This window comes from Zea mays, chromosome 2 (genome assembly GCF_902167145.1).
Source record: "Zea mays cultivar B73 chromosome 2, Zm-B73-REFERENCE-NAM-5.0, whole genome shotgun sequence".
Taxonomy (NCBI): Eukaryota; Viridiplantae; Streptophyta; class Magnoliopsida; order Poales; family Poaceae; genus Zea; species Zea mays.
In genome coordinates this window covers 21,841,166-21,912,149 of record NC_050097.1, presented here as the reverse complement: position 1 = coordinate 21,912,149, position 70,984 = coordinate 21,841,166, and the positions used below count along the sequence as shown (strand labels likewise).

The window sequence follows — 70,984 nt, the reverse complement described above, 5'->3', positions numbered from 1 at the left end:
CCGGACATGTCCGGTGCACACCGGACAGTCCGGTGTATCTTTCCGACCGTTGGCTCGGCCACGTGTCGCGCGCCGATCGCGCGGCCGACCGTTGGCCCGGCCGACCGTTGGCTCACCGGACAGTCCGGTGCACACCGGACAGTCCGGTGAATTTTAGCCGAAGTCGCCGGAGAAAAACCCGAGAGCGACTGGTTTGCTCCACGCTGGTCTGGCGCACCGGACACTGTCCGGTGCACACCGGACAGTCCGGTGCCCCAGCCCGAAGCAGCCCTCCACTCCTCTTCTTCTTCCTGTTTCTAACACTTAGACAAGAATATTAGTACACAAAACCAATGTACTAAGGCTTAGAAACATACCTTAACTTGTGATTTGCACTTTGTTCATCTATGGGCATATTTTCACATTTAAGCACTTGTGTTTGCACTCAATCACCAAAATACTTAGAAATGGCCCAAAGGCACATTTCCCTTTCATCTACTCCACTAGAACTAGCAATATGGTGCTATTGGTTCCACCTATTCCCTAGCCATCCACTTATACGGGCTTTTGTGATTTTCCTGGGATTTATTTGAATTTCTCAATTGGGCCTAGCCCATAAATCCTAACAATCCCCCACCAGATCTCAAATGCCCATCTGCAGTTTTTGCCACTGTTCACTACTGTTTAATATACTAGTGTTTCAGTAGAGACTGTTAAGTTGAACTTCCGCCTAGAACTCCAAGCTACACCAACCCACAACTTGGACAATGGACTATGCCTTGAATTGTAAGTTTTGTGTGAATAGGTTTCACTTGAAGTCATGACCAGTACTTGGCTACCAGTAGTCCCCTTCTCGGGTGGAGCATATACGTCGTACTCCAAGGTCTCTTCATGAGTTTACTAGAGATCACCCAAATCTCATAGACTGCGACGTTAGACAGTCTAACTCATATAGGTGTGTTCTTTCAAAGAATGTTCTGCAGGACAACATCTTCGCTAATACAAGCCAACAGAACACATTAAGGCACAAAGCCAACCTGCCTTACATCATTTGAGAGTATTGCATCTTTACTTAGAGAGGGTCAAAGGTTACTCTCCTCAGTTCACCAATGGCTTGTTCTTCCTAGGACCTAATTCATGGGATCTCCAATCACATAGACTGGGTTTCCACCATGGCAACTTTATTCGGGTCTCATACCCATCTCTCTCGATGCGATTTCTATCACATTACGTGGTAGTCCCTTGGTAAAAGGATCTGCCAGATTTTTATCTGTTGAAATATAAGTCACACTTATAACTCCAGAGTTTCTCAACTTTCTGACGGACTTCAATCGTCTTTTGACATGTATTGATGACTTTCCATTATCCTTAGAACTCGTCACTTTAGCAATCACTGTCTGTCGGCGTTTCGAACTCGGGGGGTCCCTGGACCGACGAGTAAATTATCGCCGCGTGCCCCAGCCCAGATAGGTCGGCGCGAGACGGAGCGCGAAGGGGGGAAGCAGCCGGAGGGAGACGGGCGTGAGAGGTGGAATCCCGCAGCCTTCGTGTTTGTCCCGCGCCCAGGTCGGGTGCGCTTGCAGTAGGGGGTTACAAGCGTCCACGCGGGAGGGAGTGAGCGGCCTCACGCGAGCGCCGTCCCGTCCTTCACCGCGCGGCCAACCCTCTGTAAGAGGGCCCTGGTCCTTCCTTTTATAGGCGCAAGGAAAGGATCCAGGTGTACAATGGGGGGTGTAGCAGTATGCTAACGTGTCTAGCGGAGGAGAGCTAGCGCCCTAAGTACATGCCATCGTGGCAGCCGGAGAGGTTTTGGCACCCAGTTCGTGTAGTGTCGTGGCCGTCGGAGGAGCGCTGGAGCCTGGCGGAAGGACAGCTGTCGGGGCTGTCGAGTCCTTGCTGACGTCCTCTTGCTTCCGTAAGGGGGCTGAGAGCCGCCGTCGTCATAGAGCGTGCGGGGCGCCATCATTACTTGTCTGGCGGAGCGAGCCAGATGGGACGCCGGTCTTGTTCCCCATAGCCTGAGTCAGCTTGGGGTAGGGTAATGATGGCGCCTCCTGTTGACGTGGTCGGTCCGTGCCCTGGGTTGGGCGATGTGGAGGCTCCTCCGAGGTCGAGTCTGTCTTCCGAGGCCGAGGTCGAGTCTGAGCCCCTGGGTCGGGCGAGGCGAAGACCGTCAGCTGAGGCCAGGGCTGAGTCCGAGCCCTGGGGTCGGGCGAAGCGGAGTTCGTCGTCTTTCGGGGCTGAGCCCGAGTCCGAGCCCTGGGGTCGGGCGAAGCGGAGTTCGTCGTCTTCCGGGGCTGAGCCCGAGTCCGAGCCCTGGGGTCGGGCGAAGCGGAGTTCGTCGTCTTCCAGGGCTGAGCCCGAGTCCGAGCCCTGGGGTCGGGCGAAGCGGAGTTAGTCGTCTTCCGGGGCTGAGCCCAAGTCCGAGCCCTGGGGTCGGGCAAAGCGGAGTTTCCTATGGCACCTGAGGCCGGACTTGGCTGCTGTCAGCCTCACTCTGTCGAGTGGCACAGCAGTCGGAGCGGCGCAGGCGGCGCTGTCCTCTTGTCAGACCGGTCAGTGGAGCGGCGAAGTGACTACGGTCACTTCGGCTCTGTCGACTGGAGGGCGTGCGTCAGGATAAAGGTGTCAGGCCACCTTTGCATTAAATGCCCCTGCGATTTGGTCGGTTGGCGTGGCGATATGGCCAAGGTTGCTTCTTGGCGAAGACTGGGCCTCGGGCGAGCCGAAGGTGTGTCCGTTGCTGGAGGGGGTCCTCGGGCGAGACGTAAATCCTCCGGGGTCGGCTGCCCTTGCCCGAGGCTGGGCTCGGGCGAGGCGTGATCGCGTCCCTCGAATGGACCGATCCTTGACTTAGTCGCACCCATCAGGCCTTTGCAGCTTTGTGCTGATGGGGGTTACCAGCTGAGATTTAGGAGTCTTGAGGGTACCCCTAATTATGGTCCCCGACAGTAGCCCCCGAGCCTCAAAGGGAGTGTTAATACTCGCTTGGAGGCTTTTGTCGCACTTTTTTGCAAGGGGACCAGCCTCTCTTGGTTGCGTTTTGTTCCGGTGGGTGCGAGCGAGCGCACCCGCCGGGTGTAGCCCCCGAGGCCTCGGAGGAGTGGTTTGACTCCTTCGAGGTCTTAATGCATTTCGCAACACTCTGGCTGGTCTGGTTGTTCCCTCATGCGAGCTGGCCGTAGCCCGGGTGCACGGTCGGGTCCCAAGTTCTCGGGCTGGTATGTTGACGCTGTCAACGGTTTGGCCGGAGCCGGGTTTGCGAGAGCAGCCCCCGAGCCTCTGCACAGGGCGAGAGGACGGTCAAGGACAAACTCGACTTTTTTACATACGCCCTTGCATCGCCTTTCCGCAAGGAGGAGGGGGGAAGCGCCATGCTGCCCTCAGAGGGCGCCGAACATGGTGTTTCCGGTGAGCTGCTGACGGGTAATCCGAGTGGACGCCCATGCCCCATTTGTTAGGGGTTGGCTAGAGGCCCGGAGGCGCGCTCCAAAAGTACCTGCGGGTGACCTGCCGGACCCGGTCCCCTTTCGACGGGGTCCGAGGGCTCGATGCCTCCCTCTGATGGGATTCCGTTACAAGATCGTTCCCGCTGGTCTCGGAAATGTCCTAGGGTACCTCGGGAGCGTAGCCCGAGCCTTGGTTATGTATCGAACGTACCCAGGGTCATCCCTCGCTCTGTGTTTGAGGCGGCTGTGAACCCTTCGAGGGCCAGCCTACGAACCCCTGATCAGTAGTGGGCGCGGAGCCCGAGTGGCCTGAGGCGGCCGTTGAACCCTTCCGAGGGGCCGGCCTTCGAACCTCTGACCAGTAGTGGGCGCGGAACCCAAGCGCTCTGAGGCGGCTGTTAAACCCCTCCGAGGGGCCAGCCTTTGAACCTCTGATCAGTAGGGAGGCTCGGGGCCTGTTTCCTTCACGGAGAAGGATCCTTTTCGGGGTATCCCCCTTTCCCGGTCCCTGTTGTAAGAGAGAGAAAGAGGAAAAGGAAAAGGATACAAAATCGAATGACGTGGCGTACCTTTTTTGACGCGGTCATTATGGCGAAGGCGAAGCGTCGCTTGCTTCTCTTGCCTGAGGCGCCGCCTGTCCCGCCGCGGAGTTAATGCGACGGGGCGAGTGGTTCGCGAGGTGGCCGTTGCGCGTGCGTGAGCCGTTCGAGGAACGGAACATGGGCGCGCCGTCTTCACGCCGTGAGAGAGGGTTCTCTCGCTGTCCCACGAGGTGACGTGAGCTTGGCTGACGACATGACCGCTGCTCCTGCCCGCCTGCCACCGCCATTACTGCCAGCCCATTTTTGGTCGTATTGTCCGTCGCGCCTGGCTGGCACTGCTCGGTCGTACGCAGGGTTGCCTCGAGTCGCGGTACTGGTTCCGCAGTCGAGGAGGCGTGGTAGTGGTGCGAGTGGCGGTGTAGTTGCTCACACGTAGCAACTGACGCGCCGGTTGCATGACGCGTGGGCCCGGGCCTCCATGCTGGGTGCGTTGGAAGTCGGAGGGGCCACCCACTTGTCGCAGTTGCATGCCACCTGCATGGCTGTCCGCCCTTTCACCCGCTGGTCTGGGCGAAAGTGGAGGAACGCTTGTAACCGTTGGGCGGTTGCATGCACCGCGCGCGGCGGTTTGGCTTCTTCTGCCCTGGGCCAGTTTGCATGACGCGTGGGACCCAGCCCCCGCGCCGTAGGGGGAGGACCTTGGAGCGTGTTGGAGAAGACTCAGCCCACGACGGCTGGGGACGCAAGTAGGGAGAGTCGCCTTTAAAAGGAGGGTGACCCCCTTGAAAGGCGACCATGTCTTCGCGCTCCCTTATGCACTGTGTCTTTCCACCTTCCGAGCCCCCGGATGGGGGACACCCACAATCCTTCCGCCTTGTCATTGGAGGAACGCAACTTCGTGGAAGTTGGTACCTTTCAGCCATCGTTCGGCTTCAAGGATTTTCATCAGGCAGCCCGGCTGCATCCCCTCGCCGGTGGTCACCCAAGACGGTGACCACCAGCCCCTGGGTGGGGAGAAGCAAGCCGGGCTGCGATCTTGGTCCCACCCTCAGCTTCAAGGATGTTCATCATCCTTGCTGGGGCGGAGGCCGGGCTGAGCCGGAGCTCTCCCTCCCGCGTGGGTTCGTGGGTCAGCCTCTCCTTCAGCATTCAAGGGAGAGGGCGCTCACTGGTCCTGCGAGAGGGGCGGACTTCGACAACGCGGGGCTGGTCGACGGCGGGCGTCGTCAGCTTCAGCGCGTTAGGCTCGCCGGCTTGGCTCCCGGTGCCCCCTCCCGCCGCAAGGGCGGTTGTCGCGCCGCGCGCATGGGAGGACCGCCCAAGACGTCGCGCGCTGCTACGGTGTAGCATCCCAAAAATTCAAATCCTGAAATTTTCTCAAACTCACTCTAAATTCAAAATGAATTTCAAATTTCGTTTCAAAATGTTTGTTTGCAAGTTGATATCAACAAATAAATTATAGTGGTCTATATTCTCTCCAAAATCCTCCTCAAAATATCCTACAAATATTTCCCCAGTGATCACCCTCGAATTCTTTCCAGAAATACCGCCCAGATATTTCCCGAGTAATCCCCTTCAAGTTCTTTCCAGAAATACTGCCCAAATATTCCACCGATATATCTCCAGATATTTTCCTCCTGAGAAATACCTTCAGAATCATTTTTCAAGTCCCTATAAATATTTTCTTCATAACTTTCCTCATGCTCATACGTATACGTATGCCTCCAGTGTCATACGGTGAGCTCTACAAGCTAATCTCACTTATACAAGACAAATACATGCTAATCTCCCACTAATCCTCTCATCCTCCCACTAATCCTCTCATCCCTCCCCCTAATCCCCCCACCATGGCTATAAATAGAGGGGCAAGGGCCTCCTCTCATCCCACCCCAAGCCATTTCATGGCAACTCTCTCCCCCCCACACACCCACTCCATGTTCCACACAAGCACACACTAGCACAAGGATCGTTCGATCGTTCTTCGATCGTTCGTCCCCTGTTCTTAGTTTGTTCGTTCGTTCGTCCGATCGTTCGATCGTTCGTCCGATCGTTCATGGTTCGTTCGTCCGTTCGTCCGATCGTTCGATCGTTCGTCTGTTCGTTCGTCCAAATAATCTTTTTCCTACCGTTATGCTGCCGAAATTCCGATCGTTCGTTCGTTCGATCATAGTTCCTATTCATCGTTCGTTCATAGTCCCTATTCATCGTTCTTCCAGATAATCTTTGTCCTGTCGTTATGCTGCCGAAATTCTGATCGTTCGTTCGTCCGATCATTCGATCGTTCGTCCGTTCGTTCATCCAAATAATCTTTGTCCTGCCGTTATGCTGCCGAAATTCCGATCGTTCGTTCGTTCGATCATTCGATCGTTCATCGTTCGTTCATAGTTCCTATTCATCGTTCATCGTTCATTCATAGTCCCTATTCATCGTTCTTCCAGATAATATTTGTCCTGCCGTTATGCTGCCGAAATTCCGATCGTTCGTTCGTCCGATCATTCGATCGTTCGTCCGTTCGTTCATAGTTCCTATTCATCGTTCATCGTTCGTTCATAGTTCCTATTCATCGTTCATCGTTCGTTCATACGACTATTCACCATCAATATTCACTGTTACTATTCATCATTACTATTCACTGACACTATTTACCATCGTTACTATTCAGTTTTACTATTCATCATCGTTACTATTCATCATCGTTACTACTCATCGATGCTATCTAGTAATTTTTTCATCGTCACTATTCATCGTTACTATTCATCGATTAGCCGATCACCCCAAATTTCAACTACTCATACATCATGCTGTCCAGTCCACCTAAGACCAGCCAGACCCATATTCCAGTCATACGAACTCCGGTGACTGTGATTTTCCTTCCAGTAGGGAACTTCCCATCTGGTCACCCATCCCAGGTTTCTCCAAGTTGAGCACGCTTAACTTTAAGATTCCTTCGAACCAGGCTTCCAAACTCAGATTCCAATAATCCTCATTTCTAAATTCTTATCAAACTATTCCCTATCCAACCATGTCATCCCTTAAGCATGGCCCATATTCCAGAAAACTCCCAAAATACTCTTGTCCCATATTCTGCCTATAACTCTCCTATTCATACTAAGTCAGATGATTCATTCGTCACTATTCTCACTAACAATGAACTTCACTGTGCTACACCACATACACCCAGCTACCCTCTCCCTCTCCACACACACTCAACACCCTCAGCCAAGGCAAACACCCCACCCACTCAGTTACTCCGCTCTGCCGGCTACACGCATAGTGTCGCTTTGCCTCCAGTCCACCCTCCTGGTAAGCACCTCCGCTCCACCACCAGTAATATCACAACACCACATGACACAGATTCTACTCAAGACTCTACCCATCCATATATCGCTATTCTGACCACTATACTAAATATTTGTTGGTATACTTGCCGGTTTGTATGTTTGCTTGTTCATGTTGCATAGTTATCGGAGCGTTCGTGTCGTCTCGTGAAGGCCAGATCCGCAAGTCTACGCTAGGCGGTGGTGCCAGAAGCCAGTTCCGCGAGCTCCCCTTCCCCCTTTGCCGAATAAACACGGCAAGCTCACTGAATCCCTTTGATGCATAAATTACCTATGATTTTTCAACCACAACCCTCAGCCTGTTATTTTATGCATGATATGATTTTGAGACAAGTTATTATGGCCACCCAGCCGCTTGCCGCAATCAATCCCTGATATATATGTTCCAAATGATTTGAGAACAGGTGTGAGTTTTCAAAAGAAAATGCTTTTCAAAATGTGTGTGATGAAGGGTTTTCACCCTTATCACCTTGTGAGTGGGATAATCAGGGACTCCCTGGTTTAGGGGAGGGCCTAAGGTGTTGGCTCAGCTGGTTTAGGCGTGAGCAGAAGGATTGTCCCCTCATATAAGGACCGGTTTGTCATCTTCACTACCTGTACTCTTTAATAGTACAACCACTCGAGACTGTGTGGGCAGTCACTCAATCTGAACTCGTACGGTCCAACCCCAGGGTTATGAAGGCTGGGGAGCACCGGGAGGATTAGGAGGGGGAAAGTTTTATCCGGTTTGGACATGGTGGTGGCCTGACTCCTTCCGGATAACCGTTAAGGTTAGGACGTGCGGGGAAAGAAAGAGAGTCGGATTCGGGTCTCATTGGCCATGGGATCGCAGAGCCGAACTAGTGGGTAAAGTGTACACCTCTGCGCAGAGTTTGAAAACCTATTCGAATAGTCTGTGTCCACAGGAATGGACGAGTCTGGTATGGAATGACAATTAATGTTTTGTTTTCCAAAAAAAAGAGATGCTTTTGAAAAGTGGTTTTTAAAAAAAGGTTCGGCGGTTGAGCCGTGAGCTATGGTGGACGGGAAGTCCAGTAGCTGTTTTTGAAAATGAAAACCAGTGGGAACTGCTGAGATACCTGGATGGTTTAGTCCAGGGGATTTTGTTATAATACTGAAAAACTTCCTGCTACTTTTGGAGAGGATGCGCTTTGCAAAAATACAAAATGTTTTTCAAAACAACTCTGCATAAAATATTGCTGTTTCTGCAAAATATCCTGAGCTCCACATATTCCATGCATTATATCTGATTTCCCCATTCCGCGGGTGAAGGTGGGCTGCTGAGTACGTTTGTACTCACCCTTGCTTATTTGTTGTTTTCAGAAAAGGAGATCGGGTAAGAGTTACGACTGTTCCCAACCTTGCATGTGGCTGTTGGACCGCTGAATTGCTTCACTGCGTATATCGGGCTGCTTCAGCCCCAATCTGATGATATGTCCCGAGTTGTGGACCAACTCTTAAAGTTGTTTGCCACCTTTATAGGTTTGTATCATTTAAGCAGATTTGTAATCATCTGATGTATAAATGTGTTTACTAGCCTCCTGGGACTAGTAATTGTATCACATTTTAGACCCAGAGGATTGGGGCGCTTCATAGGGCGGCGTTCGTGTTCTGGGCTGCCCTGCCTTTGCACCGGTACGGCGCCCCCGCGCGGAGGTCGGTGCCCTGCTCGTCCGGGAGGATCCGAGTGGGGATCTGCCGATGGGCTGACGGCTCCTGTCGTCGGTGCCGAGGTGGATGCGGCTCGAGAAGTCCCCGTCGCCGACGGGATCACCGCCACCATCCGCGCTCCGGGCCTCCGGCTCTTTGTACTTGTCCTCGCCCCTCGAGCGTCGGTGTGGGCGAGGGCAAGGTTGCAGCGGCGTCCGCCCTGAGGCCATCGCTGCTGCAGTTCGGCCACCCGGAGCGGGGGTCGTTGTCGCTGCTGCCGGAGCGGGCGACGGCGAGCCACCCGTCGGCCTTCTGTTGCTCTGTAGGCCCCCAATCGTGTGGGGTTGTTCGTACCTGCGGAGGTGGAACCAGGGTTCCGTTCGTAATGGCACCTTGAATGCCGGTCTTTTGTTCATTGTGGCTGTCGGGGCCTGAACATGTATGTATTTTTGGCGCGGAGCCATGTTTTTTCCTCATTTTCGAGCACTAAGACTCGCTTGTTGGTTATCTGAACCGCTTCACCAAGTGTGAGTCGCCTCGTGCGAAGGTGACGAGTGAGGTATCTGTATCCCGGAGGTGTAGGAGTCCCTCGGCTCGGTCGGCCTTGCTGTCCGAGGCTTCTCTTGCTTAGTTAAAGGAACCCCTCGGCCGCTCTTCGATGAGCCGAAGCCGGAGGTAGCGGTGTCAGCTCTGTTGGGGCGAAGGCAAAGACGCCACCCTTCGCTCGAGGCCTCCGCGCAGTGGATGGTCTGACAGAGACAAAGCGGGCAGGGACACCCTTCGCTCCATTCGGCACTTTGACGAAGGCCTGCGGCGACGTCTTCCCGCGGTGCGGCCTCGTTCAGTCCTAAGGCCCACGTGTGATCTGGCCCATTGTAACGGGCCCCGCGTGGCCGCCTCTGTACTACGGGCCTAACTTGTAAAGGCATACTTGTAATTACGGCTTGTAACCCTGCTTTATGGGAATATTCTGGGGATAAACTAGGTGTCTGAGGGCACATGCGTCCTTAACACAAGGCGTTGGGCACTCAGATACCTATAAATACCCCCGCACAGTGCTCGTGAGAGGCTAGATTAACAGAGCTATTGCCCCCGAGCACGTAACCCTGTTGGTCACCACCAGTCACCCTTGTTGGCCTCCTTGCTGTTGAGAGCAAGTTCCAACATTTGGCGCCCACCGTTCGTGCTACGACCAAACCACCCGCGATGGCACCTAAGAGAGCTAACCCGAAGGCTGACGAGGCTGCGAAGGCAGCACTGCTTGCCGCAAGGAAGGGCAAGGCCCTCGCCCTCACCCAATCCACCCACCAAGAGCCCACCGAAGACAATATTCCCCGCACCTGCGAAGACGACACCCTCCGCACCTGCGGGCCCGAAGGACAATCGCAGCCGCCCCCAGGCTTCGCCCCACTGGAGGGCGCGGATCTCACCGAGGACGGCGAGGTCCTCGGCGTCTCAACAGAAGAACAGCTACAGCTGCGCGCCCTGCGCCTCAAGAACCGCAATCTCCAGAGGCAGAAAGAGATACTGGAGGCCAAGCGCCAGCGTGTGTCCGCACTAGCCAAGGTGCGGCAAATGATACGCGACGAGGAGCAGAAGGCCCAAGACCTCGAGCGCGAGATCGCGCTGATGCAGCGCGAAGGCCACCTCGGTCCACAGCAAGAGCCACCCCTCCAGCAGCGCGCGCAACTGGAAGACACGCGCGAAGGCCACCTCGGCCTGCAGCATGGCCCACCCCCGCAACACCGGGCGCAGCCGGAGAACCCGCGTTTCCCCCAGCATGACTACGCCTTCCAGCACAGCGTGCCATTCCAAGGGGTCAACTACCTCGACGAGCGAAGTCCCCTGGCGCCGCACCTACAAGTGACGCCTTGGCCAGCTAACTTCCGAGCAGGGGCATATCCCAAGTACAACGGCAGCACCGACCCGACACAGTACATAATGAGTTATCAAGTCGCCGTTGCATCCGCCGGAGGGGACGACGCCACAATGGCGAAGTCTTTCATCATTGCTCTAGAAGGCCCAGCACTCACCTGGTTCACCAGATTGCCTCCGCTGTCCATTGATTCGTGGAGAAGTCTCAGGGACAAGTTCCTTCTCAACTTCCAAGGGTACCGTCCAGACACCGACTCTTTGGCCGAGCTCTCGCTTTGCAAACAGCTGGAAAAGGAGACTCTGCGGGAGTATTACCGCAAATTTTTAACACTCAAATCACAACTGCCCTCCGTCGATGATCAGATCGCTATCCACTACGCCATCAGTGGCCTTCGGGCTGGCGTCCTCTACAGCCACTGTATCAGAGATCCACCCAAGAACCTCCAAGAGCTATATCAGCTCTTCGAAAAATATGCCAAATCCGAAGAGCTCCACCAGCGCAAGATTGAGTCACAGCGGAAGCCCAAAGATGCCCCGCAGTCCAGCCGCACGTGGACGAGGACTCCGCAACCAGACTCCGGTCGAGATGGCCGCAGTCAACAGCAAGTGCACAACATCGCCAACCAGCAGCCTGCTGCTGACCCCCCTCGTCGCCAGGAATATCCCCCCCAGGGCCGCGGAAACGGAACTCGTGGCAGGGGCCGAGGGCGCGCGCAGCCGCCGCGCCGGTTCTACTGCCTTTTCCACGGCGAAGACTGCGCCCACCAAACCAAAGACTGCCCCGAGACGAAGGCCACCAGAGACAGAATGGCGCGGGCGCAGCCAGCCGACAATCCCAGAATTGTCGCGCATAATTACCAGCCACCCCCTCCACCATATATCCACGCTCCCGCTCCGCATCCACCGCACCACGCTTACCAACACCATCAGGAAGTACAAATCGTACCTCCTCCACCCCCACCACCACACCAGCAACACCAAAACATCCCCCATGCCCCAAAGCAGGAAGACTTCGCCGATCAGCCATATCGCGGAGTCATTCACATGATAACAGGGGGGTCCAGCACTGACTTCGACACCAAGCGGCAGAAGCGGGACCACTACCGCAGCATCAACCATGTCGCGGTCACTGGCCCAGTCGTGCAGACGAAGTGGTCCCACATACCGCTAACCTTCGATGCACGAGACGTCGATCTGCGCAGCGCCCCCCACATTGACGCTATGGTCATCAATTGCAGTGTGGCAGGCTGGGACTTACACAAAGTCCTAGTCGACAACGGCAGTCAGGCGGACATCATCTTCCTACACGCCTTCGACCGCATGGGTATAAGCCACAGCTTGCTGAAGCCTTCGGACAACCCTTTGTATGGTTTCGGCGGCAAGGGCACCTTTCCAGTTGGCAAGATAGAGTTGCCCCTCTCCTTCGGTGTAGCACCCAATGCCCGAAGTGAGCAAGTAACCTTCGACATTGTCGACATGGTATATCCATACAACGCCATCATGGGCCGGGGCTCCATCAATAAGTTCGAAGCTGCCATCCACGGGTTGTACCTATGTATGAAGATACCAGGTCCGCTAGGCGCCATCACAATCTACGGCAACCAGCAGACGGCGCGCAACATAGAGCGGGACTTCGTGCCTGGTCAGAGGAACGTACACTGTCTCACGACCCAGCGCGAGGTCCCTGCGCCCGCCAGCCCAACCGATAAGCAACACGACAAGGCACAGTTGCAGAGCCAAGACGGGACCAAGACTGTCCCCCTCGATCAGGCCACGCCCAAGCAGACAGTCACTATCAGCGAAGACCTCACCTCACTTGAAGAAGAGAGACTTCTCTGCTGCCTGGCCAAGAACAAAGATGTCTTCGCCTGGTCCGCCCTCGATCTGGTCGGAGTCAGCCGATCCATAATCGAGCACAGCTTGGGAATTGACCCTTCGGTGCGACCCAAAAAGCAGAGACTTCGCAAAATGTCAGACGAAAAGACAGAGGCTGCCAAGGCGGAGGTGCACCGCCTCCTGGAGGCTAAATTCATCGAGCCAGTGGCTTACCCCACGTGGCTCTCCAATGTCGTAATGGTACAGAAAAAAAGCGGGAAATGGCGAATGTGCATAGACTTCACCAGTCTCAATAAGGCCTGCCCAAAGGACAATTTCCCGTTGCCGCGGATCGACAAAATAGTCGATAGCGCGGCCGGATGCGAGGTCATGTCTCTCCTCGACTGCTTCTCCGGCTATCACCAGATATACATGAAGGAGGAAGACAAGGCTAGCACCAGCTTCATAACACCCTTCGGCACTTATTGCTTCGTCAGAATGCCGGAGGGTCTCAAGAATGCCGGGTCCACCTTCTCCAGACTCACCAAAACAGTACTCGAAGGGCAGGTCGGCAGAAATATATTTACATATGTGGACGACATCGTCGTCGCCAGCAAGAATAAGGAGGACCATCTCGCCGACCTGGCCGAGACATTCGCGAACATGCGAGATGCACGACTCCGCCTAAACCCGGAAAAGTGCGTCTTCGGTGTTCGTCAGGGCAAGATATTGGGCTACCTGGTGTCACACCGTGGCATCGAGGCCAACCCAACCAAGATCCAGGCCATCGTCGGCATGTCGCCTCCACAGTCCGCCAGGGACGTCCAGCGTCTGACAGGCAGATTGGCCGCTCTCAACAGATTCATCTCCAGGTCCGCCGAGCGAAGTCTCCCCTTCCTCAAAACACTCCGCGGAGCGAAAGACTTCTCCTGGGGACCGGAGCAAGCAGCGGCCTTCGCCTCACTAAAACAGTACTTGTCGGAGCTGGCCATCCTCACAAGCCCCGACTCCTCGCTCCCCCTATTGCTCTATGTCGCGGCTTCGCCGCACGCGGTCAGCGCGGCACTAGTGCAGGAGCAGACAGTCGAGGGCGCAGTCAGACAGTGCCCTGTTTACTATGTCTCCGAAGTCCTGACACCGTCCAAATGCAACATGACAGAGCTGGAGAAGATCGCCTACGCAGTTGTTATGTCCTCGCGCAAACTGCGCCATTACTTTGAAGCATTCAAGGTCCGAGTCACCTCAGACAGGGGGCTCGGCGAACTATTCAGAAACCCGGAGGCATCAGTGAGGATTGCCAAGTGGGCAGCCGAACTCTCCGGCTACCACATCAGCTTCGAGCCCAGGACAACCATCAAGTCGCAAGTCCTGGCCGACTTCGTCGTCGACTGGACTGGGCCAGTAACACAACCGGACCCGTCCACAGAGAAGATCTGGACCATCCATTGCGACGGCGCATGGTGCCATGCGGGGGCAGGCGTCGCTGCAGTCGTCACCTCACCAGCCGGAGTCAAACACAGATATGCAGCACGCCTCAACTTCGCTCTGGAATCCGACAAATGTACAAACAATATAGCAGAGTATGAAGCGGTTATCCTCGGCCTCCGCAAGCTAAGGGCTCTCGGAGTCACCACATGTATCATCAAGACAGACTCCAAGATAGTTGCCGGCCAGGTCGAGAAAGACTATGCAGCAAAAGACCCCGCACTCATGCAATACCTCGCGGCTATCCGAAGTCTCGAGAGACAGTTCAAGGGATTCACTCTGCAGCATGTGGATAGGGCCAAGAACGAAGAGGCCGATGCATTAGCCAAGGCCGCCGCCAGGGGCGAGCCCCTGCCCTTCGACGTGTTTTTTCACACCATCGGCACGCCAGCCGTCCGGAGCCCCGAAGGGCTCCAGATAACTAACGATAGCGAGGGCCACCGCATAGTCAACCTAATCATGACCGAAGACTGGCGGGCACCAATAACCCTGTTCCTACAGGGGTACTATCATCCAACCGACGTCAGTGAGGCAAAGCGCCTCAGACATCGAAGCCGGGACTTCGCACTGATTGAGGGCCAGTTATACAAGAAAGGGGTCAGTCAGCCAATGCTCAAATGTGTCACCGAAACCGAAGGCATGCAGATCCTACGCGAAGTCCACAGTGGCACATGCGGCTCGCACGCAGGGCCAAGGGCCCTGGCTGCCAAGGTGATCCGACAAGGGTTTTACTGGCCTGCAATGATCTGCGCCGCAAATCGCGTCACAAGATCCTGCGAAGCCTGCCAGAAGTTCTCCCCTCGGTCAGGCAACCCCTCGCAGTATACAAGGCTGATCGCCCATACATGGCCTCTCCAGCGCTAGGGCCTGGACATTGTCGGGCCCCTGCCCACCGCTCAGGGGAACCTTAAGTTCGCCTTCGTAGCCGTCGAATACTTCACCAAATGGATTGAAGCGAGGGCTGTTTCCACAATCACATCAAAGACTGCCCAAAAATTCTTTTGGCAGAACATTGTTTGCCGCTTCGGAGTACCGTCCGAGCTAACAGTCGACAACGGCAAGCAGTTTGACAGCCAAGATTTCAAGGATTTTTGTTTCTCCATCGGCACCAAGCTTGCCTTCGCTTCAGTCTATCATCCGCAGTCCAACGGGGTCGTGGAGCGTGCCAATGGGAAAATCTTCACAGCTGTCAAGAAGATGCTCCTCGATGAAAAAAAAGGCAGATGGACCGATTTACTACCGGAGGCAGTCTGGGCGCTAAACACAACTGAGTGCAGGGCGACCGGGTTCACTCCTTTCCGCCTTCTATACGGATCGGAGGCAATGACCCCGCAAGAATTAAAGCATGGGTCCCCGCGTACAGTTCCGTCAGCCATCCCCGACGTGGACGAGCCAACTTCAAAAGATCTCATTGACGGAGACCGGGTCTTCGCCCTACAGGCCCTAAACAAATACCAAGCCCAGACCAAAGCCTGGCGCGACCACGCAGTCATCCCGAGAGAGTTCAGCGAGGGGGACCTCGTACTCGTCCGAACAGCTCGGACGGAGTCCAAGGGCAAGCTGGAGCCCAAGTGGGAGGGCCCCTTCATAGTCAAGTCAAAAGCTTCCCCCAGCGCTTACAGGCTCACAACGCCAAATGGCGAGGACCTGGAGCACTCCTGGAACATCGACAACCTTCGCAAATTTTTTATTTGACCCATTTAGGGCTGACCTCGCCCTTGTAATTCGCCGCAAACAATCTTGTACCGGCCCGCACTCTTTTCCTCCCGGGGGGTGAGGTTTTTAACGAGGCGGAGCCATGTAATATATGTGACAAAAATCCCCCGCAAAAACATGTGTCGAAAAAAGACCGCGACAACGGTCTTCGGCATTCGACCAATTCGAAGTCACCGCGAGGCTAAGCGCTAGCCACCCTCGCGTGCGACAAATCCGCGCAAAAGTCGCCTAAGGGTGCAGCCGGACTAAGCACAACAAGTGCGGAAAAAATCTGAAGTCTATCGCGAAGACTATCCGCGCAGAAGTCGCCTAAGGGTGCAGCCGGACTAAGCACAACAAGTGCGGAAAAAATCCGAAGTCTATCGCGAAGACTATCCGCGCAGAAGTCGCCTAAGGGCGCAGCCGGACTAAGCACAACAAGTGCGGAAAAAATCCGAAGTCTATCGCGAAGACTATCCGCGCAGAAGTCGCCTAAGGGTGCAGCCGGACTAAGCACAACAAGTGCGGAAAAAATCCGAAGTCTATCGCGAAGACTATCCGCGCAGAAGTCGCCTAAGGGCGCAGCCGGACTAAGCACAACAAGTGCGGAAAAAATCCGAAGTCTATCGCGAAGACTATCCGCGCAGAAGTCGCCTAAGGGTGCAGCCGGACTAAGCACAACAAGTGCGAAAAAATCCGATGTCTATCGCGAAGACTATCCGCGCAGAAGTCGCCTAAGGGTGCAGCCGGACTAAGCACAACAAGTGCGAAAAAATCCGAAGTCTATCGCGAAGACTATCCACGCAGAAGTCACCCAAGGGCGCAGTCGAACTAGTACAACAAAAGCAGAAACGACAGCATCAAAACCATCAGTGCTAAGACCGATTATAATCACACCAGCACAGCATAGCCAACCATACCACACAAAGTACACAACGCCCTCGCAGGCACAGGCACGCGAGGGCACACAACTTCATCTTACAAGCCTTTGCACATACACAAGCGAGGGCGCCACACTCTACATTGGCTCAACCTTAGGAATAATTCCCATCTCTCTATAATTAAATAACATTATCCTAAGCTCCTCACCCGCAAAAAGACTTCGCAGCTCCCCTTCCCCTGCACCCGCGGCGGCCGGCAAAGACAGCAGCTCCTGCCGACCAGCCCTACTCACGCGAAGCCGAGCCCCTTCCTCCGCACTAACCCTATGCTTTGCAACCGCCCTTCGTCGTCGGCGCCCGATGCTAGGACCTGGCACGTCTGGCGCGTCCGCAGCATGTGGCACAGCCTCCGCCGCAGCCACGTCCAAGGCCGCAAAATAATCCAAGTCCTCCTCCGACGACTCCTCAGTCCACTCAACCGAGCTCCCAGAGTCAATAAAATCAAAAAACTCAGATACAGACCCACCATATTCATTTCCATCTTCCGCGGTCGAAGCCGCCAAAAACTCAGTAGTAGCGGTTGCGTGCGCAGGCCCAAAATCTTGAACCTGCACAGCAACCAAAATTCAGTACAACATCCAAAAATTCCCCAACCCTAAACACCCACTACGCCACCTGCGAAGGCCCTGCCGCTGCGGGAGCCTCCGCCGAGGCCTCCGCCGCTGCCTTCGCCTCCACCACCGCGGGATCTTCAACGCTCGGCACAGCAGCTGCGGGGGCATCAGGCGCGCCTTCGGCCACCTTTGGGGGCAGGTCTTCGCCGGCCGCAGCAGATGCGGGGGCGCCTGGTGCGTCTTCCGCAGTCTCCGGGGTCGGTCCCAGGGCGACTTCAGTCGCGGCCTCCGCAGGGGTCGTCTCCGGGTCAGGCAACGCGCTGTTCAGTGCCCCGAAGTCGTCCACCCGCTCGCCGCGCTCCGCCTAAGACAAAACACACAAAAATTCAGCAAACACACGCACAGACCGCATCCAGCAAACGCCGAACAAACGACAACGTTACCTGAGCCCTCACAGCCTCGGCCCGCTCCCTGACCACCTCACGACCGTACGAACCCCACATCCGGTCATAGAGGGCCCCAGCGGATTCCTTCACCACGGGGTCTTCAACCTCAAAGATATCTCGCCCAAAATCCTCATCTGCCTGGTCGAGGGCCTCAAAGTGCCGGCACCCTTCGCGAGAGAGTGCGTTCATCGCCGCCTCGCAGGTGACCAGGGAGGCGAACGACATTAACCCCTCCAAGACAGTGGGGAGCTCCTGAGCTCCTCCTGCACCCATTCGAGACAGCGAAGCCCGGGCTCGCGCTCCGGCACCTCGAAGTCACCAGTCCGCGCACCCAGCTCGCGATATGTAGCCACCAGCTGAGTGCGCGTCCGTTCGGCCTCCGCCCGCATCGCGGCCTCGGCCCCCTTCGCGCAGCTCTCCAGGGCAGTAAGCCGCTGCTGCAGCTGACCGGCGAGCTCTTTGGCAATATTGCCTTCCGCCCGCGCCAGCTTGGCCTCCGCCTGCGCAGCCTGCTCTTTGGCGATGGCTTCGTTGGCCTCCCTCCTCTCCCCCGCCAGCTGGCGCCGGAGGTCAGCCTTCTCCTTCTCCAGGGCGGCCACCTTGTCCGCCAGTTTACGGCACTTGCTGTCAGAGGCCGACTTCTCACGGACAGCGTCAGCATGTTGCGTCCGAAGTCTCTCGACTTCGGCAGACAAAGCTGCCGTAAGGGCCCCCGACGCAGTACGGCTGGTGAAGTCAGCCACCTGCAGAGCACACGTAAGGCCGTTGCCGTAAAAAAAAAGGAGAGAGAAGGGGGGTGGAGAGGGCATAGCTCAGCGGACCTGACTCAGCGCCTCCGTCGCCTGACTCAACGCCTCCGTCACTCCCTTCAGCCGGCGGGTCGCCGCGCCTGCCTCGTCCCTGACCAGCGCGAGGGCCGGCACCTCGCCTCCGACGCCAAGGGTCTCACCCCTTGCCTTCGGCGCTAGCGCAGCTGTCACAATCGCCGCGCCAGGCGCAGCAAGAGCAAGCTGGCCCTCGCCCGACCCTGCAACGCGTCAACAAATTAAAAAAAGGAAATATATATATATATATATAGACTTACCCCCAAGATAATCATCCACATTAATCTCGGTGCCGAAGTCGGCAACACGTTTGCCCGGCAGTGGCAACGTCCGAGCCACCTTCGCAGCCTCCGCCACTCCGCTGGCCGGCGGCACCACCTTCGTCAGTTTGGAGCCTCCGTCGCCTCCGGCGCCTTGCTAGGTGCAGAGGCGCCCGCCTTCGCCGGCAACGGCGGTTTGCCTCCGCCGGAGGCCGCAGCCTTCGCCGTTCCCCGCTGCCTTTTCGGCCGAGCTTCGTGAACCCTGACAGTCGCCTGGCGTTTTTGCGCCGCCCCTTGGCGATCCTTGTCCATCACTGCCCACACAATAGCACCGATATTTCGCCTGTAAGGAAAAACTCTCCACCGATGAACCATACGAGATGTAAAACAGTCCTCCTCAGCCGCGCAGGGGATAGGAACATTTCTAGGCCAACAACCCCCGGTAACCCTCAGCATCCGAGCCGAAGACTCCCGGAGCTCGGGCGAAGACATCCTTTCCCCCGGGGCCGCACACGTCCTCATTAACTCTCTAGCAAAACTATCAGACACCCCAAGTCCTCCCATCGCAGTACCTAATTTTCTCTTTTTTGAGGAGGGGGCGGCCGCCAGCGCAGGGTCGCCTCCAGTCTCCACCGCCGGCTTCTTCCCACGGCGGTCCGCTTCGTCTTGACCAGGGTAGCCGTCGTACGGCAATTGATTTAATTCGAAGACCCTGTTCAAACGTTCATTTGACCCGCGGATATCAAAGCTGCGCTGGCCTTCCGTCCTCGGCACGTAACGCCCCACGAGCCGCACCGCCAAGTCCTCCGCATCACGCACAAAGGCGGCCGGGTCACGGTTTCACAAACTCAGTGCGAAGGCAGGACTTCGCACCACCCTTCCTCCGTGAAAAGGCATCTGGCGAGGGCACACTTCGCCCAGCGCCCAGCCGTGCGCCAAGGGCCAGACCCCGTACGCCACGAACTCTTCAACTAAATCACGACCACTGCTCTGACCGGCGGCGCACCGAAGGGCCCCTTCGTCTGCATCCTCTTCTGCCACTTCAAAAGGCGGATACGCAGAGTAATAGTGAGAGCACATCTCAGAAACGGGGAGTCCTTCATGGCCTTCGACAGTAGCCTCAGCAACGTAAAACCAAAATTCATTCCAATTGCCCCACTTGTTGCGGGCGCACGGAACCAACTCCACTACTGGCATTGTGGTCTTGCCGGTCTTCGGCGTGAATGTGCACGACCCGAACTGGGCAATTCCGTCCCCAACCATCCTTTTCTGGCAATGCAAACAATAATTCTTCGCAAAAACTTCAACTGACGGCTGTCCGCCGTACGAAGTCGTCGCCCAGACATACTTCGCCAATGCCACCACGGCATTCGGTGTCAGCTGATGTATTTGAACGTTGAATCTACGCAGGACTTCGCCAACAAACCGATGCGCAGGCAAGCGGAGACCGGCGACGAAGAACGCCTCGAAAACAACCAACTCGCCCTCCGGCTCGGGGACTTCCTCCGTCCCCGGAGCACGAGCGACTCCGCCGCCAAAGTAGCCCAACCGCTGCATATCTTCAACGCGGGCTGACGTCATCCGTGACACACCAAAATCAACAGAGTCGCCGGCGCGCAACTCCTCCACCATCACGCTACTCAACGTCTCCTCAGACGAGGCGGCGGCCGGCGGCGTGGCGTCGGCGGAAGAAGAAGAGGATGGCATTGCTACGTACCGTCGGCGGCGGCGGGCGGTCTGCTTCACTCGAGCCAGAACTCCGTCGAGCAAAAGGAGCAGCGGAGGAAGAGGAGCAGCAAGACGGCGGGCGGCTAGGGTTTTTACGGAGCGCAGAAGGCAAAGTTCAAACAGCGCCGACCCCCGCCCCCTTTTATAGGCAGGGCGCGACGCTTCGGGAAACCCGCAATCCAACAGTACGCCGTCCATCAACGGTCACATCAAAAACCCCCGCGAAACCACTTCGAGCGAGGGCAGCGTCTCCGCCATCTAGCGACGTCTTCGGCACCAGGTGACTTTGTCGAACTGGTCCCTCGGAGGGCAAATGTTGGGGCGAAGGCAAAGACGCCACCCTTCGCTCGAGGCCTCCGCGCAGTGGATGGTCTGACAGAGACAAAGCGGGCAGGGACACCCTTCGCTCCATTCGGCACTTTGACGAAGGCCTGCGGCGACGTCTTCCCGCGGTGCGGCCTCGTTCAGTCCTAAGGCCCACGTGTGATCTGGCCCATTGTAACGGGCCCCGCGTGGCCGCCTCTGTACTACGGGCCTAACTTGTAAAGGCATACTTGTAATTACGGCTTGTAACCCTGCTTTATGGGAATATTCTGGGGATAAACTAGGTGTCTGAGGGCACATGCGTCCTTAACACAAGGCGTTGGGCACTCAGATACCTATAAATACCCCCGCACAGTGCCCGTGAGAGGCTAGATTAACAGAGCTATTGCCCCCGAGCACGTAACCCTGTTGGTCACCACCAGTCACCCTTGTTGGCCTCCTTGCTGTTGAGAGCAAGTTCCAACAAGCTCGATCAGAGGCAGAGTTGGCTTCGAAAAGAAGACTTGGTCGGCCGGAGCCTGGCCGGGTCGTCCGCTGGTGGGAGCGACGCTGGGATTGAGTTGCCGAGACCACGGGTCGGGCTCATGTCTTCGGGGGACAGCCACCCCGAGGCCTCGGGGTGGCCGGCCGAGCCGTCTGCTCGAGCCGGATTCCTGGAGAAGACCCTGGTGGCGATGGCCTGGGCGTGGTGCTGATGTCGTCCTTCAGAGTGGAGATCCTTCGACCGCGTCACCGTCCGAGGCTAGGTCGGATCTCGCCGAAGGTGTAGTTGACGCCAAGGGTGCTGCTGCTCCCTTCAACTATCAAGATCCGAGCCTGCAGGATCGGATTATCTTGTAGCGTGTGTATGTTTTCTGCGGCCGCTGAGGCCCAAACATACCATCGTCGTGTTGTATAGTTGCGTTTCTTTTCCTCTTGTTTCGAGTATCTGGACTTATTTGTCGGTAACAGAATTGTTTGTGCGAGCGAGAGTTGCTTTTCACGGAAGGTGATGAGTGAGGTATCCGTATCCCAGAGGCGTAGGAATCCCTCGGCTCGGTCGGCCTTGCCGCTTACGCGCACTCTTACTCGTCCATAGGGTTCTGTCACCGACGTAGCCGAGAAGGCCCGAAACATCGTTCTGGCAGAGGAGCTTTCGAGTGTGAAGACTTGTTCGGTCCGCGGAATCACTTATCCGAGCGCGAGTTACTTATCGCAGAAGGTGATGAGTGAGGTATCCGTATCCCAGAGGCGTAGGAGTCCCTCGGCTCGGTCAGCCTTGGCTGCTTACGTGTACTCCGTCGTTTTCAGGATCCACATTCGAAGTAGTCGAAAAGCACGAAAGACATTCTGGCGAAAAAGATCTTTTTCCGAGGAAAATTTTGGCGCAGAGGGGGTTCCCCCCTTTTAGCCCCCGAGGGAGGGTCGGGCTTTGCCGAGGCAAGGCTGACCCTTCCTTGATGACTAAACTTTGAGTGGGAACGAGGCATACGAACAACTTGAAAGCATCTTAAGGGTACAAGCGACGTAGCTGTTGGATGTTCCAAGCGTTGCTGTAGACCTCGCCTTGACTGTTGGCCAGCTTGTACGTTCCGGGCTTCAGAACTTTGGCGATGACGAACGGCCCTTCCCAGGGAGGCGTGAGCTTGTGCCGCCCTCGGGCGTCTTGTCACAGCCGAAGCACCAAGTCGCCCACCTGGAGGTCTCGGGACCGAACTCCTCGGGCGTGGTAGCGTCGCAGGGACTGCTGGTACCGCGCCGAGTGTAGTAAGGCCATGTCCCGAGCCTCTTCCAGCTGGTCCAGTGAGTCTTCTCGATTAGCTTGATTGCTTTGGTCGGCGTAGGCCCTCGTCCTCGGGGAACCGTATTCTAAGTCTGTGGGCAAGATGGCCTCGGCCCCATAGACTAGAAAGAACGGCGTGAAGCCCGTGGCTCGGCTCGGCATTGTCCTCAGACTCCAGACCACCGAGGGGAGTTCCTTCATCCATCGCTTGCCGAACTTGTTGAGGTCGTTGTAGATCCGAGGCTTGAGTCCTTGTAGAATCATGTCGTTGGCACGCTCTACTTGCCCATTCGTCATGGGGTGAGCCACGGCGGCCCAGTCCACCCGGATGTGGTGATCCTCACAGAAGTCCAGGAACTTTCTGCCGGTGAACTGGATGCCGTTGTCGGTGATGATGGGGTTCGGGACCCCAAAGCGATGGATGATGTTGGTGAAGAACGCCACCGCCTGTTCGGACCTGATGCTGTTTAGGGGTCGGACCTCGATCCACTTGGAGAATTTGTCGATGGCGTCCAACAGGTGCGTGTAGCCCCCGGGTGCCTTCTGCAAGGGGCCGACGAGGTCCAGACCCCACACAGCAAAAGGCCAGGTGATGGGTATCGTCTGCAGGGCCTGAGCGGGCAGATGGGTCTGCCTTGCGTAGAACTGACACCCTCCGCACGTGCGGACAATTCTAGTGGCGTCGGCCACCGCCGTCGGCCAGTAGAAACCTTGTCGGAAGGCGTTTCCAACAAGGGCTCGAGGTGCTGCATGATGGCCACAAGCCCCCGAGTGTATCTCTTGTAGGAGCTCCTGACCTTCGGCGATGGAAATGCATCACTGGAGGATACCCGAGGGGTTGCGGTGGTAGAGCTCCTTCCCATCTCCCAGCAAGACGAACGACTTGGCGCGTCGCGCCAACCGCCGAGCTTCGACTCGGTCGAGGGGTAGCTCTCCTCGGTGGAGATATTGCAGGTACAGGGTACGCCCGTTTCGATTAGGCGTGACCCCGCTCCGCTCCTCCTCGACGCGCAGTGCCTCACCCTCGGGGGCCGAGGGTACCTCGGGCCGAGCTGAGGGTGCCTCGGGTTGAGCCGAGGGTGCCTCGGGCTGAGCCGAGGGTGCCTCGGGCTGAGCCGAGGGTGCCTCGGACTGTGCCGAGGGTACCTTGGACTGAGCCGAGGGTACCTCGGACTGAGCCGAGGGTGCCTCGGACTCGGGCGTGTCGTTTGTCTTGATGGAGGGTTGATGCAGGTCTCGGGAGAAGACGTCCGGGGGAACCATTGTTCGCCCCGAGGCTATTTTAGCCAGCTCGTCCGCAGTCTCGTTGTAGAGTCAGGCGATGTGGTTGAGCTCGAGCCCATAGAACTTGTCTTCTAGGCGCCGAACCTCATCGCAGTATGCTTCCATCTTTGGGTCGCGGCAGTGGGAGTTCTTCATGACTTGGTCGATGACGAGCTGCGAGTCACCACGAGCGTCGAGGCGTCGGACCCCTAGCTCGATGGCGATGCGCAAACCGTTGACCAGAGCCTCATACTCAGCCACATTGTTGGACGCCGGGAAGTGGAGGCGTAGCACGTAGCGTAGGTGCTTCCCGAGGGGCGAGATGAAGAGCAGGCCTGCGCCTGCACCTGTCTTCATCAGCGACCCGTCGAAGAACATGGTCCAGAGTTCCGGTTGGATCGGAGCTGTTGGAAGCTGGGTGTCGACTCATTCAACCACGAAGTCCGCCAAGACCTGGGACTTGATGGCCTTCCGAGGGGCGAACGAGATCGTTTCGCCCATGATTTCCACCGCCCACTTTGCAATTCTACCCGAGGCCTCTTGGCACTGGATGATCTCCCCCAGGGGGAAGGATGACACCACAGTTACCGGATGAGACTCGAAGTAGTGTCGCAACTTCCACCGCGTCAGGATCACCGCGTATAGCAGCTTCTGAATTTGTGGGTAGCGGATCTTGGTCTCGGACAGTACCTCGCTGATGAAGTAGACTGGCCTCTGGACGGGCAATGCATGCCCCTCTTCTCGTCTCTCAACCATAATCGCGGCGCTAACCACCTGAGTGGTCGCGGCGACGTAGATCAAGAGGGCTTCTCCGGCAGCGGGGGGCACCAAGATGGGCGCGTTTGTAAGGAGCGCCTTCAGGTTCCCGAGGGCTTCCTCGGCCTCAGGGGTCCAAGTGAAGCACTCGGCCTTCCTTAAGAGGCGGTACAGAGGCAGGCCTCTTTCGCCGAGGCGTGAGATGAAGCGGCTCAGAGCCGCAAGGCATCCCATGACTCTCTGTACGCCTTTCAAGTCCTTGATGGGCCCCATGCTGGTGATGGCTGCGATCTTCTCCGGGTTGGCCTCGATGCCCCGCTCGGAGACGATGAACCCCAAGAGCATGCCTCGGGGAACCCCGAAGACACACTTTTCGGGATTGAGCTTCACGCCTTTCGCCTTGAGACATCAGAATGTCACTTCAAGGTCGGAAAGGAGGTCGGAGGCTTTCCTCGTCTTGACTACGATGTCATCGACGTAGGCCTCAACCGTCTGGCCAATGTGTTCGCCGAACACGTGGTTCATGCACCGTTGGTACGTTGCACCCGCATTCCTCAAGCCGAACGGCATGGTAACATAGCAGTACATGCCGAAGGGTGTGATGAAAGAAGTCGCGAGCTGGTCGGACTCTTTCATCCTGATTTGGTGATACCCCGAGTAGGCATCGAGGAAAGATAGGGTTTCGCACCCAGCAGTGGAATCCACGATTTGATCGATGCGAGGCAGAGGGTAGGGAACTTTCGGACATGCTTTGTTTAGACCAGTGTAGTCTACACACATCCGCCATTTCCCTCCTTTCTTTCTCACAAGCACGGGGTTGGCAAGCCATTCGGGATGGAATACCTCTTTGATGAACCCTGTCGCCATTAGCTTGTGGATCTCCTCGCCTATGGCTCTGCGCTTTTCTTCGTCGAATCGACGCAGAGGCTGCTTCATGGGTCGGGCTCCGGCTCGAATATCCAGCGAGTGCTCGGCGACATCCCTCGGTATGCCGGGCATGTCCGAGGGACTCCACACGAAAACGTCGGCGTTCACGCGGAGAAAGTCGACGAGCACTGCTTCCTATTTGGGATCGAGCTCGGAGCCGACCCGGATCTGCTTGGAGGCGTCGCTGCTGGGGTCGAGGGGGACAGATTTAACCGTCTCCGCTGGCTCGAAGTTGCCGGCGTGGCGCTTCACGTCTGGCGCCTCCTTAGAGAGGCTCTCCAGGTCGGCGATGAGGGCCTCGGATTCGGCGAGGGCCTCGGCGTACTCCACGCACTCCACGTCGCATTCGAACGCGTGTCGGTACGTAGGGCCGATGGTGATGACCCCGTTGGGGCCCGGCATCTTGAGCTTGAGGTAGGTGTAGTTGGGGACAGCCATGAACTTTGCGTAGCATGGCCTCCCCAGCACTGCGTGGTAGGTTCCTTGGAACCTGACCACCTCGAACGTGAGGGTCTCCCTTCGGAAGTTTGAGGGCGTCCCAAAGCAGACGGGAAGATCGAGTTGTCCGAGGGGCTGGACGCATTTCCCGGGGATTATCCCGTGTAAAGGCGCAGCGCCTGCCCGGACCGAGGACAGATCGACCCGCAGGAGCCCGAGGGTCTCGGCGTAGATGATGTTGAGGCTGTTGCCCCCGTCCATGAGGACCTTGGTGAGCCTGACGTCGCCGATGACGGGGTCGACAACGAGCGGGTATTTCCCCGGGCTCGGCACGCGATCGGGGTGGTCATCTCGGTCGAATGTGATGGGCTTGTCGGACCAGTCTAGGTAGACTAGCACCGCCACCTTTACCGAACAGACCTCCCGACGCTCTTGCTTGCGGTGCCGAGCCGAGGCATTCGCCACTTGCCCACCGTAGATCATGAAGCAGTCGCGGACCTCGGGGAACTCTCCTGCCTGGTGATCTTCCTTCTTGTCGTCGTTGCGAGCCCTGCCACCCTCCGCGGGTGGCCCGGCCTTGTGAAAGTGGCGCCGGAGCATGGCGCACTCATCAAGGGTGTGCTTGACGGGCCCCTGATGATAGGGGCACAGCTCCTTGAGCATCTTGTCGAAGAGGTTGGCACCTCCGGGTGGTTTCCGAGGGTTCTTGTACTCGGCGGCGGTGACAAGGTCCGCGTCGGCGGCGTCGCGCTTCGCTTGCGACTTCTTCTTGCCTTTCTTCTTGGCGCCGCGCTGAGTTGACGCCTCGGGGACATCTTCCGGTGGGCGGCTCTGAAGCTGCTTGTCCTTCCGGAAGATGGCCTCAACCGCCTCCTGGCCAGAGGCGAACTTGGTGGCGATGTCCATCAGTTCGCTCGCCCTGGTAGGGGTCTTGCGACCCAGCTTGCTCACCAGGTCGCGGCAGGTGGTGCCGGCGAGGAACGCGCCGATGACATCTGAATCGGTGATGTTGGGCAGCTCGGTGCGCTGCTTCGAGAATCGTCAGATGTAGTCCCGGAGAGACTCTCCCGGCTGTTGTCGGCAGCTTCGGAGATCCCAGGAGTTCCCAGGGCGCACGTACGTGCCCTGGAAGTTGCCGGCGAAGGCTTGGACCAGGTCGTCCCAGTTGGAGATCTGCCCTAGAGGCAGGTGCTCCAACCAGGCACGAGCGGTGTCGGAGAGGAACAGGGGGAGGTTGCGGATGATGAGGTTGTCATCGTCCGTTCCACCCAGTTGGCAGGCCAGCCGGTAGTCCGCGAGCCACAGTTCCGGTCTCGTCTCCCCCGAGTACTTTGTGATAGTAGTCGGGGTTCGGAACCGGGTCGAGAACGGCGCCCGTCGTATGGCACGGTTGAAAGCCTGCGGACCGGGTGGTTCAGGCGAGGGACTCCGATCCTCCCCGCTGTCGTAGCGTCCCCCACGCCTGGGGTGGTAGCCTCGGCGCACCTTCTCGTAGAGGTGGGCCCGACGGTTGCGGTGGTGGTGCTCGTTGCCGAGGCGACCTGGGGCCGCAGGCGCTGTGTTGCGCGTGCGCCCGGTGTGGATCGAGGCTTCCCGCATGAATCGGGAAGTCGCGGCGCGATGTTCCGAGGGGTACCCCTGCCTTCGGGAGGCGGAGCGTTCGGCCCGTCGGACCGCGGCGTCCTCCAGGAGATTCTTGAGCTCTCCCTGAATTCGTCGCCCCTCGGTGGTTGATGGCTCCGGCATCGCGCGGAGAAGCATTGCCGCTGCAGCCAGGTTCTGGCTGACTCCACTGGAAACCAGTGGCGGCCTTACCCTGACATCGTCGGCGATGTGGTGGTGGATACCCTGGGGTAGGTGACGCACTTGTCCGGCCGGAGGCTGGCCCGCCCATTCCTGCCCGATGTCCCGGCGGATCGGCTCAAGTGTTCCTGCCCCCTCGTCGAGCCTGGCCTGCATCTCGCGGATTTGCTCGAGCTGTGGGTCATGACCCCCCGCCGGGACGGGGACCACAGCTAGCTCCCATAGGATGTCAACGCGAGGCACAGGCCTAGGGAGATCACCGTTCTCCGGCATACCAAGATGGTTGCCTTCGTTGGGACCCCCTAGATCGACGTGGAAACATTCACGACTTGGGCTGCAGTCCTCGTCGCCGAGGCTGTGGCTACCGTCAGAACAGTCGGAAAGGCAGTAGTCGCATGCGGTCATGAAGTCCCGCATGGCACTAGGGTTACCAAGTCCGGAGAAATCCCAACAGAAGTCGGGCGCGTCATCTTCCTCGGACCCCGAGGGCCTGTAGGTCGAGACGTCCGTCAGCCGGTCCCAGGGTGACCGCATACGATACCCCAGAGGGTTTGGACTCGCCTCTACGAGAGCGTCCACCAAAGCGAAGTCGCTTGGCGGGTCGAGGCTGAATCCAAAAGGCGTGAGATGGGAATCGGTTGGTACCTCTTGGTCGACGGGCGGTGACGAAGTCACGTGGGGGACTGACTGCACCGTCGTCTCAGGTACGAGGGTGACGCCCAGCAAGTCCTTCGTGAGTGTGCTGGCGTCGTCCGTTTGCTTGGGGTTGGCGTGTTGCGGGGAGATGGCGCTCGTCTTCATCTCAGACGCGAGGTTGATGCCCGACGTGCCCCCCGTTGGGGCGTCGGCGCCGTCGACTCGCTCGACAGCCGACGAGGTGCCACCTCCTCCTTGGCCTTGGTTGCCCCGCCTCCTCCTCCGTCGGTGGGGGAGGGGACGGGGTGAGCTCGAATGTTGTTCTTCCACCACGCGGGGAAGACGTCGTCGATTCCGCCGCTGGCGGGCGGGCTGTTGGCCGCCATTGTCGTTGTCGCACGGCGGGGGAAGGAGTATCATGTCGTAGCTGCCGTCGAGGGACATGAACTCAAGGCTCCTGAAACGGAGCACCGTCCCGGGCTGAAAAGGTTGCTGGAGACTGCCCATCTGGAGCTTGACGGGAAGTTGTTCGTCAACACGCAGCAGGCCCCTACCTGGCGTGCCAACCGTCGGCGTTTCGAACCCGGGGGGTCCCTGGACCGACGAGTAAATTATCGCCGCGTGTCCCAGCCCAGATGGGTCGGCGCGAGATGGAGCGAGAAGGGGGGAAGCAGCCGGAGGGAGACGGGCGTGAGAGGTGGAATCCCGCGGCCTTCGTGTTTGTCCCGTGCCCAGGTCGGGTGCGCTTGCAGTAGGGGGTTACAAGCGTCCACGCGGGAGGGAGTGAGCGACCTCATGCGAGCGCCGTCCCGTCCTTCCCCGCGCGGCCAACCCTCTGTAAGAGGGCCCTGGTCCTTCCTTTTATAGGCGCAAGGAAAGGATCCAGGTGTACAATGGGGGGTGTAGCAGTATGCTAACGTGTCTAGCGGAGGAGAGCTAGCGCCCTAAGTACATGCCATCGTGGCATCCGGAGAGGTTTTGGCACCTGGTTCGTGTGGTGTCGTGGCCGTCGGAGGAGCGCTGGAGCCTGGCGAAAGGACAGCTGTCGGGGCTGTCGAGTCCTTGCTGACGTCCTCTTGCTTCCGTAAGGGGGCTGAGAGCCGACGTCATCATAGAGCGTGCGGGGCACCATCATTACTTGTCTGGCGGAGCGAGCCAGATGGGACGCCGGTCTTGTTCCCCGTAGCCTGAGTCAGCTTGGGGTAGGGTAATGATGGCGCCTCCTGTTGACGTGGTCGGTCCGTGCCCTGGGTTGGGCGATGTGGAGGCTCCTCCGAGGTCGAGGTCGAGTCTGTCTTCCGAGGCCGAGGTCGAGTCCGAGCCCCTGGGTCGGGCGAGGCAGAGACCGTCGGCTGAGGCCAGGGCTGAGTCCGAGCCCTGGGGTCGGGCAAAGCGGAGTTCGTCGTCTTCCGGGGCTGAGCCCGAGTCCGAGCCCTGGGGTCGGGCGAAGCGGAGTTCGTCGTCTTCTGGGGCTGAGCCCGAGTCCGAGCCCTGGGGTCGGGCGAAGCGGAGTTCGTCGTCTTCCGGGGCTGAGCCCGAGTCCGAGCCCTGGGGTCGGGCGAAGCAGAGTTCGTCGTCTTCCGGGGCTGAGCCCGAGTCCGAGCCCTGGGGTCGGGCGAAGCGGAGTTCGTCGTCTTCCGGGGCTGAGCCCAAGTCCGAGCCCTAGGGTCGGGCAAAGCAGAGTTTCCTATGGCGCTTGAGGCCGGACTTGGCTGCTGTCAGCCTCACTCTGTCGAGTGGCACAGCAGTCGGAGCGGCGCAGGCGGCGCTGTCCTCTTGTCAGACCGGTCAGTGGAGCGGCGAAGTGACTACGGTCACTTCGGCTCTGTCGACTGGAGGGCGTGCGTCAGGATAAAGGTGTCAGGCCACCTTTGCATTAAATGCCCCTGCGATTTGGTCGGTTGGCGTGGCGATTTAGCCAAGGTTGCTTCTTGGCGAAGACTGGGCCTCGGGCGAGCCGAAGGTGTGTCCGTTGCTGGAGGGTGTCCTCGGGCGAGACGTAAATCCTCCGGGGTCGGCTGCCCTTGCCCGAGGCTGGGCTCGGGCGAGGCGTGATCGCGTCCCTCGAATGGACTGATCCTTGACTTAGTTGCACCCATCAGGCCTTTGCAGCTTTGTGCTGATGGGGGTTACCAGCTGAGATTTAGGAGTCTTTAGGGTACTGAGAGCACCTAGAGGGGGGGGTGAATAGGTGATCCTGTAAAAACTTAACTTATAGCCACAAAAACTTGTTAGGGGTTAGCACAATAATTGCCAAGTGGCTAAAGAGGAGATCTTGCACAATACGACAATCACAGAGAATTCAACACAGAGGAGACACGGTGATTTATCCCGTGGTTCGGCCAAGTACAAAACTTGCCTACTCCACGTTGTGGCGTCCCAACGGACGAGGGTTGCAATCAACCCCTCTCAAGCGGTCCAAAGACCCACTTGAATACCACAGTGTTTTGCCTTGCTTATCTTTATCCCACTTGCGAGGAATCTCCACAAATTGGAGTCTCTCGCCCTTACACTTAAGATTCACAAAGAAGCACGGAGTAAGGGAGGGAAGCAACACACACAAATCCACAGCGAAATGCGCACACACACGGCCAAGAATCGAGCTCAAAGACTATCTCACAGTTTCTCACAAGAACAGAGCTCGAATCACTTAGAATCACAAACGGATGCGCAAAGACTGAGTGTGGATGATCAAGAATGCTCAAAGGTTGCTTGGTGTTCTCCTCCATGCGCCTAGGGGTCCCTTTTATAGCCCCAAGGCAGCTAGGAGCCGTTGAGAACAAATCTGGAAGGCCATCTTTGCCTTCTGTCGTCGGGCGCACCGGACAGTCCGGTGCACACCGGACAGTGTCCGGTGCCCGATTCCTTTCCTTAAATGGCGAAGCCGACCGTTGCAGATGCGGGAGCCGTTGGCGCACCGGACATGTCCGGTGCACACCGGACAGTCCGGTGCCCCCTTCCGACCGTTGGCTTGGCCACGTGTCCCGCGCAGATCGCGCGGCCGACCGTTGGCCCTGGCCGACCGTTGGCTCACCGGACAGTCCGGTGCACACCGGACAGTCCGGTGAATTTTAGCCGTACGCCGTCAGCAAATTCCCGAGAGCGGCCTCTTCGGCCGAGACAGCCTGGCGCACCGGACACTGTCCGGTGCACCACCGGACACTGTCCGGTGCACCACCGGACAGTCCGGTGCCCCAGACCGAAACAGCCCCTTGGCTGTACACAGCCAAGTCTTCTCTTCTCTTCTTCTTTCTATTTCTAACACTTAGACAAATATATTAGTACACAAAACCAATGTACTAAGACTTAGAAACATACCTTTGCTCTTGATTTGCCCTTTGTTCATCCATTGCATAAATTCACATTTTAAGCACTTGAGTTGGCACTCAATCACCAAAATACTTAGAAATGGCCCAAGGGCACATTTCCCTTTCAATCTCCCCCTTTTTGGTGATTTATGCCAACACAACATAAAGCAACTAGAACAAGTGCAAAATCACTTCAAATAAAACTCAAATTGATTTTGATTCAATTTTGGCATATATGGATCATCCTTTGCCACCACTTGGTTTGTTTTTGCAAATCGAATTCAAATCTCTATCTCTAAGTCAAACACACATGTTGAAGCATAAAGAGAGTCATTCCAAAAGAGATTGATTAAAGATTTCAAAAACTCCTCCTATTTCCCATAATCAACACTTCTCCCCACAAGAAGCCAACTTTTGACAAGAGACACAATAAAAGAGTTTTGCTAAAACAAAAAGCTCTATTCTACTATTTTCAAAATCTCTCAAGTGGTAGCTGATCCATTTATCGCTTTGGCCTTTATTTTCTCCCCCTTTGGCATCAAGCACCAAAACGGGATCAATCTTGGCCCTTTAACCCCATTGCCGCACCAAAATCTTCAATTAAGAGTACAAAGGCAATAAGATCATAGAGATGAACTTGGAATAAGTTACCCTCTCATCGGAGTGCAGTGGAAGTCTTGCATGGTCCAAGTTCACCTTCCCCTTTCAATTCACCTTCGAGACTAAATCAAGCAAACTCAAGCAAATGGTTAGTCTCAAAGGGTCAAGTTGTAACACATCTCCCCCTAAACATGTGCATCACTTTGCAACGGACTTGTGAGGTCCAGGGAGTGTTTGTACAACTTGAGCACCACAATAAACAACAAAATGCAACAAGGAACATGATCAAAGGCATAAGTACATGTATGCTACAATTCAATCCAGGTTCCGCGAATCTATGACATTTAGCTCACTACGCAACCTGCAAAAGGTCTTCTCATCTAGAGGCTTAGTGAAGATATCGGCTAGCTGGTTCTCGGTGCTAACATAAAACACTTCGATATCTCCCTTTTGCTGGTGGTCTCTCAAAAAGTGATGTCGGATGTCTATGTGCTTTGTGCGGCTGTGCTCAACAGGATTCTCCGCCATGCGGATAGCACTCTCATTGTCACATAGGAGTGGGACTTTGCTCAGATTGTAGCCAAAGTCCCGGAGGGTTTGCCTCATCCAAAGTAGTTGCGCGCAACACTGACCTGCGGCAACGTACTCGGCCTCAGCGGTGGATAGGGCAACGGAGGTTTGTTTCTTAGAGTTCCATGACACCAGGGACCTTCCTAAGAATTGGCACGTCCCCGATGTACTCTTCCTATCGACCTTGCATCCAGCATAGTCGGAGTCTGAGTATCCAACCAAGTCAAAGGTAGACCCCTTTGGATACCAGAGCCCGAAGCAAGGCGTAGCAACTAAATATCTAAGAATTCGCTTCACCGCCACTAAGTGACATTCCTTAGGATCAGATTGAAATCTAGCACACATGCATACGCTGAGCATAATATCCGGTCTACTAGCACATAAATAAAGCAAAGAACCTATCATTGACCGGTATGCTTTTTGATCAACGGACTTACCTCCTTTATTGAGGTCGGTGTGTCCGTCGGTCCCCATCGGAGTCTTTGCGGGCTTGGCGTCCTTCATCCCAAACCGCTTTAGCAGATCTTGCGTGTACTTCGTTTGGGAGATGAAGGTGCCGTCCTTGAGTTGCTTCACTTGGAACCCAAGGAAGTAGTTCAATTCGCCCATCATCGACATCTCGAATTTCTGCGTCATCACCCTGCTAAACTCTTCACAAGACTTTTGGTTAGTAGAACCAAATATTATGTCATCGACATAAATTTGGCACACAAACAAATCACCATCACATGTCTTAGTGAAAAGAGCGGGATCGGCTTTCCCAACCTTGAAAGCATTAGCAATTAAAAAGTCTCTAAGGCATTCATACCATGCTCTTGGGGCTTGCTTAAGTCCATAGAGCGCCTTAGAGAGCTTACACACGTGGTCGGGGTACCGTTCATCCTCGAAGCCAGGGGGTTGCTCCACGTACACCTCCTCCTTGATTGGCCCGTTGAGGAAAGCGCTCTTCACATCCATTTGGTACAACCTGAAAGAATGGTGAGCGGCATATGCTAGCAAGATACGAATTGACTCTAGCCTAGCCACAGGAGCAAAAGTCTCCTCAAAGTCCAAACCTGCGACTCGGGCATAACCTTTTGCCACAAGTCGAGCCTTGTTCCTTGTTACCACCCCGTGCTCGTCCTGTTTGTTGCGGAACACCCACTTGGTTCCCACAACATTTTGCTTCGGACGAGGCACCAGTGTCCAAACTTCATTGCGCTTGAAGTTGTTGAGCTCCTCCTGCATGGCCAATACCCAATCCGGATCTAGCAAGGCCTCCTCTACCCTGAAAGGCTCAATAGAAGAGACAAAGGAGTAATGCTCACAAAAATTAACTAATCGAGATCGAGTAGTTACTCCCTTGCTAATGTCACCCAGAATTTGATCGACGGGATGATCCCTTTGAATCATCGCTCGAACTTGGGTTGGAGGTGCCGGTTGTGCTTCTTCCTCCATCACTTGATCATCTTGTGCTCCCCCTTGATCAAAAGCCTCCACTTGAGGTACCTGTTCGTCATCTTCGGTTGGGGGATGCACCATAGTTGAGGAAGAAGGTTGATCTCATTCATCTTGTTCCTGTGGTCGTACTTCTCCAATCGCCATGGTTCGCATAGCGGCCGTCGGAACATCTTCTTCATCTACATCATCACAATCAACAACTTGCTCTCTTGGAGAGCCATTAGTCTCATCAAATACAACGTCGCTAGAGACTTCAACCAAACTCGATGATTTGTTGAAGACTCTATACGCCTTTGTATTTGAGTCATAACCTAATAAAAACCCTTCTACAGCTTTGGGAGCAAACTTAGAATTTCTACCTTTCTTCACTAGAATGTAGCACTTGCTCCCAAAAACACGAAAGTAAGATACATTGGGTTTGTTACCGGTTAGTAGCTCATACGAAGTCTTCTTGAGGAGGCGATGAAGGTAGACCCTGTTGATGGCGTGGCAAGCCGTGTTCACGGCTTCCGACCAGAAGCACTCGGGGGTCTTGAATTCTCCAAGCATTGTCCTCGCCATATCGATTAGCGTCCTGTTCTTCCTTTCTACCACACCATTTTGCTGTGGTGTGTAGGGAGCGGAGAACTCGTGCTTGATCCCTTCCTCCTCAAGAAATTCCTCCACTTGAAGGTTCTTGAACTCGGACCCGTTGTCGCTCCTTATCTTCTTCACTTTGAGCTCAAACTCATTTTGAGCTCTCCTGAGGAAGCGCTTGAGGGTCCCTTGGGTTTCAGACTTATCCTGCAAAAAGAATACCCAAGTGAAGCGGGAAAAGTCATCAACAATAACTAAACCATACTTACTCCCTCCTATGCTCAGATAGGCGACGGGTCCGAAGAGGTCCATATGCAGCAGCTCCAGGGGTCTTGAAGTGGTCATCACGTTCTTGCCGTGATGCGCTCCTCCCACTTGTTTACCTGCTTGACAAGCTGCACAAGGTCTATCTTTTTCGAAATGCACGTTAGTCAAACCTATCACGTGTTCTCCCTTTAGAAGCTTGTGAAGGTTCTTCATCCCCACATGTGCTAAGCGGCGATGCCACAGCCAACCCATGCTAGTCTTAGCTATTAAGCATGCATCTAGACCGGCCTCTTCTTTTGCAAAATCAACTAAATAAAGTTTGCCGTCTAATACACCCTTAAAAGCTAGTGAACCATCACTTCTTCTAAAGACAGACACATCTACATTTGTAAATAGACAGTTATACCCCATATGACATAATTGACTAACAGATAGTAAATTATATCCAAGACTCTCTACTAAAAATACATTAGAGATAGAATGCTCATTAGAAATTGCAATTTTACCTAACCCTTTTACCTTGCCTTGATTCCCATCACCGAATATAATTGAATCCTGGGAATCCTTATTCTTGACGTAGGAAGTGAACATCTTCTTCTCCCCCGTCATATGGTTTGTGCATCCGCTGTCGATAATCCAGCTTGATCCCCCGGATGCATAAACCTGCAAGGCAAATTTAGGCTTGGGACTTAGGTACCCAACTCTTGTTGGGTCCTACAAGGTTAGTGCAAATTTCCTTAGGGACCCAAATGCAAGTTTTGTCTCCCTTGCATTTTGCCCCTAACTTCCTGGCAATTACCTTCTTACCCTTTCTACAAATAGCAAAGGGAGCATTGCAAGCATAATAAATTTTAGAAGGTTCATTCACTACTTTCCTAGGAGCATGAATAACATTCTTTCTAGGCACATGATGAATAGCATTTCTCCTAGACATATTTCTACCATGCATATAGGAAGAACTAGAAGCAAACATGGCATGAGAGTCAAAATCATCATAAGCATTATAACTCCTATACGCATTTCTAGTTTGTCTCCTATCATGATACATAAAAGCATGGTTCTTTTGCACACTACTAGCCATAGGGGCCTTCCCTTTCTCCTTGGCGGGAATGGGAGCCTTATGGCTTGTTAAGTTCTTAGCTTCTCTCTTGAAGCCAAGTCCATCCTTAATTGAGGGGTGTCTACCAACCGTGTAGGCATCCCTTGCAAATTTTATTTTATCAACTTCACTCTTGCTAGTCTTAAGTTGAGCATTAAGACTAGCCACCTCATCATTTAGTTTTGAAATTGAAACTAAGTGTTCACTACAAGCCCTAACATCAAAATCCTTACACCTAGTGCAAATTGTAATATTTTCAACACAAGAGTTACTTGCTACTTCTAGTTTAGCAGTTAAAACATTAATTTCACCTTTTAAAGAAGAAATGGTTTCATTACAAGTAGAAAGTTCGCAAGAAAGTATTCCATTTCTTTTAACTTCTAGAGCAAGTGAATTTTGTGCACTAACAAATTTATCATGTTCTTCATATAAAAGGTCTTCTTGTTTCTCTAAGATTCTATCCTTTTCATTTAAGGCATCAATCAACTCATTAATCTTAGCTATCTTAGTTCTATCCAATCCCTTGAATAAACTAGAGTAATCAATTTCATCCTCACTAGATTCATCATCACTAGAAGAATCATAAGTATTAGCATTACGAGTGATTACCTTCTTTTCCCTTGCCATGAGGCAAGTGTGATGCTCGTTGGGGAAGAGAGCCGATTTGTTGAAGGCAGTTGCGGCGAGTCCTTCGTCGTCGGAGTCGGACGAAGAGCAATCCGAATCCCACTCCTTTCCAAGGTGTGCTTCGCCTTTGGCCTTCTTGTAAACCTTCTTGTTCTCTCTCTTCCCATTTTTCCCTTGCTCCTGGTCACTATCATTTTCGGGACAGTTAGCAATAAAATGACCAAGCTTACCGCATTTGAAGCATGATCGCTTTCCCTTGGTCTTGGCCTTGCTTGGCTGTCCCTTTCGACCTTTTAGCGCCGTCTTGAATCTCTTGATGATGAGAGCCATCTCTTCATCATTGAGCCCGGCCGCCTCAACTTGCGCCACCTTGCTAGGTAGCGACTCCTTGCTCCTCGTTGCCTTTAGAGCAATGGGTTGAGGCTCGTGGAGTGGACCGTTCAACGCGTCGTCGACGTATCTTGCCTCCTTGATCATCATCCGCCCGCTCACGAATTTTCCAAGTACTTCCTCGGGCGTCATCATCGTGTACCTGGGATTCTCACGAATATTGTTCACGAGATGAGGATCAAGAACGGTAAAGGACCTGAGCATTAGGCGGACGACGTCGTGATCCGTCCAACGCGTGCTTCCGTAGCTCCTTATTTTGTTGATAAGGGTCTTGAGCCGGTTGTAAGTTTGAGTTGGCTCCTCTCCCCTTATCATGGCGAATCGTCCAAGCTCGCCCTCCACCAACTCCATCTTGGTGAGCATGGTGATGTCGTTCCCCTCGTGAGAGATCTTGAGGGTGTCCCATATCTGCTTGGCATTGTCCAAGCCGCTCACCTTATTGTACTCTTCCCTGCACAAAGACGCTAAGAGAACAGTAGTAGCTTGTGCATTTCTATGAATTTGTTCATTTATAAGCATAGGGCTATCCGAGCTATCAAATTTCATTCCATTCTCCACAATCTCCCATATGCTTGGATGGAGAGAGAATAAGTGACTACGCATTTTGTGACTCCAAAATCCGTAGTCCTCCCCATCGAAGTGTGGAGGTTTGCCAAGAGGAATGGAAAGCAAATGCGAATTTGAACTATGTTGAATACGAGAATAATCAAATGAAAAGTTCGAATTGACCGTCTTTTTGTAGTCGTTGTCATCATCCTTTTGGGAAGAAGTAGACTCATCACTATCGTCGTAGTAGATGATCTCCTTGATGCGCCTTGTCTTCTTCTTCTTCCCTTCCTTCCGTCTATGCCCCGAGCCGGAGTCGTTGGATTTGTCATCTTTTGGGTCGTTGACAAAGAACTCATTTTCCTTGTCGTTGATCACTATTCCCTTCCCCTTAGGATCCATCTCTTCGGGCGGTAAGTCCCTTTGTGAAGAGAACGGCTCTGATACCAATTGAGAGCACCTAGAGGGGGGTGAATAGGTGATCCTGTAAAAACTTAACTTATAGCCACAAAAACTTGTTAGGGGTTAGCACAATAATTGCCAAGTGGCTAAAGAGGAGATCTTGCACAATACGACAATCACAGAGAATTCAACACAGAGGAGACACGGTGATTTATCCCGTGGTTCGGCCAAGTACAAAACTTGCCTACTCCACGTTGTGGCGTCCCAACGGACGAGGGTTGCAATCAACCCCTCTCAAGCGGTCCAAAGACCCACTTGAATACCACAGTGTTTTGCCTTGCTTATCTTTATCCCACTTGCGAGGAATCTCCACAAATTGGAGTCTCTCGCCCTTACACTTAAGATTCACAAAGAAGCACGGAGTAAGGGAGGGAAGCAACACACACAAATCCACAGCGAAATGCGCACACACACGGCCAAGAATCGAGCTCAAAGACTATCTCACAGTTTCTCACAAGAACAGAGCTCGAATCACTTAGAATCACAAACGGATGCGCAAAGACTGAGTGTGGATGATCAAGAATGCTCAAAGGTTGCTTGGTGTTCTCCTCCATGCGCCTAGGGGTCCCTTTTATAGCCCCAAGGCAGCTAGGAGCCGTTGAGAACAAATCTGGAAGGCCATCTTTGCCTTCTGTCGTCGGGCGCACCGGACAGTCCGGTGCACACCGGACAGTGTCCGGTGCCCGATTCCTTTCCTTAAATGGCGAAGCCGACCGTTGCAGATGCGGGAGCCGTTGGCGCACCGGACATGTCCGGTGCACACCGGACAGTCCGGTGCCCCCTTCCGACCGTTGGCTTGGCCACGTGTCCCGCGCAGATCGCGCGGCCGACCGTTGGCCCTGGCCGACCGTTGGCTCACCGGACAGTCCGGTGCACACCGGACAGTCCGGTGAATTTTAGCCGTACGCCGTCAGCAAATTCCCGAGAGCGGCCTCTTCGGCCGAGACAGCCTGGCGCACCGGACACTGTCCGGTGCACCACCGGACACTGTCCGGTGCACCACCGGACAGTCCGGTGCCCCAGACCGAAACAGCCCCTTGGCTGTACACAGCCAAGTCTTCTCTTCTCTTCTTCTTTCTGTTTCTAACACTTAGACAAATATATTAGTACACAAAACCAATGTACTAAGACTTAGAAACATACCTTTGCTCTTGATTTGCCCTTTGTTCATCCATTGCATAAATTCACATTTTAAGCACTTGAGTTGGCACTCAATCACCAAAATACTTAGAAATGGCCCAAGGGCACATTTCCCTTTCAGGTACCCCTAATTATGGTCCCCGACACTGTCTGATTGTCACAGTTCATAAGGATAGCTGGTATTGGTTTCTCAACCACCGGCAAGTCCATCAAGAGTTCACGCAAACATTCTGCCTCAACGGTTGCTGTGTCAAGTGCAGCTAGCTCAGCTTCCATGGTTGACCTCGTCAAGATGGTCTGCTTGCATGACCTCCATGATACCGCACCTCCACCAATAGTAAAGACATAACCACCGGTGGCATAAAGTTTGTCTACATCAGATATCCAGTTCGAATCACTATATCCTTCAAGTACTGCATGCTGACCAGAATAGTGAATTCCATAACTCATTGTACCTTGCAGGTAGCACATAATCCGCTCAAGTGCATGCCAATGATCAGTCCCGGGGTTTGACATGAACCTACTCAATTTGCTCACAGCAAACGAGATATCGGGCCTTGTTGCACCAGCAAGATACATGAGTGAACCGACAATCTGAGAGTATCTCAATTGGTCCAAACCAATTCTCTTGTTCTTTCGCAGTGTCACACTGGGATCATAAGGTGTTGGAGAAGGTTTGCACTCAGAGAAGCCAAATCGCTTCAAAACCTTTTCAACATAGTGAGATTGAGAGAGAGTAACCCCACCATCTGCCTTAATCAGCTTGATGTTTAGAATCACATCAGCTTCTCCCAGATCTTTCATATCAAAACTCTTTGATAGAAAAGACTTGACTTCATTGATCATATCAATGTTTGTGCCAAATATCAATATATCATCAACATATAAGCACAATATAACTCCTTCGCCCCCACCACAGCGATAATATACACACCTGTCTGCCTCATTAATGGCAAAGCCTGCAGACGTTAGAGTCGTGTCAAACTTCTCATGCCACTGCTTTGGTGCTTGCTTCAGACCATACAAAGATTTCAATAACTTGCACACCTTGCTTTCTTGACCCTTTACTACAAATCCATCAGGTTGTTCCATATAGATTTCCTCGTCCAGCTCTCCATTAAGAAAAGTTGTCTTTACATCCATCTGATGAACAAGGAGACCATACGAGGCAGCCAAGGAAAGTAGTACTCGAATAGTAGTCATTCTAGCAACAGGTGAGTAAGTATCAAAGAAGTCTTCTCCTTCTTTCTGTGTATAGCCTTTAGCCACAAGCCTAGCCTTGTACTTCTCAATTCTACCATCAGGCTTGAGCTTCTTCTTAAACACCCACTTACAACCCACAGGTTTGCATCCATAGGGTCGATCAGTGACTTCCCACGTACCATTTGAAAGAATGGAGTCCATCTCATTATGAACTGCTTCTTTCCAATCATCTGCATCTGGAGATGCAAATGCTTCTGCAATAGTAGTAGGAGTATCGTCCACAAGGTACACAATGAAATCATCACCAAAGGATTTTTCAACCCTTTGTCTCTTGCTCCTTTTAGGAGCATCATTGTCATCCTCCTCTAGGACAATTTTATGTGGCTGTTCAAGACTCTCAATAGGTGTACTACGAGGAGTTATCTCAGAAGAGTATCTAGAATTGGTATGAATGTCTTTCATTGGAAATATATGTTCAAAGAAAGTAGCATTACGTGATTCCATAATAGTATCAACATACACATCAGGAACATCAGATTTAACTACTAAAAATCTATATGCTATGCTACACGAAGCATATCCAAGAAAGACACAATCCACTGTCCTTGGACCAAGCTTGCGCTTTTTATTAATTGGTACATTGACTTTCGCCATGCACCCCCAAGTGCGCAAGTATGAAAGTGATGGTTTTCTCCCAACCCACTTCTCATAAGGGGTTTTCTCTTCTTTGCCCATAGGAATTCTATTCAGAACATGACATGAAGTCAGGACTGCCTCCCCCCACCATGCCTTAGATAAACCACAAGTGTCTAACATGGCATTCACCAGGTCAGTCAACGTACGGTTTTTCCTTTTAGCAATCCCGTTTGACTCGGGTGAATAGGGAGGAGTCCTCTCATGAATAATGCCATGTTCTGCACAGAAATCATCAAAGACTTTGGGAAAGAACTAGCCACCACGATCTGAATTAAGACGTTTGATCTTTCTCTCTAGTTGGTTTTCAACTTCAGCCTTATAGATTTTAAAGTAGTCTAAAGCCTCATCTTTAGATTTTAGCAAGTATACATAGCAAAATCTAGACGCATCATCAATCAATGTCATGAAGTATCTCTTACCACCCTTTGTCAACACACCATTCATCTCACAAAGATCAGAATGTATGAGTTCTAGCGGTGCCAGGTGTCTCTCCTCAGCAGCCTTATGAGGCTTTCGAGGTTGCTTCGACTGCACACAACTATGGCACTTAGAACCTTTGACTATGGTGATATTCGGAATTAAACTCATGGTTGCAAGCTGAGACATAGAGTCAAAATTAATATGATACAAACGAGAATGCCAAATACTCGCAAGATCATCAACATTAGCGCAAATATGGTTCACAGACTTATTATTGAAATCTAATAGAGAAAAGCGGAACAAGCCTCCGCAATCATAGCCTTTACCAATAAATTGTCCAGACTTTGACACAACTAATTTATTGGACTCCAAAACTACCTTGAACCCATCTCTACATAGAAGGGTTCCGCTAACGAGATTCTTGTGTATAGAAGGGACATGATGCACGTTCTTCAGCTGCACGATCTTTCCCGAAGTAAACTTCAGATCCACTGTGCCAGTGCCATGAACAGAAGCATGTGACCCATTCCCCATTAGGACGGAAGAATCTCGGGTGCCCTGATAAGAAGAGAACAAGTTAATGTCAGAACACACATGAACATTAGCACCCGTATCAAGCCACCAGCTAGGTGATTGAAATACTGAGAAGATGAAAGGTAAAATACCATACCCTTTGTCTTCCTCATTGCTAACGACCACTGTGTTGACATTGCCCTTTTTGCCACGGCGATCCGCTCGATCAGGACAATCCTTGGCAAAATGACCCGCCTCGCCACATGCGAAACATGTCAATTCAGTCTTGTTCTTCTTCTTCTTGAAGTTGGTAGTTTTGTTGGGCTTGTTAGATTTTGGCTTTCCTTTGCCCTTGTTGTGGTTCCTTTGAACCATGTTGGCGCTGGAGTGGCCCTTGCCTCCTTTAGATCCCGTGTCCTTAGCCCGAGCTTTCTCCTCAACATCCAGAGACGCTATCAGATTTTCAACTGATATCTCCTGTCTCTTATGTTTCAGAGATGTGGCGAAGTTCCTCCATGTAGAAAGCAACTTTGCAATAATGCACCCAGCCACAAATCGGTCAGGAAGGACTATCTTAAGGTGGTCTAGCTCCTTGGCTATACACTGTATTTCATGAGCTTGCTCTACAATAGAGCGATTATCAACCATCTTATAATCATGAAAGCTCTCCATGATATACAGGTCACTGCCAGCATCTGATGCACCATACTTAGTAGTAAGTGCATCCCACAACTCTTTTCCGTCTGTGTACTGAATATTCGCATCAACCAGACGGTCAACAAGGGCGCTAAGAACGGCTCCCGTAAAGATAGTATTGGCATGGTCGTACTCTTTCTCCTGTTCAGGAGCCAGTGGACCCTCAGGTCTGCCTTTACTAACATGGAAGACATTCATAGCAATAAGCCAGAGCGTGGCCTTGACTTGCCATCTCTTAAAGTGCATACCATTAAACTTTTCTGGCTTCAACGCGTCGGCAAAAGCAGCCATAGAAAAACTAGGAAATTGTCTACAATAAGGTTTTTGGATTGTTGAATAATTAGACAAATTCCAGATTAAATTCCGAATATAAATCATGACCAAATCAGAAGAACTAAAGTAAAAAGCCAAATCAGATGATGCGTACTGATTAGACATACTGATAGATGGCGCGCGTCGGAATCAGCAGGGTCGACGACGTCGAAGCAGCGAAGTCAGCAGAGTCGTCGAGGTCAGAAGATCACGAGCAGTCGCGTGAAGACGCTTCCCAAAAACCTTATTCGCCCTCTTCCGATGCAGGATTTAGAAGACGAAGGGTTCCGGAGACCTGCTCTCCTGATCGCAGATGCACGTCTACGGTCGGGATGAAGGGAACTGGAAAGGCGGCTCAGCTATGAAGAGAGGCGAAAGCGAAACTGGGATGATTTGGATGCTGGCTGCCGGGCTCCTTTTATAGGGCCGAGTCCGCGACCTCCGATCTTATCCGCCCACGAAAATCTCGCGTTCAATTGAGATTTTATAGCGATCAGTTAGGATAAACGTAACAACCAAGAAACCAAAAAATCAAACGGCAAAAGGTAGCCACGCCCCCGCAAGGCGAGGGCCCGGATTTTGGCGGACCATTCACGCGCATGTCGTGCGCCCGCGCCCTTCGCCCTAGCCCGGCCCGGCGAGGCGAGGCGAGGCGAGGCGAGCGAGCGTGCGCGCGTGTGGCTCTCCACACTCTCTCCTCTCATCCATGACTTGGTGAGTGAGTGTGACTTCCATATTTAAGCTAGCTCTACTCCACTAGAACTAGCAATATGGTGTTATTGGTTCCACCTATTCCCTAGCCATCCACTTATATGGGCTTTTGTGATTTTCTTGGGATTTATTTGAATTTCTCAATTGGGCCTAGCTCATAAATCCTAACAATCCCCCACCAGATCTCAAATGCCCATATGCAGTTTTCGCCACTGCTCACTACTGTTTAATATACTAGTTTTTTTAGCAGAGACTGTTAAGTTGAACTTCCGCCTAGAACTCCAAGCTACACCAACCCACAACTTGGACAATAGACTATGTCTTGAATTGCAAGTTTTGCGTGAATATGTTTCACTTGAAGTCATGACCAGTACTTGGCTACCAGTAGTCCCCTTCTTGGGTGAAGCATATACGTTGTACTCCAAGGTCTCTTCATGAGTTTACTAGAGATCACCCAAATCTCATAGACTGCGACGTTAGACAGTCTAACTCATATAGGTGTGTTCTTTCAAAGAATGTTCTGCAGGACAACATCTTCGCTAATACAAGTCAACAGAACACATTAAGGCACAAAGCCAACCTGCCTTACAGCATTTGAGAGTATTGCATCTTTACTTAGAGAGGGTCAAAGGTTACTCTCCTCAGTTCACCAATGGCTTGTTCTTCCCAGGACCTAATTCACGGGATCTCCGATCACATAGACTGGGTTTCCACCATGGCAACTTTATTCGGGTCTCATACCCATCTCTCTCGATGCGATTTCTATCACATTACGTGGTAGTCCCTTGGTAAAAGGATCTGCCAGATTTTTATCTGTTGAAATATAAGTCACACTTATAACTCCAGAGTTTCTCAACTTTCTGACAGACTTCAATCGTCTTTTGACATGTCTTGATGACTTTCCATTATCCTTAGAACTCGTCACTTTAGCAATCACTGTCTGATTGTCACAGTTCATAAGGATAGCTGGTATTGGTTTCTCAACCACCGGCAAGTCCATCAAGAGTTCACGCAACCATTTTGCCTCAACGGTTGCTATGTCAAGTGCAGCTAGCTCAGCTTCCATGGTTGACCTCGTCAAGATGGTCTGCTTGCATGACCTCCATGATACCGCACCTCCACCAATAGTAAAGACATAACCACCGGTGGCATAAAGTTTGTCTACATCAGATATCCAGTTCGAATCACTATATCCTTCAAGTATTGCATGCTGACCAGAATAGTGAATTCCATAACTCATTGTACCTTGCAGGTAGCACATAACCCACTCAAGTGCATGCCAATGATCAGTCCGGGTGTTTGACATGAACCTACTCAATTTGCTCACAGCAAACGAGATATCGGACCTTGTTGCACCAGCAAGATACATAAGTGAACCGACAATCTGAGAGTATCTCAATTGGTCTAAACAAATTCTCTTGTTCTTTCGCAGTGTCACACTGGATCATAAGGTGTTGGAGAAGGTTTGCATTCAGAGAAGCCAAATCGCTTCAAAACCTTTTCAACATTGTGAGATTGCGAGAGAGTAACCCCACCATCTACCTTAATCAGCTTGATGTTTAGAATCACATCAGCTTCTCCCAGATCTTTCATACGTAGTGCAAGGCGAGGGGCCAGATTTTGGTGGACCATTCACGCGCATGTCGTGCGCCCGCGCCCTTCGCCCCGCCCCGCTTAGGCGAGCAAGCGCGCGCGCGTGTGGCTCTCCACACTCTTTCCTCTCATCCATGACTTGGTGAGTGAGTGTGACTTCCATATTTAAGCTAGCTCTACTCCACTAGAACTAGCAATATGGTGCTATTGGTTCCACCTATTACCTAGCCATCCACTTATATGGGCTTTTGTGATTTTTGAATTTCTCAATTGGACCTAGGCCATAAATCCTAACAATAGAAGCAGGGATGAACGAGAATCCAGGGAAGGGCAAGAGGTCCTTACCGTGAATCTCATAGTGATACACCTCGCCCACGGTGGCACAAGGTTTTGTGGCGGTAGAGGAGCGCCAGCGAGGAATTCCTGGCTTTCACGCCGTTGTTCTTGCCCGTTGAGGCCGCGAAATTCATCAACACCACCCGGTGAAGTTTTCTGGCCATCCCGTGGACTTCGATTGTTGGCAACAGCGGGGAACGACGTCGGCGGTCACCTCACTCATTTCGTCGCTCTCTCTGCATGGTCTGATGGTGCCTTCGCTCATCTTGCTCGCTCCTATGGTCGAGGGGGCGGTGCAGCTTTGCTTATATAGCTGCGGGCGAAGTTCTAGGCCAACGAACGGCTCCCGTAAAAGACGGCAAGGTTCGCTGCTATCCTGAACGCGCGGACATTATCCAATGGAGGAAGAATATGACAGGTTTTAGTCAGTCACCGAACGAGCGATCCCAGGTGCGATCCGCATGAATTTGTTACGATTCCAACAGAATCACCGCTTTCTCCGGTGAGGCTTGATGGGAATCGGTGAAGAAGCAACTGGTCACCCGGCCCCACACGACAATGAAACAGAGCAAGGCGTGTGCTCGGTGCATAGTGAGGCTGCGGGGTAGGAGGTCAGTGTCAGCGGGATTATGGGCACGCGGTGATCAGGCTGACATGCGGGCCCACATGTCGGGACTCTTAGGAGTTTGAGCTGCGAGAGTGCGGTAGTGGGCCGGCGTGGCTGTGTGGGAACGTGGGCAGGCCAGATTCGGTCCACGCTGGTAACTTCTTTTCTCATGGTGGGACTTTGTTTGTGCATCTAAAATAATATGCAAGTTTCATCTTATTTGTTTATTTGTTATTCTATTCCTTTCTATAAATACTTCAAAAACACATGATTCAACAAGGAATAATTCACACTAGTAAATCATCTTATTTGTTTATTTGTTATTCTATTCCTTTCTATAAATACTTCAAAAACACATGATTCAACAAGGAATAATTCACACTAGTAAATAATTAAAGATCCTCTTTGCTTAATCATTTATTTAGAAGAATATTTTCAAAATATGATATTCATTATTTATTTATACAAACATAACTATATACTCTTAGAAAAAACTATAGTTTAGATCTTTGGAGAATATCTCTGAAGATAAAGTATAATTAATTCATATGAACTCTTTTTTTACTAGTTCCCCTATTCGAAAACTCAGTTCCAAAATCTTGGAAGAATTATCTTGAATACCAAATTTAGGACTTTTAGGGTGTTGCGGCTTTTCATATCAATTTTGCAACCCACATAATTCAAATAAGAATAGCTAATGAGCTAGAAACTAGCTTATTTGGGATACAGAAGGCCAATAATTGATGTGTGCTTTGGTACCTAAGGATTCTTTTATCGCAATTAAGTGATCCTTACTAGACATGATGTCGGACCTAAATGTTGTTAAATATAACAAGATACCAATCATACAACATTAGATTTTGATCAATTGGTTGATCTCCCTCGTCTAGATCGAGATGTCTATTTTATGGCATTGATGTATTGGTTGGCTTACATTCATCCATATTTATTCTCTTGAGTAGATACTTGATGTACTCTCCTTAAGAGATGAAAATCTTTCTCTCATTTGCTTGATTGTAAAACCAAGGAAAATTAAGTTTTCTAATCATTGACATCTAGAATTCATGTAACATCAATTCACCAAACTCTTTGTAATGTCCTTGATTTGTTGAGCCAAATATAATGTCATTAGTATAAACCCAATAAATGAAGATATCGTTGTGTAGCTTCTTGGCAAATAGTGTTATGTCGACCACCCCATTCTTAAAGCAATTCTCAATTAGGAAATTCTGAAGGCACTCATATTATGTCCTTGGAGGTTGCATTAGCCCATATAGTTTCTTGGTGAATATAGTGTGATGTTGCCCCTCATCAATAAGTTGTTAATTTACACATGTTCATCCTGTAGTTACAAGAAAAATATTATAAATTCAACCTTTTTTCATACAATCGTTGTGTAATCAAACTACCAAGATCATAAAAAAGTCAAAAAAAAAATTATACCAATATATCAAGTTTTAATTCGTTAGTATATAAAAAGGAAAAATATAATATATATAATATATTGGTAAAGTAAATAATAAAATACATCTATAGTTATTTTAAAAAAACTTCACGACTTTTAATAATTTGATTGTACAGCGATTACATGAAAAACATAATATTTTTTTGCCATAATTGCATTGCAACACCCAAAATGAAAGAAAGAACCAACGTAAAAGAAAGAAATTACACGCTATCATACACGAGGGAGGCTGATTGTGAGCGTGCTGCCTGTAAACACTTTCGGACGCGTTCGGTCGTCATCTCCTGGCCTGCTCGACCTTCTGCATCCTAATCTGCTCCCTGAACTTGGCTATGAACTCGTCGGCCTTCCTGTCCACCTCGCCCTCCACCTCCGTCTCCGTTTCCCCCTCCAGTCCCGGTCTCGTCGCCAGCTCAAAGAGCTCCTCGTTGCACGAGTTGACGCCGTCGTCCTCACTCACCCCATCATCTTCGCAGCTGTTTTCCTCCTTGATGGTGTCATCGTCGAGATCACTGCTAAACGAGCTGTCCGACGTTGCAACCATCTCACCCAACGTCTCGTCGCCTGCTTCGTCGTCGTGGATGGGCACTACAGGATCGTAGCGGCCGAAGGTGCTGCTCCTCGTCGCTTGCACCGCGTACCTGGGCCGGAACTTCCTGCTGCTGCCCGCCGCGCTGTGCGAGTGCGAACCCAAACTTCCGTTCGGGCTCCGGTCGCTACTAAGGACCCCGAACCCGAACTCGTTGAAGCTCCTCGCCTTGGCCTTCAGGAGGCCGCTTCGCCCGCGGCCGAGAAACGGCGGCGGCGGTGGAGGAGGCGGGAGCAGAGGCGGCGAGGACGGTGAGAGGGTCAGGTCGGCGTCGAGGACAGAGGACGGCGAAGGGAAGGCGTGCTCGCGCACGACGCCGTATCCCGTTCCCGATTTGGGAGCTAGGAGTAACTCTTCTTCTTCCTCCTCCTCCCCCTCGTCCTCAATGCCGCTGACGTCGCTCATCATATCCCCTGTTGGTGCCGCCGCCGCTGGCTTGAGCTTCCTCACCGGCAGCAGGAGTGGTTTCCCTTTCCCACCCGTGTCGGTGTCGCCGTTGCCGCTGTTGGTCCCTGGCGCTGAAGTGTCCGCGACGACCACGAGCGGGTCGTCTGGAAGGTACCGAGAGCTCCACGCCTGCTGTTGGACGCTGCCATCCTTGTTGGCGCCATCGTTGCCGTCGTTTTCGTCGAAGACAAGCGAGCCCTGCATCATCTGCGAGACGTAGGCCTCCACCGACGCCTCCACGTCGACGGGCGTGGCGTAGGCAGCGGTGGCCACCTCGGCGTCGGCGTTCTTCTGGCCGAAGACGCCGTAGGAGATGATGATGCCGAGCAGGAGGAGGTGCGGCAGCTCCCAGATCCTGGGCGCCTGCCCCGACGGCAGCAGCGGCAGCAGCGCCACCACGAGCGCAAACAGCGCGGCCTTCGCGGCGAGGCTGGACGGGAACAGCAGCGCGAGGACCTGCTGCAGCCACGCCCACGTGGAGACATCGCTGTTCGTCGTCGTCGTAGCTACTCTAGCGGGCTGCTGTGCTGGAGCCGCGCCGGCCGTCTCCGCCATTGCGGACGCGCGCAGGACTGTTCGGGGACTCGATAGGCTGTTGCGATGGAGTTGGAATTGAGAGGCTTGGAGTTGGAGCGATGGATCCTTGGCTTTCGGGCGGGGAGAGGAAGCTACAAGACTTGGTGGTGAAGCATGCGACGAAAGGGAGGGAAAGAATTTGATCACGGCCGAGCAGAACTAGCGAGCCACTATCATTTTAAATGTGACAGCAGACCTCGGGCTCCTTGGTAATTAACTGCTACTACAGTGTGCATTTCCTGGAAACCGCTAGATCAAAATGCCAAAATAAATGAGGAAAATGACCTCTCTTGGGCACTTGGGAGTTGGGACTTGGGAGTTGGGGGACTTGATCACTTGGCAATTGGCATAGACCAGCTGCATGTACCATATGGTCTTTGCCAATTAGCCATCAAATAATTAATCAGGATATGTTTGACTAATAGATGTCTAAAACATAGTAAATAGTTCGTTTTACTCTACAGACAAACAATTATCCAAGAGAGAAAGGAAAAAACCTACAAGGGTAGCGGCCGTCTTTTTCTCGTTTTACGATCTATTAGCACCTATAGATCAAATGGCTAATGGGTAAATAATTTGTCAGTCTCTAGCTAACAATTAATCAATTTATTAGTCAATCTGTTTAGAGTCCAAGGTGTTAAATTTAATCGACAAACTATAGATTTAAGGCCATGTTTGGTTTCAATGTCTTAGGACTAAACTTTAGTCCTAGGACTAAACTTTAGTCACTACTTGTTTGGTTCTAGGGACTAAATAGATTCTAAAGTCATTAAATACATTGTCCACAAGACCCAATTGCCCTTGGAATATACTCATGTGGGTTTTTAGTCTCTTTTAGCACCTATGTGAAGGACTAAAGACTAAATCATTTTAGTCCATATTTTAATCCTAGTGTTTGGCAAAAAAAAGACTAAATAGGACTAAAAACTAGAGACTAATCTTTATTCTCTCTAACCAAACACCCTATAAACATACTCTCAGACTAGTATTTAATTACGTTCTACTAGCTAGCCTCCCACCCAAAGATGGTGGAGCCGGCTGCCGTTGCATGCATGGTTGCCGGAGCACACACGGCAAAAGGGCGGCGTCGACAATGAGAACATATCTAATGCATATGGAATATTGGTGCACATGGTACACATATTAAATCATCACCACTCATTTTACATCTAACGTCTCTAGTTGTTTGGTATATTTTGCTAAGAACACCCTTCAACGTGGTGGTGTGCAGTGGTGGAAGGTGTTATTTGTAAATTGAATGATCAACTAGAGACGTTAGATCTAAAATAAGTGGTGATGATTTAATATGTGCACCATGTGCACCAATCTTCCATGTGCACCAGATATGTCCTCGTCGACAATGGGCCATGCCATGCACCGCTCACCTGCCTCTCGATCGGTAATTGCTTTAGCACTACCTATGCTTGGAGGATCATTCCGACGATCTCGTTCCGTAGACCGCAGACGTTTCTAGTAGCGGCCGGACGAGCATTTGCAGAGCAGCAGAGATCATCCTGATATGATCCTGATGTGCTGAAACAGGAAAAGAAGCTACTCCGGACTCGATGATCCATTGACCCCTGACCCTGACCCCTGATGATCCGGCGACCTCCAGAATCACAAAAGCTGGGAACCTATGCTGATTCGCTGCTGCAGCGCTGATGGCACAGAATGACAGGATATGCATAGGCATAGCTGGATGCCATGTACGGCCGTGTCAATTTTGAAGGCTACACGAGTCCGCGCGCATGGCCGTAGATAGATGTGATCCGATCCCGATCCGATTTGTTGTTGCTGCAGTGTGATTCGTCTTTGCGTCATCTGACATGTGAACGCCGGCGTTGCGCTTGCGAATTGCGAGGAAGAGGTGTGTGGAATTTCAGGAAACTGAGAAAGGTAGCTCCAGGCTTTCTGAGCATGCATGGGTTATCCTTTGCTTAATTCTGCAGCTATCCTTTACCATCCCCTGGCTGGAAGGAGGAGATTCTATGCGTTTCCTTGTTCTGCTTCATTTTTTTTTCTCCGGCAAGTTGAAGAATGCTGAAGTTAGACCATCTTCAAGACTCTCTATCCAAAAAAAAAAATAGGCATATATTTTTTTATTGGAAAGTCTTTAAAGTGAAACTTTAACCATTAATTCCTTTTAAAATATGTCATCAATAAGTTGACGTTTTGTTCTCTTATGTCTTTGTAGGTAGGATGCAAAAATTCTTCGAATTAACTTTGTGATTGATCTGTTAAGTTATGAGAACAATTCGTGTCGATATGCCATCCCTACAAACATACGACAAATACTTATCGATATCGCTAAAAAAGATTATATTAGTGTACGATTGCCGACGCATTTGTCTATCATTAAAAATTATATATTGACTCTTTAGAAATAATTTGTGTGATATTGATAATGTTTGTCACATTAATTTTACATATCATAGTGATGTTTGTCGTTCCGTATCTATGTTTCATACAAATTTTTTTTACTCCCGTCGCAACGCACGATCACATATCTAGTACAAATTAAACATTATTTAAAAATATTTTTAAATACAAATTCAAGTATGTAACATACATAAACTAATATATTTTTTTAGTGAATTGTTGGTCAATATTTTTAAACATTAACTTTTCTAAAAACATATTCGCCTTATTTTCTAGGACTAAGGAGTATCTCTCGATACTCGATTTTTGGGGTCTCTCCAAACTCTTCTTTTCAAAAAAAAAAGTAGGTATCCCAACAGATCCCTATTTTATCCTAAAAAATCTTTTGAAAGCACTTGATATCTTTTGAAAGCAATCAATCAGGGGGCAGTAATATTCGACCCCATTGAGACAATTGCATATTTAGGACTCTAAACAATGCGCTTCGCAATAATGCCATCCGAAAGATTTAATCCGTAAAAAAGGTACTACAAATCTTCTCTAATTGATTATACTACCATTCAACGTATATTCTTCCTTTTTATAATCTGATCTCGTGTATTTTCTCCACAACAAGACAGTTTTACCCCTTATTACTTATACACATTTTTTATTTGGAAATCCAGAAACAACCGTTCTCTTCTTCATCTCCATACGGTCGTCTTTTCTTCAAAGCGAACTAACAGAACCAACTTTCCTTCTCTCGCCATGGATCCCGCACCGTTCTGTTGTCACTCTAGCATGCTGAAGTGCGACATAGATTGTTATACTTGTGCTCATGGAGACATATGCAAAGCAGGGTATAAACGAAGAAGTATTTCTCTTTAAGGCCTTGTTCGTTTCTACCGGATTGGTGGGTCGGAACGATTCCTAGCCGGATTGCTTCTCTAATTTATATAAACTTTGGTTAGTTGGAACAATTCCGGGTGCAATCCAACGTAAACGAACAAGGCCTAAAACGGTTAATTACCATTCCTAAAAAAAGCTAATTACTCCAGAGAAATAAAGCATGATCTGCAATGCTTTCTTATGGATTAGCACATGATGACGAAGGAAAATGAAAAGGGTTGCCAGTTGCATGGAATGGATGTGCCCATTGAACTGCTAAAAAAGTTAGTACTTGTGCCACCTGAATCGATCCAAGCATGAATAAATCACAGCGGCAAGTCCATTTTGAATTTTGATGCACCAATTGTACACTGAGTAATTGAGTAAAGCAAGGAAGTTTGTGGCGTGACGACATGTCAGGTAATGTATAGTACTCATCAATCAGTAATGAACAACCCACAATAGCATTAATTAGCAATCCATTTCAGCATGCGTCCATGAAGGAACCAGAGAAAACGAATCTGCTAATCTAAGTCGGGTGGATGCTCACTCGTTGCTAGGACGTTGGCCAGAGGGATTTATAAGGGGTAAAACTGTCTTGTTGCGGAGAAAATACATGACATCAGATTATAAAAAGGAAGAATATACGTTGAATGGTAGTATAATCAATTAGAGAAGGTTTGTAGTACCTTTTTTATGGATTAAATCTTTCGGATGACATTATTGCGAAACACATTATTTAGAGTCCTAAATATGTAATTGTCTCATTTCAGTTTGTCCCTTCGAGTTGTGGTTCACTGGTTGTGGTTGTGGGGCAGAAGCGGACCACGAGCGGGCCTCCGAGAACGTCTGGAATGGGCCAGGATTCTTTTTTGGGTTTTTTTTTTCTGAATGATCAGTGGGCTGCATGGTCTAGAGTTTCTTAACATAAATTTGGCCTGTTCTATCTTTGATTCCCCTGCAAAAGTGGAATGCACGCATTTACGGTACTAAACAATGACACTAGTTTGGGAACCCCATTTTTTCATCTGATTTCTATTTTTCCAAGGAAAATTAGTTCATTTTCCCATCGAAAAATAGAAATCCCTTAAAAATTGAGGTTACCAAACTAGCCCTAAATAAAAATTCACGGGTATAAAAAACCATACTCATGGCTGCTTTACCAAATAGTACCATTATTCCGCTATGTATAAGAAAAAAACAGCCCTATGAATCATAAGGTTTTATGCTCTCATTTATCCTCTATCGCATCACATTTGTTATTTTATGATGTGAATAATGCCATGCGTGATGTTGAGTTCTAGTGATTTATACTTACACGGGAGAAAGTTTTTTTTTGAAAAAAACATATTATATGCATGTTTAAATTCATATAAGGTTTGTGGGTAATTTCACGGGTGACGAGCGTTGTGGATATCATTTGTTATGTAGAAGGTTATGAATACACAGGTATGGATTTAAGATTTAGCTCATGGCTACGGATCTAGCTGTATGCCTTCTCTTCGCTGGTACTGTGTCCATTGGTATACGTGCTTAATTTGCTAACGATTGCAGTAACCTCAATGTCGGGGAGACCTCAAAGCTGCTTGTCCCAGCACGCGAGAAGGTCCTCAGTCCTCACGTACTCGTCGCCGGGGCAGCGCCGGCGGACGATTATCCGAGAGGGCACCCGGTGCGCCGTTTTTTCTGCCGGCCGCTGACGAAGAAACGAACCGCACCCGTTTTCTGGGCATCTCCATCTTTGGTGCGTGCGTGGGCGTTGGGTGTCGTCAGCTGGTAGGTAATGTAATCACACACTGTTGCAGACCCTTGAGCCTTGACCGTGTTCAAGCGTCATGCTCGTTAGTCTAGCATCCTTGCCTCAGTAATCACCTCTGCAGCGTGACTTAAAACACGTGAGACAGTACACTTACGGCATGTTAAAACCAAACACTTCTTAGTCAACAAGTCAGCAGTACTACGCACTAAAGTTTCCTCGTTCCGTGGACAACAAGTGCGCATATTCATTCAAAAATATGTTTCACCACGTAGTCGACAAGATACGGTACGATATGCTGTTTAGATTTTAGTGACATGCATGGTCAAGTCAAATGTTCGAGACAAACTTATAGGTAGAGTGAACAATAGCCAGTAGTGAAGCTTAATTAGGACTAATTTGGGAACTGCATTTTTTCAAGGGATTCATATTTTCCAAGGGAAAATGAATTAATTTTTCTTGGGAATCCCAAACTAGCCTTTAAGGTTCTGTTCGGCACATTTTTTTCATCCACCCCTATATATCTTCTTGCTATATATTACAGGAGGAGCCAAAGAGTTATGGTTTCATCGGCACATACTCGTTTGAGAATATAGAGATAAAAGTAACACATTGCTACAATGTATAAAGGAACAAAGCTGAAACCCCCAAATAGAGATTTAGAATGGCACACCTTAGCTCGACAACCTGGGAACTATAGCCAAACGACCATTTGAGAAGTGTGTGTGTGGTGGGGGGGGGCTAACTAGCCGAGAAACATTGCAAGTGAATTGAGATTCATTCCTACTATCTCTAGACACTAAAGTGTTCATATAATTACTCAGTGATTAATGTAGGTGCTTTGTGAAGTACTTAAGTTAGTCAGTCCGATGCATATAATGTTTTCTCTATGTTTTACCCTAATGTAAGATGAATAGACACCTCTTACCCCTTGGTGCTTGCATCATTGTATTATTTAAACATAGGGGATTGTAATCTTGCAAGATCACACCAACTACATTTGTGGTGTGGCTCAGTAGCTATCACCATATATTGGAGGGAGCAGGGCTTGGTATGTTTTGATCAAAAGCTCGATAGTGAAGATGATAAATAGTATCCAAGAGAGGCCACAATCGGAACAACACTTACGTACGGAGAAGGCCCAAGACTATCCGTAGAGTTACCCCAACCGAGAGCTTGGCCCTCGCGTCGGGCTCTAACGATGAATTGAGAGAAGCTTGTGCACTTCTCAATACATCCGCAAAAATATCAGAGCCATACATGAAAACTTGTATTTCTTTCGCATTTGGGCTTTCGTATTTATATTGTGTTACCTTAGTTGCGTGTTTTATTTCATAGCTTAGTTATGAGCTATTGGATATGTATGAAACCTAGGTTGTATATCATTTTATGATAGAGAGAGCAACATTTAGTTAAAATCGTAGTTGCACATAAGATATTTTATTGTATATGTTTTGACTATACCAAAATAGAGGCCTTGATTTTGTGAAAAATAATCGCCTAATTCACCCTTATATTCTTAGGAGTCAGGTGTTCCTACACCTCTCAATAGTCGAAATAGATCGGTCCCACTTTTATGTGTTCGTGCACGAGCGGAAACTATGGTGTTCACTTGTAAAGCTGATGCGATGGAACTGCGTTGTCCATGTTAAGAAACAAAGGAAAGATGTTCTCATCCACATCATCAATCTAAGAGAAGAAACACTCAAGCATCTAACGATGGAGAATAACAAGATCTACGACGTATGGTTCATAGGAATAGATTATAGATTCATCTCTTGTGAAGGGATGTGTTGCCATTCATCACCATATATACTCCCTCCGGTGCAGTAAAGGAAGTCATCCTGCGCGTGACCGAGCGTGCACAAAAGAAGTCGTAGCGCGCGTGGGTCTGAGATTTGGACGTTGCTGCCCCTGAGTAATTGCATCGGAAAAAAAAAGATGTGCTTAAGAGGAATCGAGCTTGAGACCTCCAGTATAGAATGCCTCAGGAGGTGCTACAGCAACCAATCGAGCTTGATTGTTTTGGTGACATTAATGCACCCATACCCCTGTTTAATAAGGGCAAACAGGGAAAACTCCATGATAATTAATCACTCTTTGGTACGCACAATCATGTTCTAAACGACTACCTTTACTGCACCGGATGGAGTAGATATGTATTGATCATTTTGATCGTCAATAAAAAAGAATAAGGGATTCATTCTCTTTGTATCATTTATCAATCTATTTTAACATTCCAGTTGCAAAGCTCACGTAACATTATTATTCTTGATAATCGTGTATTTGAAGTTTGAAACTCTGTACGTACTGGGACTGGCCAGCAATAGAAGGGGGGGGAAAAAGAGGCCATTGCTACGTCGTTTTACTCGTTACCAACCGAACCCATCCTCTCTCGTTCGTTGACTGTTCCAACCGTTGAAGCGGCTCTCATTCGGTCGGCTAATATGGCACTGCACCGGTAGACACCTTAACTGGTGTGGCAAGAGATATATTGCCAGATTCCTTAACTACTACTCATAGTGAACACGAAGTCAAGTTTCCTGCTTCTCGATTGTTGGCTGGCACGGTGAAGATTCATCATCAATCAATGTTCTCTTCCAAAGTAGTTGCCAAGTTACGTGGTGCGATCACGGTTATTGAGCTAAAGCCTTGGAGACGAAGTTATTTATTACTCGTTTGCGTGCAAATTAAACGCGGGCGACGACGCTTCGACTCGCCCTTGACAGTGACACCACTGACAATGACGGTCTCAAATAGTTAGCTGACGTGGAGCTGAATAAAAATAGTAATTTATTTTACCGATCCTACACGTAATATACATTCAGTTTTTTGAATACATGAAATATCTTATCTATTTGCTCGTCATTAATTATTCTCGTTTTCTCCATATTTTCTATCATCATAGTAAAGAGAGCGAATCTAGCTATAGAAATTGCCAGACAATGGGGACGCACCGAGGACTTCAACGAACTTACCTACTACTTTCTTGGGTGTGGGGTGAACTCTATAAATATAACCACCTATAGATGGCCAAAAAGCACGAGGCCCGTGAGCCCGGCACGAAGCCCGCTTTTTGGGCCCGGTCCGAACCCGGCACGGTAGAATAAGCGGGCGGGCTTGGACAGGAAACTAGGCACGACGGACTAGCCCGGCACGGCCCGTTTACCTCTAAGCCCGTTAAGCCCGGTTTTTTTACATTAAAACGTGCTTACCGGCCCGTTTAGCCCGCTTTTCGGCCCGTTTTTTTGCTAAACGGGCCGGCCCGGCCCGTTTAGGCCCGCTGCGGGCCGGGCTTGGACAGAAAATTAAGCCCGCTGGCACAGCAGGCCCGGCCCGGTTTTTGACCGGGCTTCACCGGGCCCGGGCCGGGCCGGGCCGGGCGGCCCGTTTGGCCATCTCTATAACCACCGCAGACCGCACCGCCTGCTGCCTATTGGCTACTCTCTAGCCACTTCCGTGCTACGTACGCGGATAGGCGAGCTCAGCTAGTAGCAACGACGACGACGGAGCGCTATTAGCTGCATGCGTGTGCGCGAGGCAACAACAACGGCAATGGGCGTCGCCGGCGGCGGGAGGACGGAGGCGATCATGCGGGAGATCGCGAGGCTGCGCGCCCAGAGGGACGAGCTTGACAGCCGCATACGCTTCTTCGAGTCCCAGCTCCGCGTCGGCGCCGCGCCGGCCACGCTTCCTCCCAGCCTGTCCACCAAGCTCGACGCCATGGGGTTGCATGCGGCCGCCCGAGGGGGCAGCGGCCTCAGCCCCGACGCGGTCAGACGGTACAGCCGCCAGCTCCTCCTCCCCGACTTCGGCGTGCAAGGTTGGTTTACCTGTAATCTGCCTTGCTTGCTCAGTTGCTCTGTCCCCTGCTCCGTCGTGATCAACGCGTTAAACGACATGGATGGATGACGCAGGGCAACGGAGGCTCTCTCGGTCATCAGTTCTTGTGGTCGGAGCCGGAGGCTTGGGCTCGGCCGTAGCATTGTACCTGACTGCATGTGGCGTTGGTATAGTCCCATTGTCAATTTCATTCTTACGTGTTTTACCGCTAGCTGCTCAGTTTTGCTGACTCTTTTTCTCTACTACTAATTTGTTAGGTTCTCTAGGAGTTGTTGATGGAGACGACGTTGAACTTGGCAACCTCCATCGTCAGGTAAACTGTGTGAGATATGCACTGTACTTCGTCTATGTTGTAGTTGTCATCTGCATCACCGCCACCGGTACATTAATTACCTCCTATGGCGGGCACGTATACCGCACGTGGACTAGTAATTTCGTGGAATTCAGACTAAGTCAGAGACAAATAATTTGTTTGACAGTTCCCACCATTGTCTTTCTTTTGTACAAGCAAAAATAAGCCAAGTGCCATTCTTTTTGCCTGTCTGCCTTCCTATTCAGGTCATACACGTAGAAGCATACGTTGGGCAACCTAAGGTGAAATCTGCAGCAGCTGCTTGCCGGGCGTAAGTATATATACTAGTGTTCTGAGAGGTTTGTACTACACTACATATCAATGATCAGTGATGACTTGATATTTTTCTCCAAATCCAGGATGAACTCTTCTGTCAACGTGTTGGAGCATCATCTCAAACTGAAATCGAAAAATGCTTTGGATGTTGTGAGGCAGTATCCTTGAGAACGTGAGAAGAAGAATTTAGTTTTCCCGCTCTTGGTTGCTACTGTGTAAGCTTGTTTTCGACACTAAACGATCGACCGCAGATATGACATAGTTGTTGATGCAACCAACAGTCCTGCTAGTCGGTACATGCTTAGTGATTGCTGTGTCCTTCTCAACAAGGTAACTAATAATAGAATACTGTACTTTTGTTGGCAACAACAAACATATATATTACCTTAAACTGAAGTCCTCATTCCCCACCAAACAAACTTTGACAGTTATTTAACATTTGGCGAAGTTCAATACGCCCCACTTGTTCGTTTTAGCTATAATATTAAAAAAAAACTGAACCTTTACCAATTTTAATCTTTTCCTAAATTAGTTTTTTCACCTGTTGCGTGCTGATTTATTGCCATCTACTCTTCAGCCTCTCATATCCGGTTCAACAATTGGTCTAGAAGGACAGGTAATTCTTCTTGTCTCAAATTAAATGGCCTACAAGTAACCTTGAAAAGTTAACGCTCACTTTGATGACGACACTCTCTAACCTTTTAACAGTTGATGGTTTATAACCATAATGGAAGTCCATGTTACCGGTGTCATTTTCCAAACCCAACGACGACATGCCAGACTGCTAGTTCTGCTAATTATACTCTTGGGGTTGGTAAGTTATAAGATTATAGCACCCATATAATGCTGAGAGCTGCTTTAAGACTCTGGTGTGTGAAGTACATCCATTTCAGTTATATGTATTGAGTACGATTATATGATCATATCTTGTTTTTCACTTGTATATTATTTGATAAGTACCGTATATATTGTCTACGCATGAGCTAATAATAATTGGCCTTGTATTGTTCAGTTCCAGGAGTGAATGGCTGCCTACAAGCTCTTGAAACTATAAAGGTTGCAACTCGTGTTGGTGAACCCCTTTGTGGAAGAATGCTACTCTTCGACGCATTATCCTCCCGTTTTAAGACTGTATGTCACTCCATTCTGTACTGCATGTACACAGTAGTTATCAAACCATGTATAATCATCATCACTATATTACATATGTGTGTGGAAGGCAGAGGTTCACTCATAAAGCTCATGCACTACTACATTGTTCTGCAGGTTAATAAGATACATAAAAGGTCATCAACTTGCACAGTCTGTGGAGATAATCCTGATTTAACTCAAGACAGCTTTGTTACGTTTGATTATGATAGCTTGACGCAGTCTACAAAGTCTAGCAAGGTAAACTACTACACTTTCTTTGTAAATAGCAATTAGCTATAGATACAGTTGAGAAATTTATGACCTGAGATGTATGTAAAGTTGTAAACTACTACTACGACGCAGCCGATGGCAATCCAGACGCCGCTCCCAAAGAGCGCCCGGACCAGCTGCAGAGAATACAAGCGGGTGGTCGACAGCGGCAGGACGCACCTGCTGTTGGACGTGCGGCCGGTGCACCACTTCCAGATCGCCTCCATAGCCAACTCGGTGAACATCCCGCTGCACGAGCTGCGGGAGAGGCTTCCCCGGCTCAGGGACGCCCTGACCGAAGTGGCAGGCGTGTCGCACTCGCACGGCAAGCACTATTGCCCTCTGTACTTCGTCTGCCAGAATGGCGACGACTCCGAGGCGGCCGTCGGCGTCCTCCGGGAGAGCGGCTTCCCTTACGCCGGCGCTATAGCCGGCGGCCTTGAGTGTTGGGCGCGAGAAGTTGATCCCGGTTTCCCTGTGTACTGGTGATTTTACAGGAATAGTATTTATAAGGTTTTGGTTTTTTTTTTTTGACCGATGGGGTTGTGATTGTGATAGCCAACAAAAATAACTGCCATGAAAACTGTGAAGCTGCAAGCTGGACTCCAGTTCTGGCCCAAAAGAGAAAAGACAGTGCTGGATTTTGCTTTATATTTTAGCCTGCTGCCCTCTTTTCTCAGGAAAATGGGCCTGCCATCCATTGGCCCATAAGCGGTGGCGCGTTAACAGTCTGGCAGAATCACAAGTAGCATGAACACCAGTTATTGATACAGCCACCCTTTATGTACTACTAGTTAGTACCATATAATAATACATCTCCATATGACGGTTACGTTCAAGTGGTCCCAGCCGGTCCAAAGAACTCATCTGTCCGTATGTTCTGTACTCATCTAGTTTTGACTTGTGATTGCTCGTTGATTCTTGATTTGGGGTCCAGTCTAGCAGAGAGACAGTACCACGACCAACCATGTGAGGACTGAGGACCCTGTCCCCTGCGAATCATTGTGCTATAGCCAGTCTCGCAAAAGCCGGGGCGCGGCGGGGTGTGCCAGTGACAATGAGTGTCGCAGCAGTAACACACAGCACGGGCTAACACCAGCTTAGATTAGCATAGCACATGCGAGACGCTGAAACTTGGATGGAGTTCAGGCTTCAGCAGAGCAGAGAAACCCCAGCTTTTGCTCCACAAGTCACGGTGGGCGTCGAACTGTCGAAGCGCGCGTTCGCGATTCGGTTCATCGTCCCTGGGTGCCTGAATCTGTGTATGTTTATTTGTCCAGGTTCGCATCTATCTATCTATATATACAAAGCAGCCTGGAAAGCTCAGGCTATCTGCCCGCCGCCTGCCGTGGGTCAAGTTGGTCACGCACACGACGCAGCGCGAGCGAGTGGAAGCCGACCAAGAAAACCTGCCGCGCGCATTGTTTTGTTTCATTTCAGTGCAGAATATTCATGCATGCTGAGAACAGACTCCTATATACTACTATGTTAATTTAGAATGGTCTATCTTGCCCACATTTCCGTGCAGTAGTACTGGACATGTGGCGGGAATGCAACAAATTGGAGGAGACCGGTGTCAATGTGACATGCGTGCGCTTATTGTGATTTGGATTAGTTATTCCCTGCCGGATTCGTCTTCGTGTGCACCTTTCCACCCTACGATTTTATGCCCTTAATTCGCTATTAGCTGCTCCCTCCGTCTCAAAATATAAGAACGTGTTTGGTTTGAGTTCAAAGTATGATGAGCCGAGAGCGACACCATTCCCTCGATTTTTTGATCACACAGTCACTAAAACTTACTATGGTGTTTACCCTGACCTCAAGTGACTCTTATTCAAACATTATAAAAAATTGTGGCTGTCTCATTTCATCTCTCTTTGTATATCTAACCAAACACATCCTAATTCGTTTTAGACTAAGCATACATTCATTAATTAATCTATAAATATACTTTGTATGTATATCTACATTCATTATCATTCAAATAAATGTGGGTGGAAAAAAAGTAGGCAATAAAGAACTATATTTTAGAATGGAGGGGGTATTTGATATGCCATCGGCTAAACGGCTCAGCCTTAGGCTTTTGGTCCATATAGATATTTTTAGTTGTTCTAATTAGATCTAAAAGAATTAGATCATTAATTTAGATAAACTAAGGTATGTTTAGTTCAACTCCTCTAGACTTTAGAGCTCTAAAAGTTTTATTTACTTTAGCTCATTTTTAAGCTGTAATGCTCTAAAATGAGGTGATACAAAGTTTAGAGCTAACTCTAGACTACCTGTTTGGAGTTTTAGCTCTAAAATTTAAAGAGAAAAAAGATAGAAAGAAGTCATAAGACTAGTTTTTAGTTGGCTAATAGTTAACTCCCTAAAAGTTAGTTTTGAGCTCTTTGGATTCTAGGACTAATACTCCGCCCGTCCAAAAATATAATTCGTTTTAGACAAAACATACATTCATTAATTAACCTATATGTATGTAGTTTGAATTTATGTCTATATTTTGAGACAGATGGAGTAAATATTACTATTTGCAGGTAAATATATTTATACCTATTGTCAACTTGCACGCAAAAAGTGCTTATGCCATTCTCAAGATTAGTTGCCCCTATTAGTCCAATTAGCTTAATTTTACCAACTAGTGGACTATCTACTAGTTGAAGGCTTAGCTAAAGATTAGCTCATCCATTATATTGTATCCATCAGTTCACCCATGTGGTCATCTAAAACATTGTTTTGTACTGTAAACTGTATTGTTCACAATGTAGAGTTTGAATATAGGGAAGGGTAAGCTGCTGGAGATAGTCTTATCCCATGGTTTAAATCTAGTAGTTATTACATAAACTCAAACAAGCGCTTATTCATGTATGCAAGTGGAGTTATGTATACAAGTGGAGAAAGATTTGGTTAAATATGAAAGTCCCATCCATTTCACTAAGGGGGTGTTTGGTTTCCACCTCCTAAACTTTAGTGACTAAAGTTTAGTCACTTCTAGTCACTAAATTACCAAATAGTATGGCTAAATGAGACCTCTCAAATAAAAATTTTAGGGACTAAAGTGTAGTCCCTAAAGTTTAGGATGGTGATTAAAAGAACCAAACATGATGTGTGGATGAAGAGAAGGGGACACCATAAGCATGTGTAGTGCTCACCCATTGGTCTTAACCACGTGGCACTTCGCTGTAGAATAGTCCATAAAATTTGATAAGACAATCAACTTTGGGTTTAAGGAAAAATAGAGGACAATTGAATTTATGTATAGTTTGAGAATGGGAGATTCATCTTTCTCGAACTATGTGGATGATATGCTATTATAAAGTAGTGATCAGAATTTGTTGTTAGAAATTAAGAGCTTTTAGTCCTCACACTTTGATATGAAAGATCTCGGAGAGGCATCTTATGTCTTAGAAATTAAGATTCGACAATATAGAAAAAGGGGTCTTATGACTACCATAAAAGATATACATGTAGAATGTTCTTAAGAAGTTTAGTATGCATGTGTGTAACCGCACACCTGCACCAGCAGTCATGGGCGATAAGTTGACGAGAGATCAATGCCCTAGGAACCAATTTAAGATCGATTGAATGAAATTGGTTCCTTACACTTTAGTTGTTAGAAGTATAATGTATACTCAAATATGCATTCATCTTGACTTGGCATTCATAACAGAGATGCTTGGCAGTCTTCAAAAGAATCCAGGGATAGAACACTAGAAAGTCGCTAAGAAAGTGTTGTGGTATTTGCAATGGACAAAAAACCTCATGTTAACATATACAAATTTGAGTAGCCTTGATATTATATGTTATTTAGATTTAGATTATGCAGGATGTGAATAAGGTAGAAAGTCCATGTTAGGTTATATATTCACACTCGTAGGAGGAGCTATATCGTGGAAAACTCAAAACAAACACTCACTATCATCGATAAATGTTGTCTTTGTTGCATGTTATGAGGCAACGGGGGTAGGCTACGTGGCTTAAGAAATTTGTACTCGCTTTAAAAGTGGTAGACATCATATCAAATCTATTGAAGCTATACTGCGACAATGAACCAATCAAAAGTCTGTTACTCCTATAACAGTAAGTTAACTATTATTGCCAAGCACATATAAGTATTATATTGTAAATGAGAGAATCCATTATCAAATAATTGACCTTGAGAATATATGTACTTAGTAAATGCTTCTCACTAAAGGGCTTCCACCCAACGTGTTTAAAAAATACATAGCCAAAACATGAGTTTAATTAAAGTACATATGATTCTGGACTAAGGGGTTATAAAAATGCAACCATCTCTATCAAGTTGTAAGTTGTATGCTTTGATATCAAAAGGTACATTGTAGTTGTTGAGTTCATTAGTTTCCAACAAGCTATTGTATGTCTTGGTCTTGATATACTGATTTATTGTGAAATGAGAATCATAAGACATCAAGTTCGAAGCGTAAATCAATATGAGATTAACGGGAGAACATTGGAGTTGATCTTAAGTATTTGATCATGGGCCGATTCAGTCCAATTCTATCCTAACACGTCTTGATTGGAGTTGCAACAACCATATTGATTATGGGCCCTTTTCACATCGCAGACATAAAAGGGGAAGAACATCTGACGAAGCAGTGTTCGTCGTTGTCAACTCTTCCCCACATGCAGACCCATACATGATCTAATCTAATCCGGGATAGTCAGTGCGGATTTAATGCAGTACTGCCCGTGCAGTACCAGTCACTGACGTGTGGACCTGCCCTCCACTAGGCCCACACGTCATTGACTAGTACTGCACATGTTGTACTGCACAAAATCCGGGCTACGGTGTAGTGGGGAGAATGCAGCCGTCGCCCCCATACAGCCCTATGTAACGTCGGTAATCTGCATCTATCGTTTACGTATGTAATGGTTAGGATTAATGGACAAGGTCATTAGTTCATACCTACTGTTTGCAACATGATCTTGATCGTTTCGTCTACGTCTAGCATGTTAATGAGTTACATCATGTATGCTAGTACGTGCCTTTCGTCATGGTTTATGTCCTGAAATTAATCAAAAAAACTATCTAATAATTATCCAACGCGAATAGCATATATACGGTTCCTAGGTTCCCAGGACTCGCAATCGACAGGACCAAAATTAAATCCGTCACTGATAGGGGCAGATTGCTTCTAATCTGCAGAATGTGCCGTTGCCGTGTTCACACGTATATACTCCAACAACAGCCATCCATAGCCCATAGGTCCAACGATCCAGCCACGGATAATCCTCAGTCAAATCAAACATCTATCTAGCCAGTAGGTAGCAATTAAATTCCAGCATCATGCTTTCTCAGGCCACAGATTAATTAGCTATCCATTATATTATGGAGCTAGATCAATTAAACTGTGAGTGCCCATTGAGTTAATTAATATAATTAAGCCGCCTGCACAGCTAGCACGATATATACGATGCATCACAGGAGTGATTAGAGAGACGGAACATGCCGCCTATCCGTGTTAATTAACAGCGCTAGGATCAGGCTTCGGGGAGGGACAGGGCTATCCAGCAAGCTAGCGAAACCGGCCAATAGATCGATCGGACCGCGACCTCTGGCGCATCATCGCCGCCGGCCGTTATCATCACCGCCGCGCGCCGGGGCCGGATGCAATTCGACAGGACAAACCACCGTGCCATCTCCTTGCGCCCCACCCTCCCTACACCCGTATCCCACCATATCCAGCCACCCGCTTTGCAGGACCAGCTGCTAATTAATATTCCTTCTCTTCTCTTGCTTCCCTGCACGTACACGACGACGGCCGGCCGCGGGAACATACACACCGGCCTCTCGATCAAAAACACAGTAAAGTAACTGTAATCTGCTGGATCTTCAAGTCTAATACTGTGGGTGACTAGCTATTAGTCAATAATAATAATACTAAGATTAACGAGGGAACAGTCGTTTGCACGGTCGAATAAATGCGCAGAGAGACTGTTTTGTTGGCTTACACGTACGGCCGGCCCGTGTACAGCAACAGCTAGCTAGTGTAGCAGCTACTACTACTACGTACTAGTGGCTCGGTCGATCGGGTGGCAGACGATGGCGCCGGCGCCGGCGCCGGCGCGCGCGCGCGCGGCCGCCGTGGCAGCTGCGGAGTTGCCGTTGGACGAGGAGACGCGCTCGCAGGAGGGGCACATGGTGAGGGTGGTGGGCGGGGACATGTGCATGTAGAGGTGCGGCGACACGAGCTTGAGCGCGCGGAGCTCCTGCACCTCCTTCTGCAGCCGCCGGTTCTCCTCCGTCAGCGTCTCGCAGCAGCGCTTCAGGTACTCGCAGTCCACCTCCGTCTGCTTCAGCTTCGTCCTGCACGACCGAATGAAGCGATCGAGCGAGGGGCAGAAAAGAGAGAGAAATCCCGGCCATGCAGTGCATGCTTGCTGATCATCAGCACACACGAGCTAGCGCGCGGCGACATATCGCATGTGCGCTACGTACGTACCTGGCGCGCCTGTTCTGGAACCACACCTCCACCTGGCGGGGCCGCAGGCCTAGCTGCTGCGCCAAGGCTGCCTTCTGCCGCTGCACGCCATTAATAAGCAAGTTAGTACAGCTCACAGTCACAGTCACAGTCACAGGCAGGTTGATAAGGTCGAGAACCGGCGAATGATTGAAAGCTACTGCTGCCTAGCCTAGCTGTACGTTCGTCCATCAGGAGTCTTGGTGAGCGGCCGGGAGGATGAACCACAGAACTGTAGCTCTTAATGCTAGCTGCTACTACTATACTACTAGTACTTACAGGGTTGAGAGTTGGGTGCTCCCGGAAGCTATCCTCGAGCACCGCGGACTGGTCCTTGGACAGCCGGAGCTTCTTCCTGGAGCCGTCGATGCCGCAGCCGCCGTCCTCCTCATCGCTGCCGCCTCGCAGGCCATCCTCGCCGGTGACCTCGGTCGTCCGCTTCGCGGGCAGCAGCAGTGGCATCTCCAGGAACCTCTTCTCTGATACATTATATGTGATGCATCCGAGTGACAGCCATACTCATACACGTACGGTATTTAGTTGCTGACTACTAATCTTACATATAGTCAGACAGACATAAGACTCACACATGTACACTAGAGCTAGCTACAGCTTAATTGATATGGTCATTCACAGTTACTCTCTGATAGATCCAAGCATAGCTACTTAGTACAGAGATATATATAGACAAATTGCATTATATATTTACCTGGAGCGCGTAGCAGCATGGTGGCGACATGGTGAGTGCGAGGAGACGCGAGGGACGAGCTGAGGCTGAGGCTGAGCCCTAAGTCCTCGACCCTCTCCATCATCTACCAACCACCGCACCGCCTCTCTTCCTCGATCTGGTATCTTAGCTTCTTCTTCTTCCACCTCTCTGATGATCTCAATCGATGTGAGAGCTAGAGCTAGCGTGTATGTGTATGTGTAGAGCAGCTGGAAGAACTATGGAACTGCGGATAGATATATAGTACTGAGAGTAGCAGTAGATAGAATGGAGCTGGCTGATAGACGATGAAGGTGATAAAAGAAGTGGGGGGGGGAGAGCGAGGGTTTTAAAGACATGGTGGGAGCAGGGGCGGGAGGAATGTTGGATCTCACTTCACACATACGTACGTAGTTTCTGGGACAGCAATCATTAACTTGTGGGGGCGGGCTCCTTAATTGGTGCAATCATAACTTCCCCACCTCCCTCCCCCGCCTAAAGGCAGCCTCTCCGCTCAAAATTGCTGGCCTAGCTAACTTCAGCTATTCCCCACCCAGATTTAGGACTTTTTTTTTTCTTTTCCACCAAAAGCTAAGGCGACCATGATATTTCCCCTTGGTTGACGACCTAGTGGTTGCTATATAGTGTTTTTGTAATCCATGCACCTGACCACTGGAATAATGCATATATAAAAAAAAACTATAGTATAGCGGGTGACCGGGTGTGGTATGCCTTTTATCTTGATCTGTATATGCATGGTTCCTGGGCATACTATATATATATGCTGCCCAGCGTGGTGCAAAATAGATTAATTTCGCCGCATATGCACTGCAGAGTAATATAAAATAGTACTACATACGTTCTCTAAAAGTTGCAGATTTTTGACCACTTGTCTGGTTCGAAATGCTTAGATCGATTTTAGATATGCTAAGTACTCCATGTAATACTATATATCTACTATAGGAAGAGATGTATATTTAAGAACGTGTGTCCGCCTAATACTTACCTTTATTCTGCATTATTTCGACAGCTAGCTAGCTAGGCTCCTAGGCCCTCCTTTGGAATTGTGCGGCAGAAATTGGAGTCGCTGTCAAATTTTTTTAAAAAAAACTGTACTTTTGATCGAAGTGCTACTTTTGCATGCAGTGCAGTGGACAAATACGGACGTTTGTAGCTGGCTAGCTAACCTGGGATGTATATGTCAGTGCACATTTCATGACATATGAATTAGCTACTAGCAGCTAGCTAGCACTTGGCTACAAATTGAATTAATTTGTTTCTAGCTTTGGGCCCGCGCGCTAAGACCACCAGAACTACTGCATGCTCTGGTTATAATACTACCATGCATAGCATGCAATGATCGCAGCACGTAGGAGCAGTGCATGAAGGAATGATTGGCTTTTCGAGTTGGTACCAACCAAAACGCTAATAAGGCTGCCCCGGACCGGCCGGTTCGAGGATGGACGACGGGCGACATGGTTGCAGAGGGCGTGCTCCCATTGGTACGGTAGGCGGTAGGGCATGGCAGCAGCTAGCACTAGCCTCCACAGGACGACGATACGAGGCGAGTTCAAGTGCCCATTCATGCGGTGCGAGAGCGAGCGCGGGCGGGCCGGGGCGCATGCCCTTTCCCCACCATGCCCCAAATCATCGTGTCCCGCTTTGCGCCGGCACGCACCTTGCCGGCTAGCCCCCACACGGGGGCCCCGCCGGCGCTTATCTCACCTCCTCACCTATCATCATCCCATCATTGCGTGCCTGCCGCCCATCCATCCATCCTTTTGACATGGCAACGCGCTTGTCTTCCATCTACTCGATCCACATTTATACTTGCTTGGAGCTAGCGGCTCATACGAGTTGCGTACACAGTACTCATACTACTCGGTATTGCTTCTCACCTACATGCATGACCCGTGCATGTGTGTTTGGGAGTTATCAAGGCCCCCCGTTTGGATTTGTACAGGTTATGTTAATGGTTATCTTTTTTATCCAAACATTTTTAGATAATAGACTAGCTAATTATTACTTGAATTCTTAGATAACGCGTATTGCACCTCACTAGTTGGACCGTAAGACCAAATCAGATAATATTAGCAGCTAATAGGTACAACACACGACCAAAGTACATAATATAAATTACGAAAGCTTAAGTGTAATAGAGATACAAACTCTAGTTGACGACTTCGATAATTTTACTGAGATATATTGAAGTGTTTTCCTCTAGTCCTCGTTGGTTCCCCACACACGAGGGCCAAGCTCAGGTCGGGTAAGTCTATGGATAGCCCTGGTCCTTAACCACTTGCAAGTCGGTTTGTGTTGTGGCCTCCCCTAGATACTATTTGCTGTACTAAATATCGAGTTTTCGGCTAAAATGTTATGGGTCTCCTTCCCTTTAGTATATGATGGCGACCGCACCACAAATGTAGTTCTGTGATCGTGTAAAACTTACAACTCCTCTCAGTACAACCAATACAACGGTGCGCGCAAACACCAAGGAATAAGAGGCGTCTATACCTCATTTCTAATCACCGGCCTAAACTTAGAGCAAGCGCTAATGGAAGTAGTCTAATTAATCTAAGCACTCACAAAGTATCTACGCTAATCATTGAGTGATTTTTGAGCATTTAAGTGTCTCTAGAGCTATCATGAATGGGTACCAACTCACTTGTAATATTTATAAGATTCATTAGCTCTCAAATGGCTAGTTTGAGGTCCTGTTTTTAGCCTTAAGGACTGAAGTAGACATTGCAACAACAACAACAACAAGCTGTTTTGCGCACAGTGGGACCATTACAACAGATCTGAAATCACCATGCACACCCACCTATTGCCATCTCTACTCTGCGTCCTCACCTCATGGACAAGAACACACTTGATATAGCCATGGGGCATGCATAAAATCAATGGACCTAACTAACTCTAAACCCTCTGGTGGATTTATTTATATGAGTTCACTGAAAGTTAGCAAAGACGAAGCACAGGTCTAGCTCTTGTGAGGTGGGGAACTATACAGATTCCTCCGAGAAATGCGTCATATATAATAAGATATGTAGCAGAATCCTTAAAACATACTCGTCTAATTAATGGTGGAACGACATAACTGTGTGCCTTTGCTAACTGTTTGTGGGACCATATAATCAACGCCATAACCAAACATATTCCCCATCATCCGTTCCCAAGAAAAACGAAGCTTTATCTCTAAAGCAAAATACTAATAACTAGGGTTTTTTACATCTGTATCCTTAG

At 50.3% G+C, this 70,984-nt stretch overlaps 3 protein-coding genes across 3 annotated transcripts; 1 reads left to right on the top strand and 2 right to left on the bottom strand.

Moving 5' to 3' along the window:
• Window positions 1-48,145: 48,145 nt before the first annotated feature.
• On the bottom strand, window positions 48,146-49,821 carry LOC100384008 (uncharacterized). The gene has a single exon (NM_001176619.1). The coding sequence runs from the start codon at window positions 49,656-49,658 to the stop codon at window positions 48,345-48,347; it is 1,314 nt and encodes a 437-aa protein (NP_001170090.1). The 5' UTR covers window positions 49,659-49,821; the 3' UTR covers window positions 48,146-48,344.
• An 8,301-nt stretch (window positions 49,822-58,122) lies between these two features.
• Window positions 58,123-61,204, top strand: LOC100280109 (adenylyltransferase and sulfurtransferase MOCS3). Its single transcript, XM_008669629.3, has 11 exons — window positions 58,123-58,504; window positions 58,599-58,691; window positions 58,782-58,837; window positions 59,083-59,147; window positions 59,236-59,310; window positions 59,404-59,482; window positions 59,730-59,768; window positions 59,861-59,966; window positions 60,165-60,283; window positions 60,419-60,541; window positions 60,647-61,204. Exons 1-11 carry the CDS (start codon window positions 58,207-58,209, stop codon window positions 61,040-61,042), a joined length of 1,449 nt encoding a protein of 482 aa, XP_008667851.1. The 5' UTR covers window positions 58,123-58,206; the 3' UTR covers window positions 61,043-61,204.
• Window positions 61,205-66,433: 5,229 nt separating this feature from the next.
• On the bottom strand, window positions 66,434-68,057 carry LOC100285975 (uncharacterized). The gene is made up of 4 exons (NM_001158864.2): window positions 67,742-68,057; window positions 67,312-67,511; window positions 67,015-67,094; window positions 66,434-66,878 (listed from the first exon to the last, which is right to left on the bottom strand). Exons 1-4 carry the CDS (start codon window positions 67,842-67,844, stop codon window positions 66,578-66,580), a joined length of 684 nt encoding a protein of 227 aa, NP_001152336.1. The 5' UTR covers window positions 67,845-68,057; the 3' UTR covers window positions 66,434-66,577.
• Between the last annotated feature and the right edge of the window lie 2,927 nt (window positions 68,058-70,984).

What these genes read in the sequence shown, in the direction of transcription:
- LOC100285975 (NM_001158864.2), bottom strand. Translation starts at nt 67,844, where the DNA reads ATGATGGAGAGGGTCGAGGACTTAGGGCTCAGCCTCAGCCTCAGCTCG. An exon ending in AGCACCCAACTCTCAACCCT is followed by an intron (nt 67,095 to 67,311) that starts GTAAGTACTAGT and finishes AATGGCGTGCAG; the next exon opens with CGGCAGAAGGCAGCCTTGGC. An exon ending in TTCCAGAACAGGCGCGCCAG is followed by an intron (nt 66,879 to 67,014) that starts GTACGTACGTAG and finishes TCGGTCGTGCAG; the next exon opens with GACGAAGCTGAAGCAGACGG.
- LOC100280109 (XM_008669629.3), top strand. Translation starts at nt 58,207, where the DNA reads ATGCGTGTGCGCGAGGCAACAACAACGGCAATGGGCGTCGCCGGCGGC. An exon ending in GCTGTGTCCTTCTCAACAAG is followed by an intron (nt 59,483 to 59,729) that starts GTAACTAATAAT and finishes TCTACTCTTCAG; the next exon opens with CCTCTCATATCCGGTTCAAC. An exon ending in TATCCTCCCGTTTTAAGACT is followed by an intron (nt 60,284 to 60,418) that starts GTATGTCACTCC and finishes ATTGTTCTGCAG; the next exon opens with GTTAATAAGATACATAAAAG.
- LOC100384008 (NM_001176619.1), bottom strand. Translation starts at nt 49,658, where the DNA reads ATGGCGGAGACGGCCGGCGCGGCTCCAGCACAGCAGCCCGCTAGAGTA.